Source organism: Crassostrea angulata, chromosome 7, assembly GCF_025612915.1.
Source record: "Crassostrea angulata isolate pt1a10 chromosome 7, ASM2561291v2, whole genome shotgun sequence".
NCBI lineage: Eukaryota > Metazoa > Mollusca > Bivalvia > Ostreida > Ostreidae > Magallana > Magallana angulata.
In genome coordinates this window covers 55,704,640-55,764,996 of record NC_069117.1, presented here as the reverse complement: position 1 = coordinate 55,764,996, position 60,357 = coordinate 55,704,640, and the positions used below count along the sequence as shown (strand labels likewise).

General features: G+C 34.6%; 2 protein-coding genes across 7 annotated transcripts; one reads left to right on the top strand and one right to left on the bottom strand.

Moving 5' to 3' along the window:
• Positions 1-13,230: 13,230 nt before the first annotated feature.
• Positions 13,231-49,567, top strand: LOC128157075 (collagen alpha-1(I) chain-like). Of its 5 annotated transcripts, XM_052819436.1 has the most exons (38): positions 13,231-13,636; positions 24,022-24,551; positions 27,086-27,154; positions 27,480-27,557; positions 27,730-27,847; positions 28,159-28,319; positions 28,803-29,045; positions 29,202-29,448; positions 29,793-29,883; positions 30,465-30,527; positions 32,123-32,341; positions 32,736-32,763; positions 32,962-33,078; positions 33,183-33,350; positions 33,499-33,633; positions 33,810-33,890; positions 34,158-34,274; positions 34,439-34,579; positions 35,161-35,212; positions 35,326-35,378; positions 35,643-35,768; positions 36,469-36,600; positions 36,749-36,763; positions 37,590-37,625; positions 39,318-39,386; positions 39,814-40,005; positions 40,100-40,212; positions 40,522-40,721; positions 44,105-44,114; positions 45,114-45,270; positions 45,608-45,699; positions 46,078-46,207; positions 46,434-46,576; positions 46,956-47,038; positions 47,134-47,191; positions 47,317-47,428; positions 47,812-47,971; positions 48,122-49,567. In XM_052819436.1, exons 1-38 carry the CDS (start codon positions 13,558-13,560, stop codon positions 48,193-48,195), a joined length of 4,692 nt encoding a protein of 1,563 aa, XP_052675396.1. In that variant the 5' UTR covers positions 13,231-13,557; the 3' UTR covers positions 48,196-49,567. The 5 variants fall into 5 exon arrangements, with proteins under 5 accessions (XP_052675396.1, XP_052675391.1, XP_052675392.1 ...); XM_052819431.1 differs by lacking the exons at positions 32,736-32,763; positions 44,105-44,114; positions 45,114-45,270; ... (6 more) ...; positions 47,812-47,971; positions 48,122-49,567 and adding exons at positions 32,538-32,735; positions 37,987-38,031 and having other exon boundaries at positions 13,235-13,636; positions 29,793-29,869; positions 40,522-42,754; XM_052819432.1 differs by lacking the exons at positions 32,736-32,763; positions 36,749-36,763; positions 44,105-44,114; ... (7 more) ...; positions 47,812-47,971; positions 48,122-49,567 and adding exons at positions 32,538-32,735; positions 37,987-38,031 and having other exon boundaries at positions 13,235-13,636; positions 29,793-29,869; positions 40,522-42,754.
• On the bottom strand, positions 49,278-56,569 carry LOC128157076 (alpha-N-acetylgalactosaminidase-like). 2 transcript variants are annotated; one of them, XM_052819437.1, is made up of 8 exons: positions 56,501-56,569; positions 56,073-56,250; positions 55,389-55,566; positions 54,879-55,050; positions 54,620-54,705; positions 54,199-54,360; positions 53,036-53,248; positions 49,278-52,753 (listed from the first exon to the last, which is right to left on the bottom strand). In XM_052819437.1, the coding sequence occupies exons 2-8, from the start codon at positions 56,243-56,245 to the stop codon at positions 52,490-52,492; spliced, it is 1,248 nt and encodes a 415-aa protein (XP_052675397.1). In that variant the 5' UTR covers positions 56,246-56,250; positions 56,501-56,569; the 3' UTR covers positions 49,278-52,489. The 2 variants fall into 2 exon arrangements, with proteins under 2 accessions (XP_052675397.1, XP_052675398.1); XM_052819438.1 differs by having other exon boundaries at positions 56,483-56,551.
• Between the last annotated feature and the right edge of the window lie 3,788 nt (positions 56,570-60,357).

The window sequence follows — 60,357 nt, the reverse complement described above, 5'->3', positions numbered from 1 at the left end:
AGTCTTTCCCCCGATTAAGAATCAGACAATGACCTTCATTAGCAAAATGGAATCATTTCAAAAACTGGGATGAGACATCGCTAATCCAGGAGTTTATTATCGCGCTTTAGACAGAGAGAGAGGAATTTTTCAGCTCACCACATTGAAATCAAGGGCGTGTAGGTTGTCCATGGTTAACTCTCTTATGATTCATTAAAATCTTTCCTCGTTCTTATCAAAGCGCAAACGATCTTTGGTATACCTTTTGCGTCAATAAATAGCTTGTAATTGGTATCTTTCTTGCTACCCATGTGAAAGGGGGTTTTGTTCGTCGATATTTGCAATACATTTTCGAATAAACAAAGGGAAACAGAATTAGTCAAACTGTTTAAAATTTTAAAGTTTTGAGCACGACAAGTAAATGAAGATGACCCAATGAATCACACGTATACACTTGAAGTCTGATGCAGAGTCAATGCTTTAATTAAAAAATTACATAACGATGTAACTAATTGTGGAGGGGTACCTTGATGGAACGGGGGATTAATTTCTTTAATGTGTCTTAGCGCAAAGACATCTTGACTAGACGCTCTTTTTCCCCCACTGCATTCAAATCACAAAGCAGAGTGCACAGATATGCGATGTTCACAAAGCTTCAAATACTGATTTTTTTCTCATACAACAGCATGCGCTAACATGAGGCTTGATACCCAATCTTAACGAGAATACGAGAGAATTCGATATCAGAAGCGAATCAAGTGCAAATAGATATAAGTCATTTGAAGCTTCTTAAATTATTATCAACAAGAATTTTGAGAGTTATTGACATGAGATAAAAACGATTTCTGACAGCGGTTGCATCTTCCTCAATCCGGTCTTTACTGGTGTTTGTTATTATGTTTACACGTTTAAATAGCTCTACACACTAGGTATAATTACATGTATTACCATGTATTATGTAGATCCTGTGCGACAAAAGTATATCTATATCGTTTATGGTCACTGTCTTTTCACTTTGCTAACATTTTGAAAATTGCATAATTCAATGTAAATTAATTTAATCAAATTTGTATAAAAACAAATTTGCACAACACTTCAAAAAAAAAGGGGGTACATATTTTGATAATATTTGATATGATGTTCAATTTATTTATTAATTCATTGTTCACCATAAGGTTCAAATGTAAGATTTCAAGGAAAGAATTGAGATAAAACATGTATTTTAATGATCGATAATTAAACTACATGTATTTACTTCTTTTTTCTCCCCACATAATTCATTATTTATTTTTGTTAATTCTAAGATTATATATATATATATATAGAGAGAGAGAGAGAGAGAGAGAGAGACGGGTGGGATTTCAAAATTTGAGACTGATGGCTCATTGGGAGGGGGAGCTGTCGAGGACAGCGTTGTCAGTGAGAACTGGATCTTGATCTTAAAATCCAGGGTGCTAAATTAACATAAAAATGACATTTGGTTATTTACATGATATGTAATGTTCCAACCTGTATCCCAAATAAATGACACAATTTCATATTGTGCACTGTAACTGAAGACCACGTTCTTTGGGTAAAACTTGTTACTCGAAACTATCCAGATTGAAAATAAGCCATTATCGGTTTCAATTGGGGTTTAAGGGCCAGGTTATGATATATAATAAATCATTATTCAGATTTACGCGGCGTGCTTGAGGATAATGATCGTTAGCAACACAATGGCGTTTGACAAGAGTTTTGATTTCATAATCACCTCCATCTGATGCCATTGTTGACGGTTAGCTTTTTTGAGTTAGGTGAGGCAACCGTGATAATGCCCCTCCGGTAGAGGATCAGATGGAGAGTAGATAGGAGTACTAATGACAGACCGATGACAGAGCCCAGTGTCTGGAGTAAAAGAACACACTCTGCAGTGAATCCTAGACAACACACAAACTGTTAAGTCGGATCCTCGGCTGGTTGATCTGTCAGCCATCACCGTCTAAGGACCCCACAAACAAGTTCCAGATGAGTGACATGAAAATGACGACCTGTGAGAAAACAGGCTCGTAATTCATGTACCATCTGGTAGCGAGACAACGCCCCGATGACGGTCCGCAGTATATTACATCTCCCGTATTCCGACCGCGCGGTACCGGAAGTGACCACTCGTACCGTCGATCATTTCCAAAAGTCAACTTTATAAATTAAGTGTCTCCTACTTTAAGATTATAGATTTAAGTTAAAAAACCTAAATAAGTATTCAGTGTAACCAGAGACATAAATAACAGTTATTTATGTCTCTGGTGTAACTTGTAATATCGTGATTTACTAAAGCAGATGATAATCTTTTACTTTATATCAAAAATTTGTAAAGGGCAATATTTTATGTTCAACCGAATGCAGAGAAAGGTGTCAATAATTGATCAATTGATTTCTATATAGATAGTTCATGCATGTAAATTTCAATATGATTTCACTTGAAGACTTTTTAAACCCCTAATGCAAAAAGTAGACAATGTTATTATCATTTCAAATTGTATTGCAATTAACATGTGGCTGAAATTGAAATTACTTGGAACGACTCCATCTTCAGCTAGAATTTCCCCTGACCCTGTGTGGTATTCAGAAAAAGCCGATGCATATATGTATATTTAATGAATAGCCTGACACCGCAAGAAAGCAGTTTCCCAGGTAACTGATGTCAACCTGCGATCTGAATTACATATTATGCAGGTTAATATAGGATTTCAATTATGTCACATTTTCATAATCCGAGAGTAAGATTTCGAGACAAAATAGTTTAATAACTCGTATTTGTTACCGGCTACGTGACGTTGCATTATGTCACTACCCCTGGATGATACATGTATTCGACATTGAATCAGCGCAGACTGCGGTGAGATCGGCTGAACGAATTATGATGAGCGTGCATTATCTGTCATTACTCTGCTACCTACAATCAGGGACGTACAGGTATTACTGTATACCTTACATCCCTTACTGCATACACTAGTAGTATGGGTGGCTATCAAATTTCATCCATGCATGCAAGGACTTTGAACGCATTACCAAGGACTGCACGGAATAAAATTGTTTTAATTCACGTTGAGAATATTTTACCTAATGAAAAAGTCGGTGCGGTGGTTTTGATCTCTAGCTCATTAGAGTCGTAGAGTCTGTAGCGACAAACCTAAATTAGTCCGAGGTCAAAGTCGATGTCGGTAACGCGCACCTGTTTGGTGATATTACTTAGACTACTCTTATAATTGAACCATACGGATACGAAAATATGATGGTCTAGCCAGTTGATATGATATTTACGTATCAATTTTGTCATTGATAATATCAACTAAGTCAAAAAATAATTAATGACTTCCAGATACAAAAACAGCGTCGAACATTTAGAAATAAACGGATTAAGTAATGTTGAAACGGTTCTCTTCCCGATGTACAAAGTCTTGAGGCAGACAACATAATGTACGTGTATGTAGCACGACATCTTAATTCAATCTCGACCCAGTCGGTGTAACGAAGTCCAGATACCGTAAAGATATCGGTTTAGTTTAAAAATTTGCAACCAAACCAGAGTGTTTCAAAGCATTGTCTGTTGAAATTTTCTTTACGCGGACTTATCGTAGATCCTCAGATAGGCGCGAAATTTAGCAGTCACTTCTTCGATGAATAAGTTGGCACGTTGTCTATTTTAGTAAGCATCTATAAACATAACATGACAAGAAGATGCCTCATGGATCGTATAATCAGGAGTGGTTCAATTGTTCACCTCTCCTTCACCGATTTCAAATGTCATGATATATCAAAGCGCGTGGGGATTTCTTTGAATGTCTATATACATGTATACAATCATTGAAAGATGGTGTGTAGAATCCAGGCGGGAGAGCTTAAATTGTACCTGGTGTCAATTGATAAATGAATGGACGGGACTACATAACCCCTCTTCCTGAAACCCTCCTCTGACGTGCTTGTATTGTCCTTTACAAAATTATTGATAACTTTATTGAAAATTTTGTAAATGATGCAGTCTGTAAACTCCTCTTTTTTGTCAAGCACAATCCAATGCTTCATTTCCAAAACTGCTTTCGGTGATTATATTCTATTGCCAGAACAGTGATAAAAATATATTGTTCCTGCGAGAGAAATATGCAAACTATTTCATATGAGACGGATATACATCAACAGGTGTCCCAGAGAGAGAGAGAGAGAGAGAGAGAGAGAGAGAGAGAGAGAGAGAGAGAGAGAGAGAGAGAGAGAGAGAGAGAGAGAGAGAGAGAGAGTTTCCCCACTATCTTTATTTAAAAGAAGAGAAAAAATCAAAATGTCTTAGATTGGAGTTTGCAATGGTTGATTTTTAATTTAGCTCAAAACATGGGTTTTTTAAAAAAAATAATTGTAAAAGCAATCATTTTCAGAGGTGAGTTGTTCTTTTTTTGTCCGTGCACATGAAAATGTAACCGCAAAGGAGATGAATCTAGAAAAAAGATAAAATGTTTTATATCTTTTTAATCTACCATGCGCTGATACGAAATATACTTTCCACTTTGCAATTGGTTGGGGGGGAAGGGGGGGGGGGGGTAGGTACATAAATATTTAACAGTGAAATCGATCGAACTGCGATAAATCTGTTGTATGAACTCCAAATACGGTCAATTCAACAGACGTGGTCCTTATTTATGTATTTAAATTGTCTGTGTTTACATTACATAACCATCTATTTGTCAAACAAAAAGTGCAGATAGTCGCTTTCTTGTGCAAAATGAAAGGCAATTTTTTGCGTCGACGAAAAACCAACACAGGACGGATAGGCAATTATTGTAGGTAGAGATTCTGATATAGGGCATTAAATTGACAAAATTTTGTCTCCCGAGGCATTACATGAGATAATGTTTGATAATGAATTATTCTGAGTAAACAGCTCATGCCGGCCTACAACTGACTCTTTATCGGCGACGTAGTACCGGAAACACCGGGGTCGCCCCATCTCCTGCATCTGTTAGCAAAGTCACGGATACCTGCTTCATCTGTTGGTCTGCATCAAGATGGACTACACAGCATCAAATTTGGACTGATAAAATGTCTTTTTATGAAAAAAAATTACAATTATAAGATTTTAATGACATCACTGTGATGCATACTACATTGCAAAGTAATGATCAATTGAACCAAACAAATCTTTTTCTGCAAAGGTTGCAAGGAATCTCTAAACATTCCTTGGTGATAACATTACTATTCAAGGTTTCGCATTCCTGCAAGCAATGTGGAACAAATCTCGAATGGATATTTCGCAATGAGGTGATTATGGTTGAAAAAAAAAACTAGGGGAGAGAGATGAGTAGGCTTACTGTTTATACTGAAGTTTACGATACAATATTACACAGCAAAGTCGTTTATCGGACGATTACTCACAGAGACACCCACAAGCCAGATATCCCTAAAGCTTTTTGTAATACTGTCTAGAGGAAAATATTTTACAGGTACAATGTATTGCCATTTCACTGATAATCACAGATCCGCGAATTCAAAACACCGCGAATGTGTTCTTTATGATACTTGCAATAATCCTCTAGGTTTGGGGTTGTATATTCAAAAAATGTGCATTGTGAAAATCAAATATCAACCAATATACAGTATAGATTTTCTTTTTCTTTTTTTAAATAAAATCAGAACTTTAATCTGGAAAAAATGTTTTCGTAATCATATTGGCTTTGATGAATAAATAAAAGCCATGAAATGCTACCCTTTTGTAAATCATGCATTTATCATCAAAATGCTTAAAAAAATATCATGATTTTAGTCGCCCAAAGAAAAATTCGATCAAAGAGAGGTGACTAGTGCGAGGTTAGATTGTATCCGGACAACTATCTGTACCTCAGCAATCACGCCGTTTTACATATGCGTTAAAAGGCTGTCGATTCTATTTGAATCAGTTTCACGGTTATGTGTATCGGTTGACACATAATTGTCAAGTCTTTGTACCAGCCGTCAAGTTCACAAGCGACCCCCGTAACTCAGCGCCCTGTCTCACACAAAATATTCTCACATTCAGTCGGCTATCGATATTTCATCAATATTCGCGTGTTCGATTGTTTAAAGATATTGACTGTACAAAAAGGCGAAATTAGCGATGTTATATTGCAAGTATACGTGGGAGGTCTGCATGACTAGGTGCAAACACGAAGGAAGGACTTAAAATGCAATAATTATTGCAAACTTCATAGAAAATGTTATCTATACTTTTAAAGTGCTAAAGCCAAACGCAATAACAATAGAACACGGCCCGTGTATGAAATGTTTGATGTGTGAAAAAAAAATTGCTAGGAAAAATCCGAGATATTAGTGTGTATGCTTCTAAACAAAGAAAAGAAATGAAGAATTGTTAATATAACTTGTCTGTGAGTTAAGTAATCGGTATTGATTTTTATCCATAAATAGGAACAAGGAAGGTTTTATTGTCAGAAATACCTGTAAAAATAATTATATGCGTTTTTAAGATTATTTCAAGATTATTTTCAAATCGAAAATTAGGATGTCATCGTATACATGATAATAATACCGAAATCCATATCGAAATAAAAATCCAATTTTAAAAAATCGAATTATTATCGATGTTGACTCGATATTGTTTCGATGTTGTCGATGTAAACAAAACGGCAAACTCAATAGAATATTAAACCATGTTTCAATGATATCAACATGAAAATATAATTATAATTGTTGACGATGTCGAATCGATATCGGTACGATATCGTCGTTATCGACATCAAGGTAAGCTAAAACGTATCGTAATGCATCGATGATTATATTTGTTGAACATAATGTTGGCGTCCATGAACAGAGGAATTATCCGACTTAGTTTTTCACAACGTGTGACTATTAAATGACAGAATTAGAAAATGGGACAAAGTTTAGAGTTGAGTTTCAAAGATACTGGTTCCAAATACACATACGCTGGCTTTGTTGGAAGAAACCTGTTTTAATAAAAAGAAAACTATTCCAGGTAACAGATTGTGATTACATTTTGTATGAACTGTATCATTGCGACAACACATATATCAGGACATTTATTAATACATGTATAATAAGATTATTTTATCACTATCATATATAATAATTATATTTATAAACTTTTGAAACTATTGTTAAAAATTTTATTAAGATGAATATTAAGAATATTAAATGATTATCTTTCTATTTCCACCATGGATTTGAACCCAGAAACAGAGAAATACAGGTGATCTTGATACAAATCCAGTGTCTCGGTATTTTGCCTAGAAATATGAAAGCTGTGAGGCTGAAATTGCGGTCAAATAAATATAGATATAATGTTGTCATTGAGCAATTTATGAATATAGTCACATAAACTGCTTCGCACTAAAATTAAAACAAACATGTTTATTACACGGCGGACAAACTGTATACAAAAATGCTATTTTTTGCTAGAAAACAAAACATTGTGACTATACATGTATAAGTACAAACCCTCAAATTGCTAAAACAGGGCACTTAAATATAACTGCACTTTGAATCAATTTTTATTGGAGGTCATACAAAATTCCAGAAAGAGTCATAAACTTTGAATTTGGTGTGGTGTGGTTAAAAAGCACCCATCCCGTGAATCTAAAATTTACAATATGACAAAATTCTTCCCACATTACAGATGTAAACTGTGGTGCATCGGTGCTGTAAATCTCTCAAGCACTAACCTAGGAACCGGTGGGTTGCCGTGGTACGAGTGAAAGTAATGCGACGGCTTACTTACTGTGTTAGTAATCGATCAATTTATCAATGTGTAATGGTCCTCTTCACCTCATAAACTTATACCATACAAAACAATTATTCGCATTAGGATAAGTCTACCATGATGATAGAACCAAGTTGGTGCTTCTGACACTTTATTTTTTAATGTGGATATGGCGACACTTCGAATAACCGATCAGTGGGAAATTTATAAGTGCCATATGAACCGGGGGGGGGGGGGGGGCTAATTTCTGGTAGGTAAGAATTTTTTGGGGGGAAGTATAGGTATACCACCCCCGACCCCCCCCCCCACCCCACGGATTAGGATTTTCATGATTTTGGGAATTAAGTTTTTTTTTTTTGCTTGTCAATATTTGAGAGGATTAGTCTAGCCCCCCCCCCCACACACACACTTTCAATTTGCTTCCGACGCCAGTGCGCATTACAAAAATTACTAGATATTACTCAAAACATAAGTTGTTTTCGAGTATTTTGAATGTACAACTTGTTACAGATTTTATTACAGGTAGAAAATGTCATGGCAAACAATTTTTTTTCATCCCTATTGATGAATGGGCAAGGTGAACTGTCAATTTTTTGTCGGTCATGTACAAATATCCCCATTTACTGTTTGTGTTGATGTTATGGGATTAAATGAACATCTAGATAAGAAACTGTGTGGATTGTTCAGACAAGTTTTACGCGTGCTGTTGCGTTTCTATTGGATATAAGGTTACAAGTTCTAAGCACGCCAATTTCCGTCCATGTGTCGGCTTGTGTTATGTCATCTTAACATCGGTTTTCTGCCTAATTAATTCGGTATAGGTTGCGTAATAACAAATCAAGACGTTTGTCAACTTCTCCAGCTTACATGCACCATACTTCAAAGATGGAGTGTTCTGCTGGAACACGAGACGTTCGCCGTTCTTCGGCAATTGACCCGTCTACAAAGTCTGAGAAGAACCCCTTTCATGAAACACTGTTAAAACATGTTGCTACATTTTCATTTTCACCTGTGCAGGTATATTCTAATTTATCTGTCGCTGTCAAAATAGGCGTGAACTTTGGGCGAGCTACGTGAAAACTTTATTGCAGATTGTCATGCTGTTTCTACCTTTGTATGGTTTAAACGTCGGTTTCATTACGACAGTAATACTAGAATTCGTGTACTTTCTTGTAAGTATTCTGATAGCTTGGTAAGGGCTGTTAATATCGAGATGACTCCTCCGAATTTTCAATCGAGACCTTAATGCTCACATACACGACATAGACAGCTGTCTATTCTTTATAATGCGAGAGATATATGAAGCTAACAGAGCTTCGGGTATTGAACAGTGTTTCACGCTAACCGACCCGACCTTAACCTCTGACATTAAGACTATAAATTTGAGTTAAAACAGTATCCATTAATGAACCCATGAATGGGATTAGGCAGCAGGAAAAACGTTATCAAATTATGAAGGCCACGGTTAAGACTTGTCAAAACGTTTACATCAATTCTTTATTTACAATTCATTGTTCAATACAATTCAAGAAATAAAAAGGAGGAAGACATGATCCACTAATTGTTACTATGTGCAGTGTGGCCCCGTTGCCATGGTATATTAGCAATTGCTAAAAATTTCCAATGATATTAATCTAAATTGAGGGCATTTTGGAAGTTTTGCAGTCAGTTTTCAGCAATGTCAGATAAAAAGTGTTAAAAATGAAAAAAAGACAAAAATCACACATAACTGAAAAAAACTGGGAAATGTGTAGCTTTGAGTGTTATCATGGTAACTGCAAGGTATATAAAAATTTATGTTTTCATTATATTTTATCATGAAATATTTCATATTAATTGAAATATCTTAGTAACAATTCACTACTTCTGAACTGGGAAATGTGTAGCTTTGAGTGTTATCATGGTAACTGCAAGGTATATAAAAATTTATGTTTTCATTATATTTTATCATGAAATATTTCATATTAATTGCAATATCTTAGTAACAATTCACTACTTCTGAAAATCTTGTTTATAATAGGTTACTTTGTATATTTTGAGATATGCTTGCAATGCATCAACCTATAAGTATGCAGCACAATAAACAGAAATTATTCGATGAGGAGGCCATGCATGTCATGCATGAACTTTATACATTATCAATTGAAATTTGATTTTAGCAAAATGTATGGTTTTCAAAAATTAGGAATTTCGTGATGGTTTTTTTCTGATACATAGCACTTATTGTTGAGTAACGATGCTCTATCTTTTTCGTCATTCTTCAAGACTAGTCAAGATTTTTGCATAAAGCAACATTGAATGATACATGTTCTAAAATGGGTCAAATTAAAAAGGACTATTATGTGTTAATTTCCATCGTTCTTACGTATGTTGCTAAAAAAAATTTCATTCATAAAGCACATGTATTTTAAATGTACAACCAAATTGAGACCAATTATATACTACTGTCACGTTATTTCAAACATAGACATATTTGGTTTTGTTTGGTCATATTTTGATGTATTTTTAAACGGTCGAATGTCCCGATGTGGCATGTTACAGACAACTTGTAGTTCTGAGGGTCTATAATTACTATTTAGGCCTGCTTATGGTCTAAATTTTCTCAATAGTGAGTTAAACAACAACAAAATCTAATGCTGACATAAAACTGAGTAACAACTGAAACCTCTAACTCTTTAAATTGGTTCTTCATTAAAAATGACCCCTTAAAAACGTCGGGATTATTTTATGGGTGAACAAAAAACACAGGGTAAAGCCTCATTGCAATGAATTACACAAAACATTAATGTCATTGATCAATTTATATATCTCACATCTACACCACATGTTCAATCGTGTGAAAACTAACCATTGCATGAAATTCGCTAAATTTTTGCCGAGGATTCCCGCAGATAATCAGCCACAGATGCACACTGTGTGGCCCCTCAAATCAAAGCCAGAAATCCCCCTCAAATCTCGGGGACGTGATTTCAAAATTCACTAAATTGTTTTGAGGTCGATGTACTTGTAACAGATTTTAAGTCGCAAAGTTTTTTTCAAGAGCAAGTGCTTCGTAAGATTTAAAGATATGAATGATCTTTTTATTTCTTTAGTAGCTATAAAGCTGCTTTTTCCTGCCGGTGGCTGAACTACGACAACTAATTGCATTGTGTACTTCCGTTGTGTGTTCATTGTGACATTTGGAAATGTTCTTTATATAGTCTACATATGCCTATATATACTTTACTCTGTCCCAAAACTGATTCCAACACTTTTTGCCTAATATTTCGAAAATCATACATGTAACTACAGTTGTGTCCAAGCTACATATTCATCCACTGGAATGAAAAAAGTACAATTTTGCTGTTGTAACACCCCTCAATCGCTTCAGGTTCCATACACAACCAAAAAAAGTCTACGATGAATTTGTAAGTTGCAAGCCATGTGAAAAGTGCCAGGATGACAATGTTGAAAAATTACGCGAGGAGTCCCGAGAATTTCCGAATGGATGTAAAAGATGTTAGATTTTTTTCATTATAAATTCCCGTAAAAATGTATTAATTTTTCGTTCCTATGAATTTCTCCGGGTTTAAAGAAGCGTGTGGAAGAAGCAATCTTAGAATTTTTGCCACATATTAATTTCAATGGTTTTGATATTTGAGTAAACCACAAAAAGGTGATGGAAACTGTAACCTCGGACAGACAATAAATGCCATGAACCCTGGCAGGTCTAGGTCAAGATCTGTATGTAGCAATGAATGGCAATCTGGCCAATCAACGGAAGATTTATAATAGTTCAATCATTTTTGGAAAACTTTGACTAGAAGAACTAACCATACTCATGACTACATGAATTACTTGACCCATCTGTGTAAGTTGCACTCTGGAAGGATACAATGCACCAAATATATCTGAGCATACTTTGGTGACTATATATAAGGTATTTCCGACAGCTTAAGAAATACCTATCATTCCATAAAAGTTTACAATTCAGTCGTTAACAACTGCACTTTGAAAACGTTGTCGACGTTTGTAAGCTTCCAAACCGACCCTTCTTTACATATAAACATCCGCTTGTCTTATTCTCTCAGACATTGCCTCGTGCATTCCCCTCATCATAAATAAAAGCCCAGGCTTGGTTTTCCTTTCTATGCAACAACAAGATCCAATTCGGTTCTCCCATCTTTGAATTACGGGTTGCAGAATTTGTGCACTTTGAATTATACCTTCCGGTTGGTGATGTGATTCCTGTGCCGTGAAAGCTGCTTGTGATGGGGCGAATTAAACACTTAGATCGTTAGATCATAACGGAACGGAACAGTTCCAGAGTCTTGTTAAACTCATGCTTCATTTCATAATGATCTGCCGCTCTGTTACACGGGCACCTGTTGGGTCATCAAGACTCCACACACAGTACTATCATGCCTGGGTCAACAGAGATCTATATATATTGATAAGTGTACAGAAAACAAAGGAAACTAAAACACGAACAAAACGTGTGAAAACGTTCAATACATGCTTAACCACTTATTAATGATCTTATAATATTAATGAAGTTCTAATCTTATTTCATTAGAGCCCAATATGTTTCCTCACACACTGTGTTGTACGTTATGCCAATTTGGGAATGTGCGACACGCATGTTTTTGGATACATAAATGTTAGTCAGTAAAGAGGAAATGTAGATCATGGCAAAAGAATATACCAATGAATAAACATTTTAATTTAGTAGCAGACTGTTCCTTTGTACTGATTTCATGAAATGAATATGAATTATCTAAGATTAAGGATATTTAAGCAGATATGTTACGTGCTGGGTAAATCTCTTTTTGGCTAAAGAAAAATACTGCCATTTGACCATTCCATTTTATTCACCAAGAATTGGATTAAAATTCTTGATCAACAAATTTTGTATTGGTTGTTATTTGAGGTAGCCCATTAATTTCTACAATAAACAGTTGTCTAACCAAGAAAAAACAGATATTAAACGAAATAAAGCATCTGCTCAATCAAGCTCAAAGGAATCAAGCTGTGATGGCATTAGAAATATTCCCTGATCTTATTCTAGCTTTACAAACACAATTGACCATGCCTATCTTTGTTTACAAATATTTCAAATTAAATGTCTTGGTCAGTAATAATATTGTCTTCTAGGCCCTGGCTACTCCTATCGCAGGTACCGCGTTTAAGAGATAAATTTTTGTTTATTTACTTAGCCGTTAAATATTCTGTCGTGACCCGATACAACCAGACTTCCAGACACATTAAATTTCATTCAACGAAACTTGAATTTCACGGGCAAATTGCGACAAAGTTTCTACTCCATTGCCCTCGTGAACTGGCGAACGACGTATGTGTATCTCTCCTCTTTGTCTTCATTCATAAAATATTAAGATAGTTTAAAACTTTGATTATAGATTTACATAGAATTTCGGTCATGGAAAATTTCATTATTAATGTCCGAGACGTTTAAAAGTCTGTTGGTTGGGCATTACGTCATACCCTCCTCCCCCCTACAGTAGACTCGTCCGGGGATCACACGTGCTCTCGAAAATATTATTGCAGTCAACATTTGACAGTTGGTGATAGGGGTGCTACGTTTTAAGAATGTACGAGTAGCACCGTGTTGTGAATAAAAATACCCCGTGAAAGATATGTTTTGAATCCATCTTTTGCCAGCAACTCCCAGTGTACCAACGGACTTTTGAAAACACGGTGCGCTTTTATTAAAAGAAGAAAGAAACGGGAAAAGGTGCATTGGATGGTGTATTCTAAGAGCACTGTCACCAACGTCAAATAGATCCAGCCTCTGGGTGGTTTTTTATTCAGATTAACTTATTTGGATCCTATTTGTTTTTACCATGTGGTATGGGAATATATTAGGGTTAATTTTAACCCAAACAATATTTCTTTTGACACCGGTGCGGGGACAAGATCCAGGTACGTGTTTTATAGTTTATTTTTTTACCTGAGGGGGGTATATGATGAAATGGTGTGTATTCAGTAGAGCATGTTGCATTTCCATTTGTCAAAGTCATCTTAGACCCGTAAGACAATTGTGAGGGCTGGTGTGGACCACAGTGACATCAAAAGGCTAATAAATCTGACCTTGTTTCACACCTATTTATCTCTGTGAACAGGTAGTCCGATCATCTTCAAAGTTTATTTACTCAAATTAAGTGTTCTCCGGCCATCTGCCTGTTCATCTGATCAAGACAAATATTTCCCATACTTTTGCTGCATTATCTAGCACAATGCGTCTAAGTTTGGAACTTCATCTTTTATTCATTTTACATGTGATTACCTGTTAACTGGTTAAATATAAGAACAGGTAAATATTATGTAACACGAGGGAATGTACATGCCTGCATTGGGAGAGGGCTTTATACATAAAGTACTCCAATTTGCATACTGTAATAAATTTCCATTTTCCATGATATCAAGTATGTTCTTTAGAAGGCGTCTCCTAATATTCAACTTGTGTGACCCTCAGCCTTCTATTCAAATTACAGCAAGCTTAAGCTGTCTCGATGAATGCTAAAAAAATCTCTGTCAATGATTCCATGTGTGTGAAAGTTGTGCAAAGCTAAGCGCTTTTGTTGCTCAGAGATATGGCTTCTTCAATATAATGCATTACTGGGGGGAAAATTTACACATTGATTGATTATTCTGTGAAAAAGTCTGGGCATAATGACAAATTGACCATCGCTCTGACCACCTATGTGCTTCCAGCAGATGTGAAGTGCATTATTCTCTGACAATTAACTGGTGCTGGGCAGCAGGGAAAGTCAGGAGAACACATGGTTACAAAAGATAGCGAGTCTCTCCATCTTGTGCCCAAGCCAATAATCAGAAACTGGTACGCTGACCTTTCACTATAAATATACACACAGATTAGCAGATTAAATTAAACACCCTTTGCCATTGTTCATAAATCTTGAGATAAAATCTGTGTTATTAGTTTATGCAACATTCAATGTAGAAGTTATAGCAAATAAAGGGATTCAAAATGTTCCAGACAAGTGGTCCTCTTTGGCCACTTGTATCTTTGTAATAGGTCAAATAGACCCTCGATCTCTAATGACCAAATAAGTAATCGGTTTTGTTCGTTATAATGTACATACAGTGTATTAAAGTTGTCGTAAAAAATAAGAGACTGTCGGTTTAATGAGATTTGTTTATCTATTATGATTATAAAAAAAAATGCTTTTTAATTTCTATAAAAATCTTTTAGAGAAAAAGTAGTTATAGCCAATCAGTTGAAATTAGATTATTTTAAATTGATAATGATCATAAAAAGCAGTAGAAAAGACGTCGACGGCATTAATGTGAAGCAATAGAATGAGAGCATAATTTACTAAGTGACATCGAGGACAGGATCAGAATAATTTACATTGAATATCCACTACCCGTAAAAAAGTCAGGAATGAATATGAAGGTGGCCCTTTATTGGCTAAATAAAGATCTGTTAGGTGATCTTTTCTGCATAGCTATGCTAATTTTTTTTTTACTGAAAAAATATTTCAGTCATGTTGCTGTGAACAAAGGTTAAAATGTACAGAGATGACACAGACATATATCAAATGAATTGCTTTGCTGGTTTCCAATGTCTTGTTGTAATTAATACATCTGAATAAAAATTTTAATCGAAAATATGCAGAAGTGTCGGCAATGCAATTTTTAAATGTTTGAAATTAATTTATAGCTAAAAAATCCCCAGAAATTATGTCTGGTTTCAAGAAAACAGCTTTGAATGCACATGTTAGGCACTTGGACAGCACTGGCAAAAGATTGTTGATATGCTGAAGTCTAGACTGTACACAGCAGGCATAAGACCATGCAGTGCTGTCATGGACATGAACTTGATTATATTAGTAGGTGGTTATGAAGAGCAGCCATCAAACTATTAAGTGGGTATGTAGAGCAGCAGATTAAGTCCAAGTAAATTAAATTCTGCTTGTTTCTGTCTTTTCAGTTGATTGAAATGATCACTTTTAGATGTCCGTCTTTTGATTTTCCGTGTGGTAACTTTTTGAGAAAAATTTTCCCGATAATTTGGCGAAAAACATTTTTTAAAGAATTTAAATTATGAGAGAGTGTTCGAGAAATTTTCATGGAGATCCGTGTATCAATTTGGCAATAAGATATGAGAGGACAAAATACAACCCTATTTGATTCTGAATGATATACTTTGTGTAATTTGATGCCGTTAATTACATAATAAAGCTTTGATAACAGGGTTACAGGGACGCTGTTTTGTATTGGGGTGGACAAATGTTTACGGGGAGGATCTGGAACAGCAGGGTGACTGAGTATGGACAATGCTGGGGAGTCTAGGCCATCTCACTATTGTCAGGGAGGGAGTTACACAATCTAAGGCTCTCTGTACTGTGTTATTACCGATACATTGAGAGAGCCATTGAGAGAGCCGGCCAGTGGTCTTATTTACTGGGGGTCTCTTAATAAGGAAATTAAAAGGAAATAAATTAAACTAATCAAACTCAGAACTAGAGTTTACAAACAGAGCAAGTACATGTATTCAAATATTGGGGTAAAGTTTTATTTTGGAAAGGGGGGGGGGTAATATTGTGTTATTTCAGAAGCTAGGTCAGGGTTTTGACATCTCTCCCTTGTAGCTAAGTCAGTTAAACAGCCTACATAAATTGTTGAGACATAAAACCCCAATAAAATGTCTTAGTAAATGCATCGTGTACTAATCTAATGAACAGCTGAAGTCCACATGGCATAAAAATGTCAAGATACTACGACCTAGTCTTTGATTCAGGGAAAAATTTCTGCAGTAAACAATGCACACATTTCCTCTTTTATTTGGAGTGTACATGGCTAGGGGTTAGTGAAATCATGGGAAACATTTTGACATATCATTTAGAAATTACCTTAACTATCCCTATGTACAACCATTAATCCTATTCAGTTTACAGATGAGAACAGAGATAACAGTTATGACTAGAAAGTTAAATACCAAAAATGCGATTTAGAGTGAAGTCAACTGAATTAGAAGTAATTATTGGCCTTTCCAGAGCTTGGTTTCAAGATCTGATACACTTAATATGCAGTCATGCAATTTATTGCCTTGATATGCACAAAAAGAAGTTAAAATTTTTATCAATGAAATTTTGCACACACAGCTGCTTGTTAAGTCTTGATGTTTTGCCTTGATCTTTAGACAGTAGTATGTATTTTTCTATGGTGGAAGCCTCTGAGATAGGACTCTTTTAATCTTGATGTTCTGTCTGAAAAGAATGAGAATTAGATACAGATTTAAGTAAGCAAAATGCAGAACAATAGAAAAAAGATACTATTAATGCCAAATGGGATGACAAGATAATTAACAAAACCATTCTGCATGTGATCTTTGTGTTTGTTCATTAGCCTTGTGAATCAGACACTCCTTCATTAAAGGTGCATTTAACTCCCAAGATTGCTGTTAGATTATCCATTAGTCGATTGTCTTTGGGGTCAGAGATATCTAACCCTGTTGAGGTTTTCTTCATCACATCCAGCATGATTTTGAAGAATCACGGCATTATGAATGAATCTGAGACATGAGCTTTAATTTTGAACTGGGAGGACCCAAGATTACAGGACAATTAAACAGCAGGTGTTGACCCTAGTCGGAATAGGTATTCTACATTTAAATTTGTAGTGTAAATGTTTTCAATGATCTGTCATATAGCTCTGAGATAAAAATCAATCTGACCTGGGAATTGGCCCAAATTCAAGTACATTCTGCAATGGTTTTACATCCCTTAACATTCAACTTAAGCTATGCAGGATTTCTTTTCTTTCAGATATGAATTGTACATCTAATATGTGGTACAGGTCGATGGTTTGAATAAAAAATAGACTGACATTTTGATCTTCTGCAAATCATTCTGCATTAGAGATACATAGGATACCTGAATTTAATGAGTTTCTGGATATTTTGCCAAATTTGGTTGCACATAGGCCTTCTGAAGTGAACTTAATATTATGTTACAGTATTATACCATCATTTTGATTATGAATTGTGGTCATAATTAGTTGCGTTTTCTTTCTCACTCTTTCTAATTGATAACCAGATCCACGCCTCTGCTGCTTTTATAGCTCCGGTTTATGTCTGAGTTACTGTGTCAGGTTGGTGTGTTCTCTTCTTAGAGTCTGGCAAAATCATGCTTTGTTCCAAGACATCTGATGGCTCCCTCTGATTCCTGCAATGGCTGGATGAAAGAGAAAGAGAGAGGCAGCCTGGCTCACTGGTCTGATACACATCATTGTGTATTTTATTGTGCCCCTGTATTTTGGTTTGGCATCAGCACTACAATTTTATAACAACTTGGTTATTAGGAAAACACTATCATTAATAAATTATATCATTATGAAGGAATTGGTGCCTATTCAGCATGAGTATTAACATATACAGACATGTCAAAATTCTGAAAATCTCTAGAAATGAAACTTTTTTTTGATTATCAAATTTTCTCATTCATTTCATTTCAATAATGGATATAGTGAAAAATTTGAAAATAAATTCTGTTGAGTATTTAGTTACTGGCTTAATTTCCTACCATGTGCTTATCTAGGTTAACATGGACTGGGGTATGTTTGGACTGTGAAAGTTCAACCCGTCTGGCAAAGGAATTATGAAAATTCACGCAGGCTATATAAATTGCAGGGAGTATTGAGGTGTGAATTATTAGTGCATACTTCTAAGGAAACGCAGTCACATTATATACAGGTGAAAATAAATCCACGCCCCACTCTTAATGAATGAGTGTTTACTGTTATTGCTTAGTACCAAAAGAGTGTGTTTAAATGCCCATTGTTAGATATTAAAACGGTAAACTGTGCTCGCATTGAAGTCGAACCGCCTGCATTTAAGTTGTACGATGGTTGGTGCACCGGATCGGATGGTGTATGGTACGATAGGGTCTGCTGACTGAATTATGGAAAGAGTGACTGTGACATTAAAAAAATTCCATCACCAGATGTCACTCCCACTCAAATCTCGCTGAGCTGGAATGGAACCAGATTTGCAAAAAAATGTCTGGGATTGAATCCTTAACCGCTCTACCTGCACTATTTTTGTAAATGACAAATATGCTCAGTGGTAATAATCTCAGTGTAAACGTATTCAAGCAAATACTCTGTGGCTTGCTGGATTAATTTGGTAATGCCTGTTTCTTTGGAGATTTTTTCTGTATTTATTTAGGATAGGTGACATTTTTTGTCTGACCCTTAAATTGCCCTAGAAAATTTTTTTTCTTCCAAGTTTAGTTAAAATTTCATGTGTGCAGTAGATAAATAGTTAAAATTTCATGTGTGCAGTAGATAAATGAATCAGAATGAATGAAAAATCCAAGCAAAAACCTCAAATGTGTTACATTGTTGGATGTTTGGGATTGAGGAAGGTTTTGGGTTTTGATGGAGGCCAGATTTTTCTAAATTTATTGTTACCACATTTAACCAGTATGACATAAATATGAAGACTTTTCTTCTCTGATCTTATAATGATGTGTAGTAATATAATGAGAAGGTTTGCTAAAATGTTTCATGGTAAAATCTGGAAGACATACCCGGTAGCCTAATCTAGCAGTTTTGGGAGGATTGAATGATTGATAGACATGAAATACCTCTAAACTAATGATATCCTTCAGAACAAAATTGTTTCCCTACCTATTTTCACTGAAGTCTAATTACTAAGTACAACTTGCATTGGTACATGTCTTTAATGTGTGTACTGTGAATGTTCAAGTGAGAATTTATGTAGATATGAAATGTCAATTTTTTTTTTTATTTTTGAATTTCAAAATCAGTGACTGAATCCTTTTCTCAGTTTCATGGCAAATTAAACTTGTCCTAGGCCGGTCACACTCGCTGAAGAGGCGCATTATTTCGGCTTTTACGTCTTTTGTCACAACTTTAGTTCATGTGTCAGGTAAAGATTTCACACCATATTTGGTTTCATGAGTTGGAACTATTGACCCTGAGGTTAGGGAATCACTGGTTAAGACACTTTGTGTCAGGTCTTTTTCACGATGGACAGGAGAACCAGCAATCCCTTACTTTCTTTGGAAATTCAATCCAGGTTTAAGATCAGTAATAATGAATGTACAGGTGCATTCAGGTGTCTTTACACCTCTCCAATCAATGTCTGATGGGACCAGCTTCTACAGAAAAACCACAGGAATTCTTGGTTTGAGGGAAGAAATTAATTTGATGCACATCGAAAAGAAAACTTGAATATACTTAACTGCTGAGTTCCATAAATAAATATATTCTATGTAAATTTTTAGACAGGTGTAATGTGTTTTGCTCTCATTTTGAAACATAAACCATCAACCGGAGAAAGTTAAAACTTTAAAAAACTGTACTTATTTAAGAATACATCAAATTATCAGCATTACAGGAAACTCTTATAAGCTGGCAATGTCATAGAAAAAGACAATGTTGGTACTAGAGCTAGTGAATAATGCATCTACCACTGGCTTGGTTCTGTCAGGTATCAAAAAAGGCGACCAGCAGGCTTAAAGAAAAAAAGGGAAAATGGCTCCAACTTTTGTTGTACATGACTGAAGTGGAGTAGAAGTTCCAAGTGTTCTGTCTGTTTCATGCTGTTGCTTTGCTTACTTGGTGTACATGGCTTGTCTTCTGTCATTCAACAGGGACAAGTTCACAACCATGTTATGCAATATGTATGAAAGATCTGACTAAAATAGATTAAATTTCGGAGGATGACTAAAGCAAACTGAAGCTTGTAGGGGACTCTGAACAACTCTAATCCTGGCCACAATGTACATTGTTAAATCCAGCAATATTGCAGTCTGTCAATTTTTTTTTATCACAAGAAGGCCTTATTAAACAGTGCAAGCAAATTCCTTGAATATCTTAAGAGGAGATCATGAATACAGTAATGATATATTTTAATGCCTTCTGGCGTATTCAAGCTTTACACTGTTTCATTTAATATTACATTGTACTACAATGAGGTTGGGCCATATGACATCATTTAAGAGATGAACTGGGTTTAACTTGTGTTCATTTAATGAGACATTATTAGTAAAGAGAAGATAAAGGGTTGAATATCTTGAATAAGAAGGTTAGACTCAACATCAAATTGTGAAATTGTTTAACCATCTCATTTTGACATCACACCCACAGACAAACCAATTAAAGCAATAATCTGCAGCTAAAGGCTTCAACTGTCTATTCAGACCTAGGACATTTAATTTGTGTAGATGACATAGATTCCACATTTAATATAGACGGTCACTGACCCCAATTTTGTAATAATACGGTCGCAATGAATTTCAAATGAGGTGGTGTACAATTGCCTTTTATAATCTGAATTTCAAACTCGTGTGAGAATATCAGGAGAGCTAATGGACCAGAGGGGAGGAGAGGATTGGCTGAGGCACCCTATAGACCCATAACTCACCTTCCTGCTCGGTCAGTTCCCCAACTTGATAATTTCTCACAACCAAATCTTGGAATCTTGGTGGATCACTTACAGTTTTAGGTTGTTGGAGGTTAAGACAGAGGATGTGAACTCTGAGTTTCACTGACCTTAATTACTTTATTGCTGAGGTTTTATACATTTTTTGGGATTGCATTGTAACACACATTGATAAAATATTACTCTTTTAGACGCATACATTTTTAATTTATTTTATAAGCAAAGGTCCTCAAAGGACTACAAGATTGCTGTTCATGCCTTTACAATTTACCATATATCCGGTAATTTTCGCTATGATCTAATTTTGGCTTTTTTGGCGACCCCTTTTAATTCGCAAATATTGGAATACGCAAAAATTATATCCTGTATAATTTTCTATAAGAAACTTTTTATATCGCAAAAAATATCTGCCGCAAATTAAAATTGCTACAGATTTTCCCAATTTTCAAAATTTTGTGACATGCGAAAAAAACCGGATATACGACAATTCACAGTAAAAAGTGTACAAGACAGTAAACTGTGCATCATGTCTAGAGACCCATTGCTCTTTATTGCTGTCATTTAACCTACAGGGGTGTAACGCTGGTACTGCATGGCATACAACATGATTTCTCATCTCGGTGTTGAATGTCAGTCACAGGCTAATTGTTACAAATTATGAATATATGTTGGTGGGATAAAAATGAAAGTTAAAGGAATATTTTGTTCTTAGTCAATACAGTGTACTTGTAGGACTCAATATTCATGCAGTTAATAGACCCCAAGGAGCCTATTATCTTTACCCTTTTGAAGATCCATGCAGTACGCTTTTCTGTTATAATGTGTACTGGTGCAGATTGGTTTGGTCAGGAAATGTCTGCGGTATTCAGACAATGAATGAACTCTATAGTGCCCTCTGGATGAAACAGCTGCTGTAAAAATCTACATACAAGCTTATTTGTTTTTTGTTGCCACCTGGTGGGGTAAACAATAATTATATTGTAACCTAATCATGGCCTAAGAGGGCAGAAAGTGAGTGACCTATTGGGGAGAGGGGGAAAAGAAACCGAGCCAGGGGGAGTGATCGCTGTAGATGTACTTCCAGTCCACCACACAGAGAATGATGTTAACTGCTCCGCCACATGACAGGCCGGGATGAGTATGAAATATGCTTTATGTCCCATACACCAGTCTCTTGGTTATTGATAAGATTTCTGGGAATGTAAGCATGTTAATAAATGGTGCATTCAATGTAAAGGAAACAGTTGGGGGTTTATGACCCACGGAGAATTGCAGTTTGCACAGGGAAGCAATTGATGTTTGCTGGTTTTTAAGTACAATTTAAGAATAAAAATGACTCTTCCCATTTGGCAATATCAATATTGATAGGGTATATAAATCCTGAATGATAATTTTTCAAGAGATCTTCATCAGGTCATGAATATCAAAAGGGGTTTTTGAAATGAAGTATGATTTTTGTACCGGGTTAGAAATTAAAGGGGTATAAAAGGCAGTTTAAAAATCTTAAAGGCATTACAATTGCATTGAAGGAGCGGACTGAATCAGCTCAAGCTAGACTGACAGTGGCGAGGATTTATCTAGAACTGACACAGTCATGTGGGGTAAACACCCATTGATATGCCAGAAAAAAGGACCAAAGTTATCAATATTCTGCATATGTATCTGCAGTTTAATAAATACATCTGACCTTTGAGAGGTCTTTTTCAGGTTTGAAAGCGAAAAAAGATTTTGGATGAAAATCAAAAACCCAATATCATGTACAAGCACTTGGCTGTCCCATAAAGTATTTGTTTAGGTCTCCTGAGTGAGCCTTTCAATAAGCAGTATTAGGTATTCCAGGTAGCAATAATTTGTTTAAGATTTGAATACCTGTGTGGTTTTAACACAGTGTATGCATTTTGATGTTGAGGTCACACTGTCTGGCTGTCTGTATTTACATTGGTTGCAACACCCAGTGTCTATTAAATCCCCTGTACCAAGGTGCTCCAGCATTGCACCTTCGCCTTGGGAAACCAGTGACTCAAGTAGAAAAAAAAATGGGATAAATTTTGACATGATTATTCAGCGAATAAAATTTGACAGGACAAATTAACAGAAATTTGAGAAATCTTTAAATGATTGTTGTCCAACAAAGTCTCATTTAATCAATCTTTCTCTCTGTACAAAAGATTGCAAGATTGTTTTAGTTTGATATTCAATTATGAACCAATTTATCAAAAGTCTAGCACAGGTGAATTTCTTTAGAAGATATTTTGTTATTGGGAATAAAAATTCAAGGTGTGTTTAAATGTAGGGGGAATAATTAAAGCTGTAACTTTTTTTCAATTATTTTTCCAATCGATCGTGGGTTTCATGACTGAATATATGCTAAATCCTAATACATGTATTAGAAAGCAATTCAAGGATGGTAAATGATGGTTGGGATTTTTGTAAAAAAATCTTTCATGTTAGCTATTTTAAATTCTGGTCTTATCAAAGATATGTTCACCAGTTGTTAGTCCTGCTTGAGTTATGCATGTATCTGCATTTATTTATTTCAGGCATATTTCATTGCATACTAAATCTTAGATTAATTGTCACTGCAGTTTTTTGATACAGATAGCATAATGATAGGTTTTTTATGGCCGAATCAATTAAACATGCCTTCTTACCTAATTTTGAATACAAACACACCAAAGTTCTAATAGTTAATTAATGCGCAGACAATTACCTTGCATACTATCAATTTTAAACACAGATAACTGTGATAGAGAGGGGTCAGTTTGTTAAAATGTAGCTTCATTGCTTATGAATATTACTACATTAAGAATTTAGGCATGTTTAAGTTTATATACCCTAAATTTTCATGAAACTGTTTTTACCATTTCAGATGGGACAATAGATTTACTGTCAGCTATTGGAATCCCCGATAGTAAGCGAGGAATCAGCTACAGCGTAGGGTTGGATGGGGCTCCAGCATTCGAGTTCAAAGAAAATGCTGTTATTAAGGAACCTGCTCAAGCATATTTCAAAGACCAAATTTATAAAGACTTTGCCATTGGTATAACTGTGAAACCTTATAAAAGAACTGGTGGATTTTTATTCGCAGTGAAAAACCTTTATAACACTGTGGTACAGTTTGGTGTCGAATTGACAGGGAACCAGTTGAAGTTACATTATACTCTAGAAGCTCGCTATGCAAAGTCATCCACTGTCATCGCTACATTTGACATTGGAGATATTTATAATAAATGGACCAAACTGTCAATAAAAGTAAAAGATAATGCAGTGACATTATATAAGAATTGTGCCAATTTAGGATCTGTAGCGGTCCAAGGGGGAGGCGGACCAATGGACGTGGAAGGGGGAGCCAACTTGTATGTGGGACGGGCAGGGGATAACTTCAACAATGTATTTGCTGTAAGTCCTGTTTGTTTTGCTGCACTACTTGAATTTAAGTGGTTCTTGTGTAATGGCATTAACTGTGAGATGACCTGTGGCATAAAGCAGTGTCTACATCCTCCAATCACTACTTGATCTACATTTATTTAGGAACATTGCAAGCTTATGACTTTCCACCCAATTGAGACCAAAATAAAAAAGAGCTTGATGCAATAAACATTGAATCTTTTGTAAGTCCTGTTTGCAGAACAAATTATATATCATCATTAGAGAAATGTACTTATGCTTGCTGGCCATAGAGGCATAACAAAAAACCAAAAGTTTTTAATTTACAACACTTTTATTTCTGTGTAAGGAAACTTTTTTGATAACAAGCCTTGTTATCCTGGTTTCTTGTCATGAACCAGTCCTTTTTTATTTATATATATATAAATGTGTTTATATATATATATATATATATATATATATATATATATATATATATATATATATATATATATATATATATATATATATATATATATATATATATATATATATATATATATATATATATTCTTGCGAAATTTAATGAAAAAAAGTTGTCAAACAACAATTATTCACGGCAAACCAGTTTATCACTGATAAATCCCAGTACATTGATAGGAAGTAATTGCAAATAAAGTGGCTTTATAGTAGTACATTGTATCCAATTTATTTCATCTAAGAAAACAGTGTGAAATGAAAGTCTGTGAAAGGATACAAGACTTTGACTAATGAAATCATAAAAGCAAACTTTGGACTTTCAGAGGATGCAAAATTCAAAGTCATTAAAATTAAAAGCATGGTGAGAAACAGGGAATTTTTTTAGTAGTCTAGAATGTTTTTAAAGCAATTTTAAATTTCTGCCCTTTTTTAAATTTCCAGCCAAGAATAATACACATACATTGACTGGGGTTTCGGGCAACATTGATTATGTTAACCCTCTAGGGATAAAATATATCCTGACTCTAAGCAAAGAGCAAAATTTTTGTCCCAAGAGGGACAATGTTGCCCAATACACAGTCTCGTATCTTTTTTTTTTTTTTGATATGAAAAAAAAAGGAGCAAAATTTAATAAAAGGTTTGAAAACAAATATTGATTAAAGTAATTTTCTCGGCTCACCATAGATATTATGAGGTCAGTTTTTGCACTTGGTTCATTTCCTAAATATCAAATGGTTTCTGTCGCTCATAGGAATTGCTTTACAGATGTTCTTCTCTTCAACAATTGGTAAAGCCTTGTATCTCTGCTACATTGCACACTACTTGTATATTTGTCTTGACTAATTGCCTGTTATGTCATCATTTTTTATTTGAGTTGCAAAGCTCTATTTATGCCACTGTAATGAATCTATGATTCAGAAGTGATTACTTAAGAAGATGGGAATATCCTCTTAATATTATTTCAAGTACGGTATTAAAAATATTGACTGAAATATGTTGTTCGTACAAGCTAATATTTCACCTGTTGACTAATTTGGCTGTATCGATCCTATGATAAGAATAATACTGAACTTAACAAATTAGATTGTTATATTTAGTACTATATAAATTTCCTGCCATTTCCCACCATTCCAATAAATTGCTTCTGATTTGTAGATAAGTTGATGGTGACATAAATATTAAAACTTTGCGACTCCAAAACAATAAAGATGATGTCATAATAGGCAATCAGTTGAGGCAAGTACTGGTACATTATGATCAAGGAATGCACAATGCACAAAATTGCTAGCAATAACAGAAACAAAGATTTGTGGATTATTGAGAAGTAAAACAGGGTAGAACATCTGTAGCAATTAACTCACAGAGCAGCAGAATGTCACCAGTTAACGTTTGATGCTGAGGATATTCAGGAAATAGACTTAGAATAAATTTGAACTCATGAATTCTATTTTGATCTGAGAAATTTAATAACAGCAATTTTCATTTTTGGTTTGTTTCTTCACATACTTAACAAATGTTGACTGTTTTCAGGAAACATTGAATTTTTGTCCCTTTTGTCATGAATATTACTTTAAAAATAAGTCATGTAAGCAATATATTTTTTAAAGGTCACGAAATAAAGAAATGATTGTACCCTCTGAAAAAGTTAAATGTTAAGTACATATTAAGGTGGCCATCAGTTCCAAAGGGAGTCTTGCTACTCTTTCTCAGTGACAGGTTAGTGAAACCTCCTAGGTACCTCAACAGGTTCTGTGTTGATTCAGCAGTTAGTCACAGAGTTCCCAGACACTTGTCTGGCATATACCACAGAACCCTGATCATCCCATGGGAATGTTTTGAAGTCGATTTATACAACTTCTCCTTTAGCTGTCTAAAAAAGCTGCCTGCCTTTGTCAATTTTTAACAGTGCCATAAATGTTTTTTAACGACTAGTGCACTGAGTGTCACTCGGAGAACAGGTGCCCTTTTTTGAGATCTTGAGTAGTTATATATATAGTTATATATATGTTTATGTTGACTGCATGCTTGAACATGTCACATTGCATCAATTAAGTGTCGGTGTCTCAGTCTGTAATTGATTGTTGCAGGGAGCCCTCCAAGAACTGAAAGTATATAAAGAGCCAGCTGAAGCCGAGAACTTTGATTGCGATGATCAGGTACACCTCACTATTAGCTCACCTGGATAAATTTAAAAAAGACTCCAAGCACTAACAATATTTAACATAAGTATCTAAATGCTAATAAGTATCTAAATGCTGCCTGAAAGGCCTTTGCAAGCCAATTTTTTAGCTAATATCAAATCAGAGTCCTCAAGCATTAAAACTTTAAAATTTGGATATTGTTAAAGGTAAAATGTATTTTAAATAAGATTTTAAATGTGTTAAGGTAAAAATATTTGTTCACATAACGAAGATGAACATAATATGCATGATGTTGAAGTGTAATGTAAAAGACCTGGGTGACCTTTGATTGTTTTGACAGCTGTATGGAAGTGGATCGGGGTCATCTGGAGACGACAAAGATCCGGGCGAGCCTTTTATTCCTCCAATCACACCTCCTGTATGTACAAAGGAAAAATCTATTGGAAAGAAATCCAAAAATTTAACTTAAAATTCCTTATTAAGTGGTCTTATTATATAAGTAATAGAGAAATTAATGTATTAAACTTGAGGTGTTTTTTTATTAAAAAATTTGAAGTTCTTACTGATTGTGATGTTTTTGTTATTTTAAGCCTCCATCAACTTATAAAGGGGAGAAGGGTGAGCGTGGGGAACAGGGATTAAAAGGAGACAAAGGTGACCAGGGCTTACCTGGGCAAACTGCAGGACCGGCAGGTGATGGAGCCAAAGGTAAGCAGGAATAAAGGAACTTAAATCCCAAATAATGTATGTTTCTTGGTATACATGTACTTTTTGTAGTGTAGATTGTTAACACTAAAAACAGACACAATATTTATGCAATATGGGAAAAAACTAGTAAATGTGTTAACGTTTGTTTAAAAATTTAGAAAATTTGAAATTCAGAAATCTTGCTGACTGTTTACATTAAAGAATTTTCACAATATACGAGTGTGAAACAAATATTAATTGCACAAGTTAGAAAATGTACACTTTGAGAAATTGGTTTAAAACAACACTGATGCTGAATATTTAATCTTTAGGTGAAAAGGGTGATCAAGGAGAGCCAGGAATTAAGGGAGACATGGGACTGCCAGGTATTGATGGGGCAACTGGGCCACCTGGAGAACCAGGTGTAGAGGGCCCGCCTGGTGCTCCAGGGTCCCCAGGAGAAAAGGGAGATGCTGGTCTGCCAGGCGATCCAGTAAGATTTTGATTTCCTGAAGGCTCGATACTAACTTCTAAGATTGCCTGCTGTACATGAATTGATTAGAATTTGGTACCATGTGAACTTGTTATCAGCAATGAAAAGTTTTTGCAGTTCATACTGGATGTTTATATTGTAAAGAACTCCATTATTAATGTTTAGATATCATCTTCAGCAATATACTTGCGGAGAATTGAGAACCAAAAAAAATTTGTACTGAAAATATAATTTTTTGTGTGGACTTGTTTGCTAAGTATTTAAACAGTTAGTTCAGTGTGTATGGAGTCCTAAAGCTATCCAGTACTTGGTGGAGCACAATAGAATTTTTACCAGATTTTGTGTAATTTTTAAGACAAAGAATGTTTAATATGTTCATTAAAAATTTAATACTTGTGGTGAATTGCTTGTAAATAAATGTTGTAATTTACAACTTATACACTATATTTAAACTTTATTATCAATGCATGCATCCTTTTGTAGGGTACTCCAGGAATTGGAGTTCAAGGTCCTAAGGGAGAACCTGGGGCACCTGCTGTCCTAAACATGAAAGACATTGAAGATTTCATACAAACTCGTATCCCAGAATCAGGATCCAATGGTGAAAAGGGAGAAAAAGGAGATCAGGGAGACAAGGGCGATACAGGACCTCGAGGCGACACTGGATTACCTGGAATACCTGGCGCTGATGGTCTTATAGGTCCTATGGGACCTGATGGTCTCAAGGTAAGGTGGAGCTATGTAACATGAAGAATTTTTTCTTGATCCAGTGATATTTTTGGTAAATGCAAGTAAATGTTACTTTTGTTATGTCAAATTTTGTATAAGTAAATTTAAAGAGTATTTTGTTCTGAAAAGTGTTAATTTTTTTTTCACATATAGGGTGAAACAGGTGACTCTATTGTGGGCCCTGCTGGACCACCAGGAAAAGACGGAAAACCAGGTGTACCAGGACTAAAGGGAGACTCAGGAGAGAGAGGAGAGCCCGGTCTCAGAGGTCCTCCGGGGCCTCCTGGGCTGGCTGTTGAGGGATCAGGGAACGGTGAAAGCATTCCTGGTGAGCCAGGTCTTCCTGGGACCCCAGGGCAGAAGGGAGACAGGGGAGAACCAGGACCTCAGGGTATTAAAGGTGAGGTCACATAGGTACTAGATTTCACTGGTGTCTTTTGCTCTTCAAATATATTCTCCAACATATTAATGTTCTTGAATTGGAAGAAGGAATTTGAGATCAATGTTTTGATAGCAATTTTAGCCAGAGGGTTAAAGTGACTTTTTCTACCGGAGGTCACAAAATTTTTAATTGTAATTAAAGCATTTAAATTTAATGATTTATCCAATCATGTAGGATTATTGCCCGACATCCTTACAGTTAGTGTTGGTAAACGAAATGAAAATTTGAAAATTTCTCAACCAAATGCATACAAGTACATTACATGGGGATCAAGGCATTGATTGATTTGAATTTTCTTGCAGGAGAGCCTGGAACTTTTGACGGTGACATCAATGATCTGATTGGACCAAGGGGCCCAGCAGGGGAGCCAGGTCTTCCTGTGAGTGTATACAAGTAGATTGACTGTTACTGCACCAGGTCAAAACGACAGATAAAATTGTTTACAATGCAATTCTTCAAAGTCAAAGAAATATATCATTGATAATTATATCTAACTTCTTTTCTCTTGCCATCTGTCATAGGGATCAGGTAATTGATTTCACATAAGTTGGATTATTTTGACAATTTTCATTTTGATTATTAAGGTTATACTTGGTGTACAGTAAAACATGGTTATAGCGAACATACTTATAATGAATTGAAGCTTATAGCGAAGTGAATTTCATTCCCCATGACTTAATAACATGTTGTAAACTTGACAGATAGAACGAATTACGCCTATAGCGAAGGAAAATCTCCATTCCCTGGCACTTTGTTACAGGCGTGTTTTACTGTATATGTTCTTTTTCTTTTTAAATTTCTTGTGATTCATTTGGTATATTGATTTCATTTTAGTATTGTTGTTCATTTTGGTATTTTGCTTCTATAAGTCTTTGGTTTAATTTTCTATATTCAATCATTGATATTTAAATGTTGCATTGCTTGTGATCAGTTGATTTATTCATATATTCAGAACTTTGTGTATGTTATTTTAGGGAGTACCTGGATCGGCAGGTGTTCCTGGAAAGGAAGGACCTGAGGGACCTCCAGGACTCAAGGTAACACCTACACAATTTGTAGATATAATGATTTTTGTGAAGAAGTGCATTTTCAGATATTGATTTTGTTTTAGATTTCCATAAATTATCAACTTTCATACTAATAGCCTGGAACAACAGATGGGTTTACATTTGCAAAATCTACTTCCACACCTATTTTGCTAATTGACTATAAAACAACTTTTATTCTTGTGCAAGATATTTTTGTGAGGTTCGCATTTGCATCCTCACTTGGAATATTTCTCGCAATGAACCAGTCGTTGCCACATTGTTGAGATAACAGCATGGGTATGGCTTGGTGGCAAAAATTATAAAATCGTCACAAAAGTTCAATTACAGCACATAAGATATGATAAGAAATATGTTCTGTATATAGAAGTAAAATTGACTGTGACAACAGGCATGAGGTACTGCATGTCGGATTTCTATAGATATAATATCGAAAGCAATGCACAACGTGTGTAATAAAACTACATAGAAATCCATAGCTTCTATTAAGAGGCCTGGGATCTTGATCATATACATAGGTCATTAAATTACTGTAAGACTTAATCACTTCACACCATCAGATACTCAAACCTTTGTCTAGACAGATTGACAGCCATAGTATCCATCGAAGATAATCTGTAAAACAGAGATGTGTGTTCACTCAAGTGGGGAGAGATAGATAATAATTCATACCTGCATGAACAGATACCCACATTTAGATTCAGTTCTTTAATGATCTGTACAGGTTCTATTTTTTGAGTGCATTTGATAAATTATGAATAATAGATATTATTTCTGTACTGATACTGGACAATAACTGACTGTAATAATGCATTCTGATTAACTACTTGGTGTATTTATATTCAACTGTATTGACATAACATTCAATTTGACAAATAATTATTTTGATAAACATTATTTGGATAAATTTAGAGGGGATATTCAGAGAACATGAGGCAGACATGAAGTGATCTGTGACTTGTCTGAAGCAAAATAGCAGTGGTTACCAGTAATAAAAAAAATATTAAAAGACATGAAAAATCATTTCATGGATTTTAGCAACACTCAGAAGCCTTCAAAAACAGCAATACAACATATATTTTACTAAAATATTAAAGGGTATTTTACTCTTTAAATAAGTCATTGCACAAGCTTATGGTTTTCCATGATGCTTTATTTATATATGTATATATGTTTATCAATGAACTTACAGATGGGCTCGTATATTTTTAAATGATTTAGATACATGTATACTTTGAATTACATGTTACACTAATAGAAGGTTCACAAGGATATAAACTTTATTTACATGATCAAATATTGTAGAGCCAAAGGGCTTCTAAGAAGATTTATTGGTTACCTTTTGAAATTTTTAACATTGCTATTCATTTCCTATTTCTCCTTGACATAGTCGACAAATGTAAAATTGCTGGCTTTGATAGAAAATAAAGCACAAGCAGACTTTGGATATGATTTTAAATGTATTGCATGTACAAACGATCTTCTAGATATGATTTAGATGTTTTTTGATTAATTTTTATTTGTTTCCAGGGAGAAAACATTTTACAAGTAGTATTTTAAAAGAATAATTTTAATTTTATTTCTAGGGTGACCGTGGAGATCCAGGCCTACCAGGAGTTGAGGGACGACCCGGATCTGAGGGACCAGCTGGAGTTCCAGGTGACAGTGGACCTCGTGGTCTGCCAGGTGCCCAAGGTTTGCCAGGTACGCCTGGTCAGCCAGGGCTCCCAGGGCCCCCAGGAACCTGTTCCCCGTCCTCAAGACGAGGAGACACTGGCATTACAGGGCTGGGTGATGATGATCTGGTAGGTAGAACCTACTCTGTTTTAATGTAGGTATTTATTTAACCTTTTCTAGATATCTGTTTTGAATTGCTGGAAAAAAAAGCTTCAGTGGGCTTTGATATTAATCTGTAATCTTCATAATCTGGATGAAGGCAAGGATCAAGCAGTACATGTATTTTGCACATTGCTGACCATTGTATGTACATTGGTGTTGTAGGAGTTCTCTGGGGATGGCTGTGGGGGTGGGGACTGTACATGTGTAGGATCCCCGGGGCGAGATGGAATCAATGGCACAGAGGGACCACGAGGTCTCCCTGGATCTCCAGGGCCCAGAGGAGAGAAGGGTGAGATGGGAATTCAGGGCCCTGAAGGAAGGCCGGGACCTCCTGGCATGAAAGGTGACCAAGGATCACAGGTTAGTGTACATTGACCTCACTCAGCAGGTGAAAAATCTAAAATGTTCTTATCAGTATACTTTATCAGAAGCATTTAACAAAGCTCAGGTGCTAAGTGGGCTATGATACTATGGTAACCATGCAAGATTTTACTTACATTACAAAAATGCCATAATTACTTTTTTACTGAACTAAAGCTGTGGCATCCTGCTGACTTTTCTCATGAATTATCATACTTCCTCGCAGGGAGAAGTAGGAAGAAATGGGGCACAGGGACCCCAGGGTGAGACAGGTGCAATGGGATCTCCAGGTCTACCAGGTGTGTCAGGTGAACCAGGCCTCCCAGGATTACGAGGAGAAAAGGTGAAACTATTCAAAACAATGCAATTTGTTTCATTAAGTGAATTTTTCAACTTGTATGAATAAAAAGATTCAGGTGCTATATTGCAAAAGTCATTCTCTTACAGGGTCAGAAAGGAGAGGAGGGAGTGGGTATCCCAGGTAAAGATGGAAAAGATGGTGCAGAAGGACCCCCGGGACCTCCTGGTCCACCAGGACCTCCAGGACAATCTATCAGCATTGTCGATCCAGGGTCAGGGGGCGGAGAAGTAATAGAGGGAGCACAGGGTCCTAAGGTAAAAACCACAAAAGCAAATCAATTATAATTAGGGGATTTACATTATTATTCAGTATAATTTTTTTGCATTTAAATCTAACAAGCTTTTAAAAATAGGAAATTGATCTTAATAGTTGGAGAGCTATGATAAAATTTGTGATTTGTAGGGAGAGAAGGGAGATGCAGGTCTAGTGGGCACTCAAGGTATTGCTGGTCTGCCAGGTGTTGATGGAATGAAGGGAGACAGAGGTGACAAGGGGGATAAGGGGGATGTCGGCGACACCGGAATTCAGGGTCTCACTGTAAGTACGCTTATGTGTAGTTTCAGACTGTCACCTCCATCATATCAAGTTTGAATTGTATTCTTGAATACACATTGAGCTTTGTATCTGTATCTATTGGTGAGTAAATATTGAGTGAGTTTTGTGTCTGTATCTCCAGGGGATTGTATACTGAGTTTTTGTCTGTATTTTCTCAGGGTAACAAAGGAGATAAGGGAGACACAGGACCTGTTGGACCTCCCGGTCTTCCTGGGGCAGGAAGTGGGGGATCAGTGTCGGTAGGTAACAAGCTCTGGCTACAGTCAACAGAGGTTTTGTAATTTTGCTCAAGAATTTTCTATTCAAGTAAAGAATTTGTTGGTTAATTAAGCACTTGCCTTGGTCAGCGTGTATTTCATTCCTTGTAATTGTGTTGAGGAATGATCAATTCTTATCAAAATAAAGTATATAAAGTCATCATTAAAATCAGATTTCTGCAAAAACCTTTAACAGTAAAACTAAGGAATGCATAGAAGTTAGTGCTGAAATCATTGGTTTTTCTCTAGGGTGTGAAAGGGGAACCAGGAGAGCCAGGAGTACCTGGTAATCCAGGACCTCAAGGTCCTATAGGACCTCGAGGATTGCCTGGACGCAAGGGAGACATAGGAATGCCAGGGATACCGGTCAGTGCCCAAAATTAAGTGAACCAACACTGGTTTTATGATCCTTTGTAATCAATTGAAATAACTGTCGTTGAAAAGTAAATTCTGTTATATGATTATATCATTAAATATTTAGCAGTTTTATGAGTTTTTTAAAATGTGAAAATGTTTGTTGTTTGTTACAGGGTCGCATAGGTTTCAGAGGAAGGAAAGGTGATCGTGGATTTGGACCCCGAGGATTTAAAGGTGATAAAGGAGATTCAGGTGCCCCTGGACCTCCTGGACCAGGTCTTGGTTCAAGTGGAGAAATCATCAGAGGAGCCAAGGTAGGTCAAAGGGATGGGAGATAACCATTAATGATATCTTGATTTTTCTGACTTTCTACACCAAGTCAGCTAATAAGGTACAGGTACAGTCCCTCAAACGTTCTACTTTCCTATTTTTCCTTGTGTTCACCGTACGCTCAAAGTGCGCTCACCATGTGTTCACAGTGCATTCACTTGTGATCTCCACTCCGCTCCGTTCGTGCTTACTGTTTACAAAGCGCTCACCGTTTGTTCACCGTTCACTTATCGTTCAGTCATATAATATTGTATTAGGCTGATAACAATACATCTGATAACCAACAAAACACAATATAAGGATAACTCACAAGGCACTTCAAATAAATTATTCATCTTGCGTTTACATAGTGTTCACATATCGTTCACTGTGTGTTCACCCTTCACTCTTCTCTTGCCTTTGTAATCTGTGTTCGCTCATCGTTCATAAGCGCTCACCAAATTCCATTCAGCGTGTGCTCATTGTTCACTCACAGTTCAAGAGGGAAATTAGAACTTCTCAGGGACTGTAGTTACAGCACTTCAGTAGTTTGACTTTTATTTGGTCACTGGTTTTTGCTTTGCAGGGAGATCGTGGGGAGAGAGGATTACCTGGACTCCCAGGAACAGGTGTTCGAGGTACGAAACCACTCACCATGTCTAAATGTAACTGATCAGGGAAAAGAAGTTGTTGGTGATATGTTGTTGTCTCAAAAAAGAGAGGTTGTTTATGGTTTGTTGATTATTTTCAGGAGAAAGAGGTTTACCAGGGGCCTCAGGACCTAGAGGCTTCCCAGGCCTTCCTGTGAGTATTACTGTTTTGCAACTATGGATAGTTTGTGATACATACTCAGTGTTTAACAAATTATGGGTACCTTGGGTATAATGTTTCTAAACATCCCCCAGATTGACAGCTTTGTCCCACCAACATGTCTTAATTTTCAATACCAATATGTGTTCATGATATTATAAACGTCGATTCTTTGACTCGCTATTGGACCGTTGCAATATTCCCATTTTCAAATTTGTGTTCATGAATAAATAGATAAAATGTGCATTTGTTTTTCAGGGTGCGAAGGGTGATCAAGGAGATCCTGGTAAGAAGGGAGAGCCATCCTACATCCAGGGGCCGCCTGGACCCCCAGGTACCCCCGGCACCCCGGGGTACAGTCAAGGGGGTAACGGAAACGGCAAAGTAAGGGCTCAACATATTCTCTACTCACATGGCAGTATAAGCGTACAACCTATTCTCTACATGCTTGGCAGATAGAGGGTTAAATCTATTCTCTAAAAGCTTGGGAGAGTAAGGTTTCAACCTAATATCTACACGCTGATGAAGTAAAAGTCCAATCTATTCTGTACTTACTTGGCAGTATTAGTGTACAAGCTACTGGTATTCTATACTCGTGTAGAAGTATGTGTTTAACCAAATTTTACCTGTTTGGTTGAGTAAGTGGTCAACCTATTCTCTAGTCATGTGGCAGTATAAGTGTTCAACCTATTCTACATTCTATATTCTTGGCAAAGTTAGGGTTAAATCTATTCTCTACATGTTTGGTAGAGTAGGTCTCCAATCTCTTGTCTACATAGAGTCTGTGTTAAAACTATCCATTGACATCTGTTCGGTATCTGCAGTTCTGCTCTTTTCAGTGCAGATTGACATAGTCTGGTGAAATACATGTACATGTACATATGATGAAACAATAGTTGTTTAATTTGTGTTGTTTAATTATTTCACAACCAAAACTTAAGCAAGCTATATCAAATTGCCCTGAAAGAGAGCAGTACTGCAATTTTTCTCTTCACATTCTTCTTGGTGACGTCGTAAAGTAACAAATACTGGGGCGACAATATTACCTATTAGTTAAAATAATGTTTTCACAAATTTTTTCCAGGGACTTGTTACTTTTAAAGACTTCAACAACATGCTGTATGCAGCTAAAAATCTTGAAGTTGGAACAATGACTTTTACTCTGAAAGAGGAAGAGATCTATGTACGAGTGACGGATGGATTCAAACAGATTCAGGTAGGTAAATCCAAAAACTAATACATGTATGTGACTATCGCATATAGTACTACAAGATTGAATAAACAACTGACTATCCAAACACCAGTACATGTATTACTATTGCATTTGGTACTAGAAATTCAATTTTTATTAATTCTATGTTCAGGGTAGAAAAATATCGGTAAGTTTTTTCATTGTGCTCTGTTCATTTTAACCAGGTGTGGTCAACATTAAGAGGCAACATACTAGCTTACATTTCAGATCTTGTCTTTATTAGTTTCTGCAAGAAACTTGATTTTATTGCTTAAATGATCCTTGATCTACAAACTTTAATAAATTCTTCAACAATTTATTATTGTTTGAGTTAAAAAATATTGCTTGTAACAAATAATTAAAAGATTGACAAATTACACCAGAAAATAGTAAAATTGAAGAAAAAAAGACTTAAGTCTTAATTCTCACCTTTTCAAAGATTTAACAATTATGGGGAGCAGGAAAGACTACTTTTATTTTAGAATCACATCTTCCTGCTTTAATTTTTTTGTTTAAGAAACACGCTTACAAATATAATACTGTGGCACGGGAGCTATCTGTTTCATTGCTTATTGACAATGTATACATGCAGCCATACAAAGCACTGCAGGCCTTAGTCATCTCTCAAAAAAAAAAAGATTAAAAGGTTAAATTAGAGCTATTGGGGTAAACGTTTGTCAAATCAGTGAAGTCTTTGGATCAGTGAAGTCCTTGGATCATTTCATCAGCTTTGTCAGCTTTAACTATTTTTGCTTGATAATTCTGTAAAGAATTCTTACACGTAGTGTTTGTTTGTCTTTTTGTAATCAGAGTAACAATTTAACAACCATATATGGTGCAGAGTTTTTTGTGTTTTGAGTTTAAACATCTGAGATGTGATAGTACTTTATCTTCAAGATATCAGTGTTGAATATATATGTGAGAGAAAGAGGGATGTAATAATAATATTAATGTTAACTTTCTTTCTCTTCCAGCTGAGCTCTAATACCATCAAACTTCCTTCAGAAAAAGTAAGTACGCCTCATGCATTGACAGATCACAGCTTGCCAGAGCATAGCATAACCAGGTCATAATGCTATTGGCTTCTAATGTCAAGTCTCGTAATGCCGCTCTATATTCTGTGATAGAAGACACCTAATGTCAGAATTAATTTAACAGATGTAATCCTTGTCACCAAACAAAATCAAAATCTCAGATTTTGTGTGACCTTTTTAACCCAAACAGTTTCTTTTTTCCTCTTGGCAATGACCATTGGATAAAAAAAAATTTCTGCTGACATAATATATCATTACACTGATTTTGAACTGGTTAATACAGTAACAAGTTGATAAATGTCCATTGACTTAAAAATGAACAACTTCTTCCTTATAGCCTACAGATAGTACTACCATTGCTACTAGTCCCACTAGTACCTCGGTTTGTAAACTTTCCAGATTAGTCTCAGTAATACTAATACATTTAGAACACCAACACTTATTTCCCTTCTAGTACCTGAATGTGAGGCAGTCACTTTTGTCATACTAACATTGAATTTTAATCTTTTTAGAAAAACTTGAAACCATCTTTATTTTTTAACTGTTTTTATAAATTTACAATATTTCACTCATTGGCGTCATTCATGATTTTTTATCTCTGGGACAAAAATAAATGATTTTTGAAATTCGTTATCTAAAAAATGATTTTTAAAGATATTTCTACAAGATCGAGCCACAGGGCAATCCTCTCTTAGATGAAGTTTACACTTTGGAAGAATTTCTTGTTTATTTCAGTCAGTAAAGCAAAGCTATTGATTAATGAAGGATTGAAGAAAAACTACCATAAATAAGACCTGTACATTGTAGTAAATAATTGTGTTCAATTTTTTCAAAGAATTGGTAAATTGAAGAAAATTTTCTGTAAAGATTTAGAGACATGCACTTTGAGTGAAGTACCGGTATATGTTGCCATACATGCAATGTTGTAGTTCAAGCAGAGTTTGATATTTTTGCTGCGATTCTACTTGTCATTTTGTATCAGTCACTATACTTAGGTTGCAAGTTGCTTTATAAATGCTTGTTCATTTTCATAAATAAATAAAACTGCAGTTGCTGCTTATAAATAATAGAAGCAAGATTTTAATGTAGTCAGATGATATTATTGCATGATGTTTAATACATGTAATGTCATTGGCTAAAGAACTGAAATACAATGACTTGAAAACTCTTTCATTGGTATGTCTTTTATAATTTACTTGAAGATTGAATTGATATTATTTCCTGGCATGTTATTTAGCCTCTGATTTAGGTCTTTGTTAATGTATAAGCATTACACATTTTTGTCTCATTGAGGTGATTTTAAGCTAGATGCCCTTCTTATTACCACAGTGACTGTACATGTACATTGATTTACATTGTTGGGTCTGCTTTTGAATAATGAATGTCTTTTGGTTGTTGTTTTTAATTAAAGATTATTTTTCATCACTTTATGATTAAAGTTTTAAAAAACCAACCTGCTCAATGAGTATCCAAGTCCTGAAAGTCTAAATATTTCTTCAGAAAATCTTATTAGTACGTGCTACCCAAATCTAATTTGTATGCTGCATAAAAGACAAATAGATATAAATCGGTGTTAAAAAGTTTTAAATTTTAAATTTCACAAACTGATGAATGTATAGATACAGAAAAGTTCAGAAATATCATTGATGTTATGCTTTATTTGTACAGCCTGTGACCACCCCTAAGCCAGTTCCTCTTCCTGGTCCTGACAGTGTGATGCAGGCCGACCAGCCCAGGGTAAGTCTAATGTCAGAAATGCAGAAATTGCTACCTGTGGTATGGTAAAAAGTAAAATTAAACTGTAAAGATCACAAAAACGGTTTCATAGATATTCACCTGAGAACTTACTATCATTTTTTAGAAAGTACATTTATATCACAGAGTTATATAAGAGAACATCGTTAAAAACCATGCTTATTATTTCACAATAATTTTTGGACATGGGAGATTTATCAATCTTTATAATATATAAAACAAAAACAGCTTGCATTTAAGCACCAGACTCTATTCCAGTTGTTATACTGCCATTCTGTTCTGTAGTTCTGTTTGATAAGACAAAGAATTGTTTTGATTTTGGGACAGGTCTACATTAATTCAGTCTAATGTTACTTCGCTTTTGCACATGAAAGTACTCCTTTGTATATGTATGACATGGCTATTGCAGTTGTACATGTATGCCTTGAATACGCCCAAGAACGGAAAGCTGCGGGGTCTGACCGGGGCCGACTACGCCTGTTATAAGGAAGCCTACTACTCTGGCATGCACGGAAGAACCTTCAGGGCTTTCCTGGCCTCCAAAACCCAAAACCTTTACTCCATTGTCTCCGACAGGAATATTCCTATTGTGAACAAAAATGTAAGAAAGATTCTCCATTTTTCATGATATTCTTGATATTTATAGAGGAATTAATGGGCGTGATGATTGAATATTATTGGTTTTTCTTTTATAGGACACAATAATCTTCAGCTCTTTTAATGACCTGTTACGAACTGGAGGAAGATTTAACAGGAATGTTAAGATCTATACATTCGATGGAGAAGATGTTATGTCAAGTCCTAAATGGTAAGATTTTGTTGATAGTGTAATTTGGTTTATCAATGTTATTTAAGATAAAGTTGAAAATTTTACCAGGTATTATTTTGTTGTTGTAGCCAAATTGCAATTAATTGTTTATTTGATATAAAGTTCATAACTAAAATTTTCTGACTGGATATGAAGGAAACATTTTATTTGTTGGACGTTCAGACAGGAGGTTGCCCTCAGTCATAAGCATTTCTTTCTTTGGGTCCAGCAAACCTAATTTGCCCTCATACCCAGTTAGTAAATCTTCAATAGCCCCAGTGTTCTGAAATGAGAATTTCTCTGTTGCAGGCCGGAGAAGATGGTCTGGCATGGCGCTGATAGCCAGGGTAACAAGATGAACGACAAAGAATGCTCCGACTGGCGCTCAGACAGTCCAAACCGGGTCGGATATGCAGGCTCGTTAAACGGGGGCAAATTAGTGGACATGCATGAAGCCAGCTGCCGTAAAGAGCTGATTGTGCTCTGTATTGAGGTTTTACCAAAGTCACGTAACAAACCTTCCAAATAAGTGCCATGTTGTTGTTGCTATGATTGTACAAATAGTTTTATTTCATTCTTGTATTCCTCTACAAAATAATTTTTACCACTTTATAGAATATATTTGTAATGTTAAGATAGCCAACTTCATTTGGTCAGTATTTTTATGTTACAACTGAGAAAATCTAATTCTTGTATTGTGTGGATATTAATCCCTATAAGATATCTGTGATATTAGTTTGGAACAACGTTGAATTGCCCACCAAAGACTTGACAATAGTTGGATTATACCTGCGTTAATTGTATCAGATTCATCAATGTACTTTATTTTTATCTGTATTGGGATTTGAACAAATCAGAATGTCTAGCATATTGTTCATTTGCATTCTGTAGCCTGACCTTAGATCTGTTTAGATTTTTTGTTTACTTTTACACTGTTTTTGTGTGAGTAGAAGTGATTACATTAATTTACCGACACCAAATGATTGTCCGCCGATGACACTAAACCAATAAAAATATCGTAGATTATTTATGCAAGATTTTTCATTGTATCAGTTTATATATGTTTATGTGCATGTTTGTTCAATCCTTCTGAGTATCAACAACCAATGACATTTTGTTTGATAGAAAAGGGAGACCATGCAAGATCGTGGTGTTAAAACATTCAACATTTCTTTCTCAAAACTTTAAACATATCTCCAACAAGTTATCTTTCTTTCTATACTTAAAGTTTCTTGTTTGTGTTTAAGATGTATTTTCATTTTTAGGATTTTTTTTTGGAAATGTTTTTAACCTGCAGAATGCAATTTCCTTTTAGAATATCTTTGGGGGAAATGATTATAAAGATTTCGAGCTTTGAGCTCGAATGAAATAAGTGTCTGTTGGTTTTACTGATGCTTACAAGGAGGTTGTATTATATTCACCGCCATTTTATCCTCTGGTTTTACTCTACAAGTACCTGTATCCTGGTGTATCCCCTGTATCGTTCATTGTATCGTGTGTTATATCTGTGGAGTGTCATGCAGAACAAATGCGGGATGTTTGCCGTGTGACAGTCAACCCCATTTTTTTTTTAGAGCGTCAAGGATTTACTTTGCTTTCTGTAGAAACATACACATGTAGGTTGCAAGAAATATCAAACTGTCAGTCATTCATACTATTTGGTATGTTTAAGTACACTTATAGTTTATGATCACATTTCATTTGTTTAAGAATTTCAGTAAAAAGATGAAATATAAAACGAAAATATTGTTGTGGGAGTTCTTTCATGTGTGAGTTGCATAGGGGCATTTGATTTATTGTTGTATTACGCGCTGATGTAAGTTCATGTAAATTAGCGGCTTTGTTAATGATCAGTATTGCTATACGAGAGGATGGGGAGTGTAATCTACAATTAGACAAGCATTATATTTGATGTTCCCTTGTATTGTATGTAATACCAAACTGTTCCATTTTGTGAAAATATTATGAAATGCTACCATGTATCAAAGCTTTTTCCCCCGTTATTATTATTAGCTTTGACCAAATTAATAAGAAACAAATTCCTATCAATGGTCGGCATTACTGTTATACCTTAAAGTATGTAGTGTCCGACTTTTCTATTAAAAATTTTCAATTATTTTGTTGTGCTATTCAAACATGTCACTTGCTGTGTTTCCTGCAAGCCAGTTTTTGCCGGTAACTTGTCTGAAAACCATTGTGTTTAAGATTTACTACAATGTAAACAAGCAATATGATTTTAATGTACCATGCCATCTGATTCAAAACCTGTTCTCTTACTGATATTGGAAGTTAATATCCCATGGTACTGGTTCCATATGAAATACTACTATTGAATTTTACTTTGAAAAATTGATGCAGAAGAATTAAAGTTATGTTAATCAAAATAAGTTGATTACATGTATTAATGTATTGAGTAAACATATTCTGGACTGCATGGTATGTTTGGACCACTTTTGCTGTTTTATGCTTACATTCTTTGCCAGTTATTTCTTGCTAATCAATTCATGACAGATTTATGTAATAAAAGCTTTTAATAATAATACGTTGGCAGTTTCTTTATTTTATTCTCAAACCCCTTTTACTGGTAGATTCGGTAAAGATGTTTCATCTGTTCTAATGTGTAATACAGTTAAAAATCTATTTCATAGTTGTCACCTGTAACATGAAATTGAATGGTAAATATCAATTAATCAAATAAAATTAAATCAACAAAACGATATATGTGACTTATCGATTACACTAACAATTTATACAATCAAAAGTGATTTTTTTAATCGCCATCAGAATGTAAGACGGAGCGTGGATAGGCAGCGAGACTGCAAAATTATGGTAAAAAAAGGTGGCAAACAACATGATTGAAATGACCATTTTTACAGAGATTTTTGTGAAATATTTTGAAAAAAAAAACCATTTATGTAGATCATATTCGCTTTCTTAAACTCTAAATTAGTTTATATATATCGCGCATTTATAAATTCAATTTCAATTGGGACTAAGTGTGATCATTTTTCAGCCCCTATCTCTATAGCTAGTTACATTTTTTTTCTACCGCCTAAATCTTATATATAAAGCAAGATAACTTTTTTTATTTGAAACTGTCTCTTCTTTCGGATAGTGTAACCAATTATATGGAAAGTCCATAATTTACGATATTGAAGTACGAGCAACCCCCTCCTACCCACACACACACTCAGTAGTAATTTTAAAGTAGGGCCGGGAAAATAAGAGTTTTCGGGGGGTGGGGGGGGGTCGTTCAAAAACGATGCTGCGTATCAGTCTAACATGGTATGTTATTAAATTCCGATTATGAATGAATGGTCTATCCAAATCATACATGTGTGTTTGCAGAATAATATGGGTTGGTACATGTATATAATGTAATTTAATAATTTACGGCAAAAGAAAAGTATCCCTAAGTCTTTAAGTTAGTAAAGCTCGCAGAAAAGGGTGATCAGCCAGATAATTCTAATTATGAAATAAGATAAGATAGAAAAACGATAGTTTAAATTTTTAATCGAATATGAAATGGACAGAAAAGAAGAATTAACCAGTAAATACAGTGATAAAACCACATGTCCATTTTCTTTTCCCAATTTTTCATTCTCTGATGCATTTAGTATTCTTCCAATAAAATTCGATTTTTAAAGATATAAATAAGAAGCTTGCTAGTACTGATACGGTGCAATTTTGATTAAGAAAGCCTGTATTTTTTTTTAATTATTTTTTTTTGAAAGGGGGGGGGGGGGTAGTCCTAACCAACCGGAATAAAGTTATCTTCATAGTCACGTTTTGTATTCTACATTTTACCCGGAAGTCAACGTAGATTTAAACATGGCGTCTCTAGTAGCATGGAATCTCTTGACATTTAACTTATTTTTAATTATTCTGCAAGTTCTCGCTGGGTAAGTGTTGTCTGGGAGAGAAATGTTACATATAAAAGTGACGGTGAGAAAATTTGACAATGGGGGGAAAATACGATAGTCATAAAATTACATTAAGAAAACACCGGTGATTTTGTTGTTGACAAAATGTACACTTGGTGAATTTTCATTGGATGAAATGTAAAAGCAGTAGTTTCAATAAATTTTTAGTGAAGAGTGAAATAAAATATACTAATAGATGTTAAAAGACTATTTTAGCGTTAGTGTCATTACATATAGGTCATTTTGCCTTCATGAAATCTGAAGTGGTGAATTCTGATCAGCTGATAGCCTTCAATTAATGATAAATCGACACTTACCGCCCCTTGTGTTTTATATTGAAATCTCAGAATACAATTGAGAAATAATAGTCTTTTAGAATTTGTCAAGGATTTAATTTTCAATGTATTAGATTTAGCATTTGAAATGACGAAACGTTAAATTTAATTTGAATTTAAATCATATGAAGAAAAAACTCAAAACAGAAATATCACAGATGGAAATTAATTCAAGTAGATAAAAGTTCTTTAGCGTGTACGTGTAAAACTAAAATAAACAACAACAACCTAGTATTATATTGTTAATTACTATAATTCATTTCCAGTTCAATTTAAATCAGATTACCGGTACACAGCTTTTGAATGCATGTTTAATGATTAATTTTCATGTACCCATCCGCTTTTATCAGTTTATCATCATATTGTTTGCTTATACATTCAAATTCAACTATTCATATTTTTTATTGTGGATCAGGCTTATAATTATTCATTTTTGTTATGGAAAGAAAAATTATAATTTTTATTCTTTTTATAAGTTTATACCCTATTTGGTACATGTGTGCAAGTATCCTATCTCAAACAAGCTGCATTAATATCTACAAACTTTTGGTCACAATGTGTACATGTGTATGTACCTTAATACGTTTATTTTTATTTCTTTGATGTAACGGTTAACTATATGTCTTTTGTACTTGTATTTCAGTCGAGATTTCTATAAAATACTTGGAGTGTCAAAGAATGCTAAGCTTAATCAGATTAAAAAAGCTTATAGAACACTAGCTAAAGAGCTTCATCCAGACAAGAACCCAGGTGATGAAGATGCAAACAAGAGATTCCAGGACTTGGGGGCAGCCTATGAAGTAAGATCAATTTTCATTGCATGAATTCAAGTATTCAATACATGTATGGTTAAAGAAAATAAATTCAGAAATGCTTGTTGATTAAACTTAAAAAAAAGTTAAGAATTTTAAATGAAATAAATAACAATGGAATGTGTCTTTGGAGATATTAAAAATTTACCAAAAAGATAACATGAGGATTTAACTGTAGGAATGTTGTGTTGGAAGGATTAGATCTCTAGTCATTGATATGACAACTACTTATTATACTCATGATGCATGACAACTCTAACTAGTACACATTTTGTCAATTTGCATGACAAAAATGTTTATAATATCTTAAAACTTTATATTAAAGGTATTATCAGATGCAGAAAAGAGGAAGATTTATGACAAACATGGAGAGGAGGGCTTGAGTAAAGGGGATGTTGGAGGAGATCCATTCTCCAGGTAAACCATCTCCTGTCTTGTCTGCTTTATCATGTCTACTGTAAATTCCTTATATTACGTGAGTACTTAATGCCCTGATCCCGTTGGTTTGTATCAAATCATGAGAGTATAAAATCACGAACATGGAACTTTTTTCTCTATTTTTTATGGTTCATAACTCTTAGAAAATAATTGAGAGATTTTAAAATCCGCGAAAGTGCTTCTCGCAATTTTACGCAGATATTATTCCTTGCGTTAAAATAGGAATCTACAGTATATAAAATTATGCTAAATTTTTATTGTATTATTTAAAATTACCACATAACAGTTCCTCATACCAGGCTGTGGCTTAGTAATGACTAATCTTTCAGTAAGTGAATAATTTTTGTTTATTTTCAGCTTCTTTGGAGATTTCAGTTTCTTTGGAGGGGGTGGGGGAAACAGGGACCGAGAAATTCCCCGGGGTGGGGACATTGTAATGGATCTAGATGTCACATTAGAAGAGCTGTACAGTGGTAACTTTGTCGAAGTAAGCACAAGTAAATATAAATCTGAAAAGTCTTAATGTATAACCAGTGATGCAAGAGTTTTGAAATTTAAAACTTTTCTTTTATTTGGAAGCATTGTAGACTCAGGAAATTGAATCTAGTTTCAGACAAATTTTTACAGTGAAAAAAGAAATGATCAATATGTTGAACATACAGTTTTCTATTTTGCAATTACTTTTAAGTTACCCAGACACTTTTGTGATATAGGTTGTCCGATACAAACCTGTAGCAAAACCAGCTAAAGGAACCAGGAAGTGTAACTGTCGGACAGAGATGGTGACACAGCAGCTGGGACCTGGCCGATTCCAAATGACACAGCAACAAGTGTGTGATGATTGTCCAAATGTAAAGTAAGGCATTAATCACTTGAACTTATAATCAAATTGATTGGTTAAGGGTGCCCATTTCTACTGATAATTCATGGGACAAGTAGGGCTTTAACTATTTCTGCAATTAATTTATTTAGAGAATTTATGAATCTTGAATATATGGTGAGGGAAGACTTCAGCCACTTCTGCAATTAATCATGTCTTAACTGACATTTAGAGAGCAATGCATTAAAGACAGTTACTGACTGTATCAAAGTCCAATTTATATGCTTCAATAACTTAATGTACATTACAAGTTATACTGTTAGTCTGTTAGAATTTAGTCACTTGAGACTTAATTTGATTTGATTTTAATACAATGTGTTTCAGTGATTGTGAATTATGTGAAATGTCTTAACAGAATGGTTCCTGAGGAGAAACTTTTGGAAATTGAGATAGAACCAGGGATGAGAGATGGTCAAGAATATCCATTTGTAGCTGAAGGTAAGCGAGACAACTCCAAAATGAGACATGTCAGATTTTGAAATGACGGTACTTTACAACACATTTTTACCCTCTGTATGTTTTCATGTTTTTAGGTGAGCCTCATATTGATGGTGAACCTGGAGATCTTAGATTTAAAATCAAGCAACAAAAGTAAGGTTATTTACATCTAGCCCCCTTTTCTTCGATAATTTGCTGTTATAAATGTAGTTAGTTCAGTAAAAGTTCTGATATAAATTTTATAAGATTTGTATATGTTTGATTCATTGTTGTTTTAGGCATAGAAGATTTGAGAGAAAGGGAGATGATTTATATACAAATGTTACAATCTCTCTCAAGGATGCCCTAGTTGGATTTGAAATGGACATTCAACATTTAGATGGTCACATGGTGAGTTCCTTGCATTGCGTCATCCCTGGTAATGGCTCACAGAATTAATTTGGCCACCTTTTAAAAATTGTTTGCCCTATCCTGTCTCAGATTAAAACTAAAACTGGTAGGATTGAATTTTTTTTTTTGAAAATTGCTTAAAAGTTTTATAACTACGTGAGTTACAGAAGATCTGCAAAAAATTCATTTTTAAAAATGATGCTTAAAGGTTAATATACATAGATATATAAGTACATTTTCATTTGCATATTGGAAGCGAGCGAACAAACATATTTTTATGTACTAGTAGTTACCAAAGGGAAACTTTTATGAACATAGAAAATACTAATTGTATTTTTCATAATAAATCTTAAAATTTTTTAATATCTTTACTTTTGAAACAGGTACATGTAGTTCGTGATAAAATAACTTGGCCCGGTGCCAGAATGAGGAAACCCGGAGAAGGCATGCCGAATTACGAGAATAACAACGTTAAAGGACAGCTATTTATAACTTTTGATATAGACTTCCCCAAAGGGACCCTCACAGAAGAAGAAAAAGAAGGTAAAGAGATACAATCTTAACATTCAACAAGTTATTGCAATGTTTCATATTAGTGTGTATTATGATTATTATACTAGTACTGGTCTTAATGACTGTCATGAGAATCATAATGTAGATTTTTTAGTATATGATTTACATTTTAAATTTCAGCATTAATAAAAATTCTGAAGCAAGATTCCAAACAAGTGGTGTACAATGGACTTCAAGCTAGTATGTTTGCGTGATGAAAGTGCAGCGTAGGATTCTCATTCAACGAAATGTCATCATGTTTATTTATAGCCGTAAAATCTGGGTGATCTCTGTGAGGGGGCACCCCTCCCCCTCTTCTTACTATTTTTATGCACAATCACCATGGTTAAAATGTTTAATCATGGTTTTGTTAATTCTGAAGTATTTGTCATTCAGTTATTCCTCCTATGTATGTTTGATGTTATTTAGATTTTGAAGTTTGATTGTGTATGTGTTATTACACTGTGCTTTAAAACTGATGCAAGACAAGTTTTGTGTGTAGACTATATTATATACATTTTCTCACTCTTGCATTATTTTTGTCATGGAAAATATGTATGAACTAGGAAACATGTTGCCAGACTGAAAAAAAGATCGTTTTTTATAATTGTGTATGGGATCAATGTTCAAGAGTAGTTGAAACTTATTTGATTGTATGGTATTTTTTTGTGAGTAACTGTTCCAGTAAATGTATGTCTTTTTTAAGATAATACAAAGTGTGGAAGAATGTACTTCATGGGCAAGATGCATCCATGAAATACATGAATACTGAGCCACCACATGTAATGATGATTCTACAGTTTTCAACAAATACCAATTATAAATACTCGTCAAGATTTTTTTTACTTTATTTCTGATCATTTTTTTGTTTATGGAAAGTACAATTTTGTCTCAAATTGTGTACATTTAACTAAATCAAAAGGGTTTTTCTCTTAAAGTTCTTTAACTTTTTCAAAATATGCATGTTTTTACATCATGAATAGATCAAATGGTTTTGTTGATCTATTTAGAACAATACAAAAACAATTTTGTGAGATATTGCAATGCATTTATCAGCTGCAGTTGATGCACATAAATAGAGGTTGAATAGTTTATTTGTACAGGTAAATGTATAAAAGCATAAACTGTCTGAACTCAATATGTAAAATAAGGTAGCTGTTAAATTTCTTCATTTTGTTTAGATTTATCTGGTACAAGTGGACTTAATTTATTTAAAAAATCACAGAAGCTAGGTCAAAGTTAGGACAGAAATAAGGCAAATACTTACCCCACACTGTTTTTATTCTTACATTGTCTCTTTCTATTGGTAGGAAATTAGTCCCCCCCCCCCCCCTTCCTAGTTCTGATGCCTTCGTGTTGTATTTTTACATATACAATTCCATATTTTTTCTCAATTTATGTACATGTATGTGAGGCTTTACAAAAAGAAATTAAATTGCGGTCGTGCGATGGAGAATGACTGACGTAGTAGAGATAAGTAATTTCCTGTATTATTTCTATTTACACTGTTTGATATGGAGATATTTTAAGTTTGAGGAAACTCTGTTGTATTTGTGGGTATCGTATAATAAAGAGAAATCTATATTATATATGATTATCTTATAATTACTTTCTCTAAAGTGTATTTATTATACCCCCCCGCAAACAAAGTTGGGGGGGGGGGGGTATATAGGAATCACCTTGTCCGTCCGTCCGTCTGTCTGTCTGTCTGTCTGTCCGTCTGTCTGCAATCGTGTCCGGTCCATATCTTTCTTATGGAGAAACATTGGAAGTTCTTACTTCACACAAAGATTGCTTATTACCTAAGGGTGTGTCATGACCTTGACCCAAGGTCATTCGTGCAAGGTCAAGGTCAAGGACAGAAAAAATGCAAAATGCGTGTCGGGTCCATATCTTCCTTATGGAGAAGCATTGAATGTTCTTACTTCACACAAATATTGCTTATGACGTAAGGGTGTGTCATGACCTTGACCCAAGGTCATTCGTGCAAGGTCAAGGTCACCGGCAGCAAAAATGCAAAATTCCTGTCCGGTCCATACCTTTCTTATAGAGAAACATTGACATTGGAAGTTCTTACTTCACAGAAAGATTGCTTATGACATAAGGGTGTGTAATGACCTTGACCCAATGTCATTCGTGCAAGGTCAAGGTCACTGGCAGAAAAAATGCAAAATTCGTGTCTGGTCCATATCTTTCTTATGGAGAAATATTGGAAGTTCTTACTTCACACAAAGATTGCTTATGACCTATGGGTGTGTCATGGCCTTGACCCAAGGACATTCGTGCAAGGTCAAGGGCAGAAAAAATGCAAAATTCGTGTCCGGTCCATATCTTCCTTATGGAGAAGCATTGAATGTTCTTACTTCACACAAATATTGCTTATGACGTAAGGGTGTGTCATGACCTTGACCCAAGGTCAATTGAGGAAGTTCAAGGTCATTGTTTCGAAAATGCTAAATTTTGTCTGTGTCATTGCTTGTATTAATGGAAATATTAGAAGCTAAAATTTGACACAAAGCTTGCTCTTCTCAGGCCACATAAAATTATTTTTAGATTTTCATCCCCGTTTCTCTGAAAATGGCCTGCCCTGATGAAATTTTTATTTGGAAAAAAAAAATTCGGAAAAAATCGGGCTCAGTATACCAATAATTCAAAATGTTTAAATATTAAATGGCTGCTTGACATGTGGATTTCGTTTGATTCGAGTTTGATTTGAGTCATGGTTGTTAAAGGAAGAATGCAAATGTTCTCATGCATTAACAGTTAACTTAAAATAAAATGGAATTAAAGGATAGAAATTGGTTTGTTTACTCCTATTAGCATTAACAGTTTTAAAAAATAGAGCAGTTGTTATTTTTAGAAAATGGTCAGTGAAAAAGATTCATCCAATATTTTCTATAATAGCAAAACTACACGCGTTATGATTTTTTTCTTAGCGGGGGGTATCAATTGTGAGCTTGCTCACAGTACCTCTAGTTTGAAGAAAAAAGTGACATAGTTGAGACACTTTATTATGTTTTTACAAAATTCAACATATAAAAATATAATGGAAGAGATTTTAGAAATTAAAAAAAACTCTTAATTAATAAATATTTATTATTATGCAATTTTAAAATACACTGTATATTGTGTTTTACAAGTATATGTAATTTTAGGCAATACAGTGAAACCTAATACATGTAACATGCATTGCAGGCAATAAACCTATACATGTTTACAGAAAGCTAACAGAAATTGCACAGAATAAAATAACTCCCAGACTTGTACATGTTTCAAAGCTGTGCAAACCTTGACATTCAGCCTCTGAACTAGGTGTGTTTGTGAAACAGTTTAAAATTTTTCCTGATTCATGCTTGTATGACAATCTTGCTTGCACTGTGGAAATGGAAGTTAAAGTTAAAAATAATGAAGATAACGGGTAAACCTTGCTGAGAACAAGTATTTGACCAAAAATAGTCATTCAATATTGATTATGGCATGTTTTGACAAAATCTTTTATTAAATTTAATATGCTATACAAAGCCTTGTGCCAGGTAAAATATTTAGAAACGTGTTATTTGAACTGATTTTTGGACAAGTACTATGAAGTTCATAAAAAACCACACATGTTTAGAAATTTTCAACAAAGACTTTCCTATAATGTAATGTTTCTCTCAAGGACAGATTGAATGAGCTCTTCAAGAACCCAATTTAGCTTATGGACCTGAGAGTGTCCCTAGTAATAACAAGTTCCCATTGATTTTATCCCAGTCAAGCAGATAACCAAGGCAGCTACCATCTGCAGTAGTTTTTTGTCTTATCAAAACAATGCGAGGAATAACAGGTTGAACCTTATGTACCTGTCATTTTATCAGTAGAGAGAGAAAAACATCCCCTACTTAGAAAATTGATGTCTCAACAGAATTGGTCTCAGCTGGATATAATTTTGATCAAAATAAAATATTTCAAATAATTTTTTTTAAATAAAAACTTATGAACGTAAACTCTTCTACAGAAATATGTCAACTGTCATATCAATACATATACATGTACATGCTTTTTCTTCACATAGTTAATTTCAGAAGTACAGTATGTTTGATTTGAATAGAAAAGTATACTAAAGATATGAAAAATTAAATTTGTTTTTCAATTATTGTACACGTATCAAGTCTAAAAAATTTCATATTTGGAATGTCCAATAAAAGGAAAATTACACATAGTACCTATTCAGATTGTGGTAAATACTGCTATAAATAAATCCTCTGTTTATTTGCTAAGAAAGAATTGTGATTAAAGTAAAAAAAAATCCTAAAATACCGTGGTCTCTGCATTGCCCTAAAAATTGTTAACTTTCAAACAGAACACGGTTATACAACAAACAAATTTTACAGCAAAGGAACATTCATTGTCAGGATCTATATTTTTTGTTATTAGCGAATAAAAAAACCTGTTAGTAATACATGTATCTGCTAATGCAATCAACATATGATGTAATTTTCAAACCAGTTTCACACACAGTTCCCTGGAATTTTATTCTAGTTCAGTGGCCACAACAAAGTACACACTAGTGGCTGGAATTCTGACCTTCATGGGGACAGTGTCATTAAAGGGCCCAGACTTTTCCGAGGTCAGCACATTACAGAAAATGTACGACGTGTTTTCCAGAAGGCCGAGCTGGCGAGGGGTCTTAACCACTGTTGCGGGCTCCCCATAGTTAGATCCATTTAATATGGCTATGGCAGTGGTTCCGTCACTGAGGTGCTTTATCCACCCCTCTATGATGTCAGTAGTCACCTGTTTTAATGTTAGGCAAATTAATGATTCTACTTAAATTTCTTCATAATGTTAGCCTGTGAATGTCAAGTAGATTTTGATTGCACTAAAATGGTTAGATCATTTAAGATGCTTATGAATTACTCGATTAATTTCACTAAAATCCTTTTTTAAAGTCCTGGTACATGTAATCAAAAGTTATCCAAACTTGAAATAACATGGGTTCTTAATTAGACATTGTTCATGTAAAGGAAAACACAAAAATAAAATGGAAGTTTGTAACATGAAGTATGAGGTACTGACGGGTAATCTCTTGTCTTGCCACACCCTGTAGCTTGGGGACCCCGCCCAGTCCTGGTTGATGGCAATGATGTCTAAATTGAGGAGTAACTCCTCGGCAAACACGCCAATATCCCGGAGGTCTACGGACATGAACAGTGGAACTGACCACATGGCCCACATCACAATCTGTGCCGTCTGTTGTCCCTTACTCAGGCCAAAGTCTCCCACCATTAGCTGAAGAAGAAAAAAGTAAAATTGATGGAAACCAAGTTAAAAGTCAGTCCAGATTACGGAACACTCACTATAAGTTTAGGAAAGTTTTATCAATATGGTTGATCAAAATCAAATTACGAGTCAGTCAAAATACAAAAATGCACAGGTGTAAAAAATGATATCAAATACAACTGATTGATAAAAATGAGGCTACAAGTTATTCTTAGTTATACTTAAATGCTCTCTGATTGAGGGCACAAAATCAAAGTGTTTAAAACTGTTGTAAACCTTGGAGTATTATACATGTGCAGTAAATATCCACAGAATTTGTTAGCTACTCTTCCTGTGGATATTTATTGTCATGAATAAATGGTTCATTTCTGTATGAAAAGGAAAATGAATAAAATGACTTCTGCAAGAATTTAAATGTCATTTTTTTAACTAACTTAGAAAGAATGATTTACATTAAGCATGGTTCGCAGGATACTGTGATTTCATCAATATTCGTTGAATACCAATTTTCGTGAATTTCGTTGTTAAGTTGGTCCACAAAATTAAATGTTCATTGAAGTTCAATTTCAACTAACATTTTGTATTGATAGGATCATTGGCCACATAATTACGTATCCTTGAAACTGTGGTTTTCAGAAAATCCACGAAAATTGATACCCAGGAAAATTAATGAAACCACAGTACTTTAATACAGAAATTAAGAAGATTTCAATTAAATATCACATGATCAAGGGATTTAAGGTTGTCACCAATTTTACACTCCTTGAAAAGAAGGGTTTTGCATGAAGACATAGTAAATACATGTATATATACACTATAGCACAAAAATTTCAAGTTGCATTATATGTGGAAATATACAACTCTTAAATCTATTTCAAATTGAATAAGTTCTTGTGATCATCAATTGGAGACTATTCTTATGTTAAATGCACTTAAGCAAAGTTGGCTAATTATCGGACCTGATCCGCATCGTTCCAGTGTCCTGGTCCGGCCGCTGAGGAAAAATTCCCGATGTCGTCTCCATATATCCGGATTACTTTGTATACCCTGTCCCAGCTATCCGTTAAATCAATAGCATTACGCCACATGTTGCATGTCTTGGCAACTCTCTCATAAATTACCTAAAATGTAGAATTAAATATAGCTGATCAAATGTCATCTCATTTCATCATTCAAAACATGATGTATATTTCCTTAATCGACTTAAATTAACTGTTATTTAACAATAAAATCATCAGATATTGTATAAATTTTTTGCATAAGTTCCATTTTTTTCTCACCTCTGATTTATTATTTTGCAAAACACACTGATGAAATAAATGATTTTGTTTAATACATTGACGGGTCATGAGAGATAAAGATTAACTTTAATGAACTTACATGCCCGCCTAAACACACAGGGTAGCTACAAGAGTACAGTACTGGCCTTCCGGTCTTGTTAAGGAAAAATCCCATTGTTTCATATCCTGAAATTTGAGCAACTTTATGCAAAACTTACATCAATTTGACAGCAATTTACCACAGGGTTCTAACTTTTGTTTTTTATCAGATTGCATTCTAATGAATCTGATAATTGATAAGAATTTGCCTGATTCTGTAAGTATCCCTAAACAAGCACTGAAGAGAAATGGTTGCAAACCTATCTCCATCCCACTGCCCCCATAGCAGCAGTCAAGCTTCAGCATGTCCACGCCCCAGTCGGCGAAGGTTTGAGCGTCTGTCTGTATGTAGAACTCTGACCCCGGGTATTCTTTACAGGTTTTGGTTCCCATGTCACTGTAAATTCCTAACTTCATCCCCTGCCTATGAACCTATGAGAGTAGCAGGTAGAGGACTGGTGATTAAAAACAAAAATTAAAAAAATCAGTTTCATTCATCATAAATTAATTAGCACTAGTACTTAAGGCTCATCAATAGAGCCATAGCTGCTTTTTGTATATGTATTTGCTTCATTATTTTGAAATACTATACTTGAAAAAGCATCTTGAAAAACACTAAACCAGGATACATGCCTTTGCCATCTTTACTCTTTACTGGTATAAAGAAGTTTAATTGGTTTAAATAATTAATATGATATTTATAATTGGTAACTTCAAGCAGAACTTGGGAAGTAAGCATAGCAATAATGCAATGAATAGCACAAGCCTACATAATCTGCGAGAGCCTTCATGCCCCTTGGGAAACGGGTTCGGTCGGGGACCAGTTTTCCTGTCAGTGGGTCCCTCCTTTTCTCCGCCCAGCAGTCATCTAAAGCGATGTAGGTGTACCCAGCATCCCTGAAACCACCCGCTACCATTTTATCACACATCTGAACTATCAGCTTCTCACTGAAATACAGAAACACTAGAACAATTCACAGGAATCTGTAGTAACTCATTATTCAAGTTTTCTTAAAAGTGATATCATGCAAGATCAATTTACATCTGTAAGGCATTTATGCAATATCAATTTGACCCAATCTCAAATCCCTGTTAGTGTGATAAAAAAACCTTTGATATCTTTCAATGAATAAAACATTCGCTATATTTCAATATATTTAGTATTACTTAATTTCTGATCAATGGTAATAAAATATATGAAAATAGATATATATATATATATATATATATCATTGGATTTTCTGCTTGCAGGTGTTACAGATTTTTTTGCTTTATTGTGCAATATCATCTTGAATGAAAAATAAAAAAAGAATGTACTAGTTGATATTCTTTAATTAAAATTGCAAAAAATGTTTTCCTATCTTGTTATCAAAACAGAAAAAATTGCACCCACATAAAATAAATCCATTACAGGGTAATGACACTTGAAGGGGATCGAATGCACCTGCACCCACCTGATGCAGTTATCTGGGTCCTCAGTGCAGTTAGTGTTACATCGGAATCTTTCCCACGCCATCCATCCCATTGGGGGCTGAATAGCCAATCCATTGTCTAAACTCTCAACCGTGATGACCAGAAATACGTTCAGCACGGTCAAGCAGAGGAGTAGAAGCAACTTATTCTCCATGGTAGCTAAAATGCGATTGAAAATACCACTAATGGAAGACGATTTACATGTTGCAATGAATGTCGATCTGTACATAATCTAAATTATATGATCGAAATGACAAAATCAAGCATGTTAAGTGGACCACCACCCAACAGGAGCGGATAGAATAAGCAATTAATAAGCAAGGTACTGTATAGATATCTGTAAGATTCATGCACATTATATAAATAAAGAGACTAATTTTAAACACAATACTTATAGTACGTTGAGTACCCTTATAAAATCTATAAAATCCAACGATTACTCCATTTTGTTTACACCGGTCACATGTTAAATTCACGTGACCTCAGAGAGAGAGAGAGAGAGAGAGAGAGAGAAATCGCACTGACCAAGTACACACTCTATCGATATCATTGTTTCTTTTATATTAAAATAGCTGTGAAAGGGTACGTCTATGAATGATCGTGATTTTTTTTATAATACATTTTTCGACTTTTTTTTTTAGAACCACTGGGCCAATTTTAACCAATTTAGATATGACACAAAGCAAATTTAAGGTAAAGGTGATTCAATTTTGTAAAAACGAATGGCCACGACTTTTTTTAAAGGGGAATAATTAGGAATTATTGAAAATATGTTATTGTCAGTATTCAAGGGTTGATCCAAAAGTAATGTCACATTATGCACCGCGTTTCTCATCGGCGCTGTAGTGTATAAAATGATACATCAAAATTCTCCTTATCAAAAATTAAATTCGAATTAACAAAATATTAATGTTTATAGCATGATATATACCTGACATCGCCGCGTCACGAATTTACATCTTTTTAAAGATTTGTATATAGGGGAAATTGGGGTAAATGGGACACTTTTCGATGAAATTTCAAACTACTCAAAAATGATGATTGAATTCTCATATTTCATAAACACGGTGTAGTACCTAAACGGCTGCTATCAGTAAAAAAACAGCGTTCGCGGTGTTTCTATTCGAAAATTGAACGGTTGCTAGTTGAAAAAAGCATGCACGAAACGCATGGATCAAGCCACAAAATTGACGAAAAATGTACCCAAACCACGTAAGTGATTGAATAATCCGTGTGCACGGAACATATAAGGTATTATTATAATATTTTATAAATGTAGTTTGGAAAATAGTCCTATGAATAACCAGAAATAGAGAAATTTCCTAGGTCGGTGACGAACTAAAAGGCTGTTACAACCAAGTTTTAAGCTGATATTTTCATCTACAAATCATAGTTTGTTTGTTCTATATTATGAAAAAAGCATTTATCTATTCTGGTTCATTAAGTAATACAAAATAAACAAGAAAGTATATTTTGATCGAAATAATTTGACAACAAATGATTTTTTAAAGTTACGGTTGCTAATTGAAACACTGATATGTTCGCACCGGCTATAAACTGAATACGATGCACCGGCTACTATATGAAACTTAAATTTCTTTTCCAGCTAGAAAAAGAAACTTATGGCTGCACAAGCCTAAAAAATCTAAAACACATCACACAGTATGTGACACAGAATGTGAGACATCAAGTGCTTCAACGATTTCAACTCCACTAAATCGCGTTAAACCATGCAGCGCTAATCTACGAAATGCACCCTTAAAAGCCATGATTCCACAGTAACCTATGACATATTAAGTCTGTCCAAAGTTAGTTTCTTTCACCTTTGAGCCATATTTTTTTTTTTTTTTTACAAAATACACATAAAGAGAATAAGAAAATTTAAAATCAATTTAAAGAAAAATATTGAATATTTGTTTATGGAGGGTATCCCTTTTTTACCAGGAGATTTTCACAGGAATAAAAACAGATTTTTAATGGAGATTTGTAATTGGAAAATCTGATATCTTTTTCCCATTCGGAAGTGTCTCAGAACACCTTAACATGATTTTCTATTGATATCATATGGGTATCAGAGTTCAAAATTCACTATATATATACCGGTGTTGTATAGCAGTTTTTCCCCCATAGTAGCTTTTCCCCCCGGAAAACCTACTATATAGTAGCCTTTCCCCCCGGGGGGAAAAGCTTCTATATAGTAGCTTTTCCCCCATAGTAGGGTTTCTCCCTCACGTTTTTGGTTCAGATTTTATAAAAAATATTTATGGAAATCCAGTAAGGATTAAAATCAATGATTCTACACTCCCAGGTTGCATACATGTATATCTGCATTAATCTGTACAGGTTAAGTTTCATTTTTGCCGATTTATTATTTTTATAGACAATGCTGAAAGTTGAACATGTGTGTAATTGAATTACACATAGAACTTAATTTAGGTAATTAAATGAAAAAAGTTTTACAAGTTATACACTTATATGCATAATTCTGTGTTTCGAAATTGTATTAAACGAGAATGTTTTAAGAATTTCTTGATACATTTATCAGACTGTTTGTCTGTTTGTGAAAATTTTATCCAGGCTAAACCTCTGTTTTAGAGAAATTTTGTTTCCGATGTTTCAAAGCCCGATTTTTGAAATCCTATTATAATAATTATAGTGCATATTCTTTAGGGTCCAATGTCTCATAAACTAGAGATGACCATATCACCATATTTTTATAGTGGCAGTGGTTTACCACTTGAAGATGACTCTGAAAATTTCAGCCGTCAGGGTAGGGGCCCTTGATGTTTCAGGGCCCGATGATTAAAACACCATTATAATGATTGAATAGTGTTCTATAAGTGGGGACCCGAATATCAAATTCTAGAGATGACCAATTAACCATATTTTCACAGTGATAGTGGTATACCACTAGTAGATGACACCGAAAATTTAAGCCCCCATGCAGGGTAGGAGCCTTTGTTGTTTTCGAGCCCGATGTTTGAAATCCAATTATAAAGAATACATGTATGTATTTTTAGGGCCCCATATCTCAAAAACTATAGATGACCACATGAACATATTTTTACGGTCATTTAAAAGTAAAAACATCATTTAAAAATACACAATCACTCATATATTTTTATATCAAAACGTTTAATTCTGCTGCTTTTTTTTTAATTTACGAACAAAATTTTTTAAAAAGGTACGCGGGTAAATTTCATTATTCTTCAAAACATTTAATCAATTCATAAGATGACTAACGATATAATAAATAATTAGATAAATAAATCAATCAACTTTTATTCATAAAAGGAGAAACCGAAAATCAAAAATAAATAACCAACCTCAGCAAATATACGACTTTTTTACTTGTAAGTTGATTAGAAGAACAAGCTTATATTTAAAAAAAAAGTCAGCTCATCACAATATATGTACATGTGTTTGTTGTTTGTTGTTTTTGTTTTTTAATTACCCTAAAGATTTGTTTAATTGTTAGAAGAAATAATATGGTACACAAGTAAATCTTTATTGCAAAAATATGAAACAAATAGTATAATTTTTTTAGGTAATTGAATCGTATATCTTGATTTATATAGCATCGTTTTCAAAATTGTATATTTATAAATCACGTTGCAAACTTAAAAGTGGAAAAATTAGCAAATAGGGAGTGACAATATAAACATAAAGTTAGTTCAGGCTCCATTTCACATTTTCCAAAGTAACCAGCAAAGATACCGACATTGTTCTGGTTGTGAAGACATTTCATTGTTTTTTAAAATGTTTACATCATAATATCTCGTGTTTCGTAGAAATGTGCTTAAAATATGAATATGCGTAACTTTAAAACGAAATGGTAAACACTAATTTTACACATGCTTTTAATACATAATTAAAATACCCCTTAACCATGATTTAGAACCCCATCAATCAAAGTAAAACTAAAACATTTCAGTTTCTCTTCATATTATTGCATCTTGTCTCCCGTTTGATATTTAGAAGAAGAAATATATAATTGTTTTAAGATCGTCAATTCTAACGGTATTAATTTAAAATTGATAGCCTTTTGGACGAAGGGAGTAATACATTTCCACTTTTTATTCCCTTCCTCTACAAAATTAAGTCAATATTGGTCAGTTAGTTCCCTGGGAGAAGCTTATACATTGATGGTAATACATTGGAAAATTAAATTTCCAAACCGGCGTATTTTCACTCAAATGTCTTCTCACGTGTTCATAACGACGAAGTCAAAACTGTAGATAAGCATCGATTAGATGAAAAAGATTC

Excerpts from the sequence above, each read along its gene's own strand:
- LOC128157076 (XM_052819437.1), bottom strand. The coding sequence starts at position 56,245 with ATGGAGAATAAGTTGCTTCTACTCCTCTGCTTGACCGTGCTGAACGTA. Across the intron at positions 55,051-55,388 it reads TGAAGGCTCTCGCAGATTAT|GTTCATAGGCAGGGGATGAA; the intron begins GTAGGCTTGTGC and ends CTACTCTCATAG. Across the intron at positions 52,754-53,035 it reads GGCAAGACAAGAGATTACCC|GTGACTACTGACATCATAGA; the intron begins GTCAGTACCTCA and ends ACATTAAAACAG.
- LOC128157075 (XM_052819436.1), top strand. The coding sequence starts at position 13,558 with ATGTGGTATGGGAATATATTAGGGTTAATTTTAACCCAAACAATATTT. Across the intron at positions 28,320-28,802 it reads CTGGTCTGCCAGGCGATCCA|GGTACTCCAGGAATTGGAGT; the intron begins GTAAGATTTTGA and ends ATCCTTTTGTAG. Across the intron at positions 47,039-47,133 it reads ATATCCATTTGTAGCTGAAG|GTGAGCCTCATATTGATGGT; the intron begins GTAAGCGAGACA and ends TCATGTTTTTAG.